At 40.5% G+C, this 72089-nt stretch overlaps 1 protein-coding gene across 1 annotated transcript; it reads left to right on the top strand.

Moving 5' to 3' along the window:
* The first annotated feature begins 34700 nt into the window (after positions 1–34700).
* TMEM26 (transmembrane protein 26) lies at positions 34701–51220 on the top strand. The gene is made up of 6 exons (XM_071563653.1): positions 34701–34994; positions 38107–38185; positions 43736–43849; positions 44343–44563; positions 45189–45265; positions 47471–51220. The coding sequence occupies exons 1-6, from the start codon at positions 34804–34806 to the stop codon at positions 47884–47886; spliced, it is 1098 nt and encodes a 365-aa protein (XP_071419754.1). The 5' UTR covers positions 34701–34803; the 3' UTR covers positions 47887–51220.
* The last annotated feature ends 20869 nt before the right edge of the window (positions 51221–72089 follow it).

Here is a 72089-nt window from a genome sequence, read left to right as displayed (position 1 = left end):
GCACAAACACCCTCTGAAGAACCAGCCGTGCACAGTTCTGCTCTTAATAAATAGAACTGCAAGCTTGACATCCACCTTGTTATTTCATGGTTTTCCTCAGTTATTTATTTAATTTTAATAAGCCTTTTTTGCCTTGGGTCAGGGACTTTCAGACACTAAACCGGTCCAGTTTCTCCTAAAAGGCCCCGATTTCCTGTCGCTGGTGGGGCATTTTTGCACTATGATCAGGTTACACAGAGGATCTGCCTCCTGTTGCTGCAGAAGGGAAGGGGCCTTCACAAACAAATACATTTTGACCCTGCACACTTAAAGGCAGCCCAACTGGAATGTGTCTTGCTTGATTAGGTGTAGCTGCAGTGGTTCTCCTCTGGTTTCAGGGTACTTTTCTAAATAATTCAGTGCAACGAGTTCTGTTTTTAGATACAGTACTCTCTTCACCACTACCAAGGCAAATGAATATGAAATTACTGCCATCATAGCAAATTATAGTAAGGTCGACACATAATGCTTTCATTTTCCAGATGTCTGAATCTGAGCCATTTCCTCATAAAGATGTTCATATTTACTCCAAATTAATAATTCATTTTCTTGATATATCTTGTAGAAAACAGCTAGTCTATCATTCATCCTGAAGTCAGAGGCAATATACACTTAAACCTGAGAAACTCAAGAATGTGTATATTGAGGAGGAGGGGCTGAATAGAAAGATAAAAACTAATAGGGTTTTTTATTAAAAATTATTTTCTTTGGTCATTAAAGCACCATTATTTCTGTGTTCACCTCCAACATCCCTGATTATAACCTGTTTAGGTCAACTATTTCCTGCAGAAATTTGGGGAAGTGAAGTAAAAGGAGTCTTATGTGAAACAGAATTTATTTATAAGGTTAAGTGCTCTGAATGGAGCGCTGATTAGGAGTATAAAATTCTGACTTCCTTGAAGTTCAACATGTATTAAAGTAGGCATTAAAGTAATTTCTAAAGTGAAAGAAGAAAGAAATCAAAGGTTAAAAAAAATGTTCTGTTTAAGCTGTCTTTTCACCATAAAAGTGTGAGCTTTTACTAAACTTATTAAGTGGCATAGAAAAGTTTTCCTTGACTAGAAAATATAGCCCAGGGCTGCAGTTAAAAAGATGAGGTTACATACTTTGAATCTGTAATAGCTTACATCACCATTTTAAAGCCAAGATAATTTAGTTTCTAAATTTTTATTGAAATAAAAATTTTGTCCAGGTGTTTCCAGTTCCTATAGGAATTTTTATGCTCATTTTCACTGAAAATTACTTTAAGCAAGTTCCTGATTTGAAAGCTTCAGCATTTTAATGTGTGTGGAACCCTTTCAGATAGCCCATCCAGGAAAGAAAAGCAATATTCACATCTGGAGGCAAACAAAGCATAAATCACCATCCTGGCAACCAGCCAAGACAGTAGGGGACAAGTGTAAAAATGTTCCTGAAATGGCAGTACGACATTCTAACCACATGCTGTTAACAAGACAAAACAAGGTTGAACATTATATTTCTATTGTCACAGAACATTGCATATAAGAAGGAAAGAGGAGTGGGGATTTGCAAACCGAGGGTCAGATTCACTTGTGGAATAACAAGGAGCAAGTCCCTTGAGAGACAAAACATCAAATCCACATTTAACACAGAGATATTCCAGTTGGGAAGGGTTAAGCCTTCAGAAGTTGCTATTTCTAATAAATACTTTAATATTATATTCCTAATTTAAAGTACAAGCACACAAGTTCAAAGAAAATTAGGCTGGACTGGTAGAGGGCGCTTGAAATGCTACACACATCAGTGGCAGTTTAGTTTGTCATCAAAAAAGCAAATACAATTGTATGAGATGAATGCCAAAGCACTTCATTATGTAAAGATTTACATGATGCATAAAATTATTATCAGCTAATGTTTAAAAATAGCAAGACTTCAGTCCAGGCTGAAGGATCCATTATTTTAGACATTGCTCAGGAATAAATGGAGTAATCCCTGCCACAACAAACAAAGTTTTAAGGAAATTTTAAAAAAATATTAATTATGTTATCACAAAGGTGATTTCCCCAGTGATGGCCTTGCAATCCAAAGTACCAAATGCAACCTGACAGGATATCCATTGCTACTTTTATATGAAAAAAGTCTCTATGATTGCAGCACACAGAGAATCTTTAGCTTTCTGAATGGGATGAGACCTCAAGTACATGGCACAGAAGACAATAAGTGATAAACTACTTCCAACTGTTGGGTGACAACATATTATAAATCTTGCAAGACTCATCTTCACATTTCAAGCCTAATGAAATTAAGCTGAGTTTTTCCTTAAAACCTATTAATAAGTTCTAAACTATTTTAGATGCAAACACTAAACACAATGAATGGAAATCAGTAATTTGAGGAGCCTTCTACTTAAGGATGGAATTCTGAGAGAATTTATGACTGACACCAGCTGTAATAAACTGGAATTGCAACTAAATATTGAAATTGTCCTTCAAGAGCAGACACCTTTCCTTTAAATTCCTATGAAGGCCAAGTGAGCCATGAATTCAAACTCACTGAGAATGGCTACCTTTGATAGATGACTAAAGAGAAAAGGAGATTTCTGTAAAAGCAAAAAAAAAAGACAATGTGCAATGTCAGAAATAATATGGAGACTTGAAATATCATTGTATGAATAATATTCACTATCAAAGTGGCTTATTTGCATCCTGGTGTAAATGTAAGGTCATGTAAGGCTACATCTGTGTAAAACAGGCAGCCCTGGCTGCACATGAGGTCAGCTGGATGCCAGCCAGTTCCAGCAGCCACTCCAGCTTGGTGGCAGGCCATAGAGAGAAGGCTGCCTGGGATTTCCACACTGGCACTTGCCTAAGCACCATCATGGGCAGCGGGGAGAACACACACTGGTCTACCCCCACCTGGCCAGGTGGATACAGACACAACCAGCAGATTCCCACATGTGTACCCTGCCCTGGAAAAACCTCAATCACAGCACATTTCTGGGAAGGTCGTAAACCTTAAGATGAGAATCCCTGAATTCCAAAAAGCAGGAAGGGCAGATTTACAGACATTAACCAACCAACTAACCAACTACCAGGCCTCCTAATGCCACCAAACAGATTCAAAATCAATTAGCATAAATGGATCCAAACTGGGAGAACAATAGCTTTGTGCCATTGGCTTGCTACCTAAAGCATCAGAACTACTTGAATGATACTCAAAGTTTCCTGAAAAAGAATCTTCTACTAAGGGTTTGTGCACACTTTTGATATTTCTTGCTGGTGCCAATAATCTGTTTGGAAATTATTCTGCCTGTATAAAAAGAAGGCATTACTATGTGATAGCTTTGAGTTGGGTGACCCCCTTGATCTTGATACCAGACTTTGAACAATAGCACACAATACAAAAAGTGAATAGATTTTCTTTTTCCTTAGCATAGAAAGCATCTGTTGATACCCAAGGGCTGGAGGCCACTGTAAAGCAGATCCCCCTATGTCATAAATCCCATAAATCTAGTTTGTGTAGAAGAAACCCACTGTAAAACATGCTGTTTGGAGGAGGTCTGAGATGAAGAAATAGAAGATTCAGAAACAAATCAGAAAGCCAGGGGAAAAAAAGTGTAAGAAGTTTGATGAAACAGAATGAAAGCCCAATTGATGAGACACATTACTCTTTATCCTGTCAGCTTAAAGAAATTTGCTGAAGCACAAAGTACATGTAGTTGGCAAAGGATGCATGCAGTTAACTGCCTGATGAGAGAGGGAGGCAGAGCATTCATCCTTTCTTCTGTTAGCCAGTGGTTAGCAGTGGTGAGACATTTAATCTTATGTTTTCTCTGAGAGCAGATAAAATGGAATGGAATTTTATTCTGTGCTTCTGCCCTGTGTTTGTGGGGCAGCACTAAGAGGGAACTGTCCCTGCTTGGGGCAGTTTCTGTGCTGGAGGGCTGGTGTCTGGGGTCCTTGTGGTATTCCAGCACACAGGAGAGAAGACACAGTAAACTGCTTTGCACCAACACATGTGTGCAAATGTTTCTAATTTCAGTTTTACCAACACCAAGATAGCTGCATAAAGCAGACCATGAAAATTCTCTTCTGAATACCAACCTTCTCCCAACAATTTTTATTCCTGCTTGCATTCCCTGAACTGCATCAGAGGTCTATGAGCATATTCTTGTTTCATGAAGGAAAAACCCAGTGTTAAAACATGTTCCCTACCAACAGCCTCTTAAAAGTTATTTTGGAAATCTATTCTGATTTTCCAATACTTTGTCCCTAATTACATCATGTCCCCCTTTCCCTACCATAGCTTTATATATCTGCTCACACTCACTTCTAATTCTTTGTCTTGCAGCCAGAATTTGTCTGTGATATAGAGGATAAGGGATTATTCACCAGAACACAGCAGCCTCAACCCAGGCTCTTTACAGCAAGTTAAGAAAGGTGTGAAGAAACTGCTCACCCTTAACACATGGTCACGGTTTAGAGTGAAAAATAAAAACCTCCTATAAAATGAAAAAATTGTTTCGAAAAATGTAATATGGAAGGCTGGCTGGAAAGCATGTTTTCTTGTTTGCAGGCCTTATTTACTTGTTTATTTTACCACAGCTGGGGATGAAGCTCATATGCACAGGGAATTCCTCCCAGTGGGGGAAGCTGAGCAAAGTGAATACTAGTGACAGTCTGTAACTGCTGACAGCAGCAGGGAGGCGATATCCCTGCCTCTGGTCCAGGCAACACATCCAAACTCTGACTGATGCCTGGGCAGCTCCAGCTTGGAAGCCTGAGCATGTTGGGCTGCAGAGCCTGGAGACTGCTCCAAGCCAGGCATTGGGGTATGTCTCAAAGCCAGGCTTCACAGTTTGGGGAGCACCCACCCTTCCTCAGTGGCAACTATTGCTGAGAAGCCCTCAGCAAGATGAGGAGAACAGCAGGCTCGTGTAATCTTCCCTCAGCCCCCATCTTACCTCCAAGTATCCCTAAGAATAGGTAAGCACTAATTTTCTCTGAGATACTGTACAAGATGAATCTGTGCCTACCCTTTTCTCCTCTGTGTCCAGAACAGTCCTCTGGGAGTTCTACCTGGTGCCAATATTTGAGTATGTTCATCACTCAAAAATTAAACATGGTTACAAACTCAGCACATGATAAAAATGCCAAAATAATTAATTATTGATAGAAATTTTCCATATTCTATCCATTTGTTTTCCTTTCCATACCTATTTCTGATCTGAAGCCAGTTTTGCATTGGCACAACTAGTTTGACTTCAGTGGAGCCAATGCTGATTTGTAGCAGCAGGCAACCAGAATAAGGCTCTTATTATTCTCTCAAAATCGGTCCCTAGGGAAACCTTGTCCATCTCCAGCAGCTGTTGCTTTGCTACATCTGTCTTTCTTTTTTAATGCCCATTTTTTCAAGTTTTTCTTTAATGCCAATCAGTGTGACATAACATCATTCAGTTTTCCCTTTTGCAATCAAGTTTTAGCAATCGCAGCCAGATGTTGTTTTCATTACAACCACAACATCTTCTCAATAAAGTTTCAGTGTTTAACTATAAAGAGCACTCTTTACTTTCCTTTCAATTTCCAGATCTTCATACTTTCATAATCTATTTCACCCTTGCATCCTGTCTGTCTACAAATATGCCACATTTGATCACCCCGAACGTTTGCCTTTGTATTCTTTTCGCTTTCTTTTCCTGTTTCTTCTGCAGAGTGTACTTTATTCTCAAACCAGGTCAGTCCAAAATACTACAATTCATTTCTGTGTCTAAAGATATTTAGAGATCATTAGGTAGCAGGTGGGGGAGGGCAGATGGAGGCAGATGAAAATTTATCAGTTTCAAGGTCTGAACTTTAAAGAACTGCTTGATCCTTTTCTTTCAAATTTCTGCACATATTGAGAAGAGATAGAGCTGATATATTCAGTATTATACTCTGTGTCTACAGGGATAAGTTCCTTCACAAGCTATCCAACATTTGATTTTTGTTATGAAATTCAGACAGTTTGGCATCTAAGGAAATGTTTCTATAAGGAATGAAAAAAAATAACATACTTTACACAAAATCACCACCTCCACATTGTACATTGCTCAGGGGCTCTTCTGTGACTACACAGTTGTGCTAACAAGAGGAAATAATCTCACTCATGGAGCAAAGTAGGAACAGAAGGTTAAATTCCTCTCTGCAGAATGAGGGGGTTCACATGTGCAGCCAAGGTGTGAGGAATTCAAGGAAGCCAAGAGCAGGTGGTGAACAAGCAAGCAGAATAAAAATCTATCTGAATGAGTCCATTAACCATGGACTTATTTTCTGAAGTACAAGCCAGGTTTGCTCTCACCAGTTCTGAACCGAGGAAAGGAGGGGCCAGGGCAAATCCTTTACCACTTTGTTTGCCAAGTCAGAGCAACAGAACAGTGACTGCACTTCCCTGAAGCAGTGGCCTGGCTTTTAGAAATGTAAGTTAGTGTATTGTGTGTCAGATATAAGAAAGGGGGTTCAGAGCTAATTCTGTATTCAGTTTGATTGCAAGATTAATTCCCAAATGGTGCTATTTATAAGCAGATGTTCACCATATAATGTTTCCTCAGTGCAGAGTAGAGAGGCTCTTATTTAGGCTCCAATCCTGCAATGCAACCACAGTGGCAGTTCTTGTGTCCAGGAAGATAAACACCTACTTCCAATGAATTAATGGTACAGGCTACATCTGTATAGGTAGGACTGAAAGAACAGACTTATTCTGAATGAAATTTATATTCCTTAAAAATAAACTTAGAAAGGATTGAGAATTAGACTGTAATCAGCACTGGGTTTACTCTGTAGTGGTTTAAAGAATCTGGCACTTAAAATCAGTAGGAAATGAGACAATGATGGAATTTGTCATCACATACCTCATCGTTACCCATATTGTGCCAGCTGCCAAAATGAATACACAGTGGCAAAACAGCTGCTAAACACAGAGCAGGCAAGTATGGAATTACCTGTAAAGCAAAGATTTCTTCTAATCTTTCACTGCAGAAAGAAAACCCAACTTGTTAAATTAAAACACAGCCCATGAGTACATCAGTCAACATAACTGAACAGCTAAGCAAATTACTCAACTCTCCTTTTCAAAATTCCATTTCAACTTCTACAGTTTCTTTGCTAAGAGCAATGACATTTAACAGGATTCTTTAGATCACTTCAGTAATGCAATGTCCTAATTACAGTAAATGCTCTCTGTACTTTAGTAGTAGCTTGATAAATTTGATTTGATTTTTCTTTTCATTAGCAAAGGGAACAAAAATTTGAAGCCATGGTTACCTGAAGACAGGTTGGAAAACAATTGCATTATGGTTCAGAACTGCTATGAAGAGGAAAAGAAAGTTGAACAGAAAGAGAAGCCTGAAGAAATGGAGTATTTTTTGTTAGCATAACAGAAGCAAATATATAACCCACTTATATTTTGCATACATATTAATGTCATTAGAGTTTTTGGGAAAAAACAAAGTGCTTAATTACAGCTATTTGGTGCTAAGTACACATGTTTTTATACAGAAAAGATACCATATAAAAACACCGGCTGTGCAGTCAAATGCTCTTAGGCCACAGGCCTCAAGGAGAAACTTGAGCTGGTGAGCCACCTCTCACAGTGGGTTCTCTAAAATGGTAACAGGAGGTCTGTTGGGCAGATTCTTTGCTCTGGAAGATAAAAGAAGCTCAGCAGCAATTTCAAGAGCATACAGAACACATTCCACTTGTGCTAGTCCCTTTCTGCAGGTGTGCCCTTGGGTGCAACACCTACATCAGCATTGTGGCTGAAGTTGACTGGGACATGCACCTCCGCTCTGCTCATGTTCACAGGGCCAGGACAAGGTGCCTCACCCTCTCACACTGACAGTGGTGGCTGCTAAACCACATGGGCAAGTTTCTGATGCAGTCTAACTAAGGTATGTTATCAACACAATGGGTAGAAATAAAAAAAAAACAAACCTAGAAGAAAATTAGAAAATTTCTGTCCAGCAGGTGCTGCTGGGAAGAAAGGATATGAGCCTCATCTTTTTTGCTGTAGCTTCTGTTCACTACTTGATTGTAACACCAAACCTAGTTAAACTGGAATGTTCCCAGTTTCATCCTGAACCTCAAATGCCAGCTATTTTACAGCCCCATTTGCCCATACCATCACCAGGCTCAATATTCACTTCTCAAAGTAAGGGGGATGCACTGGTGGCTTTGTGACCCACATCCCCAATGGTCTGTCAAAGCCTCCCCACATACAGAGAGAAGGAGGATCCTCCCAGCACTCAGGAAAATCACAACCCCTTTATAGGAAAGGGAAAGAAAGATAAGCTGCTCAGCAACAGTTAGCTGAGAAAGAGAAACATTTCCTCTCTTTCCCTTTTCCCCACCCATTTAGCAGGGCTAAAAAAATTCTGAGCTCAGGGTGCTGCCATTGTGAAAATACAGTCACCTTATGCTTATGAAGCATTCAGTCACTGCAGAGATGAGGCTGTGTGTTAGATAAGTGCTTTCTGTAAGAAAATATTTTTTAAATTGTGAAGCCCAAACAACTACTGAGACAGGAGTAAAGAAACAAGATAAGATAATTTCTCTGCTATCACATTTTTGAGTGTTACAGTTAGGAGGAAAAAGAAAAGTCACTCTAACCTATACAACAAATACGTATTACTCAATTATCACTAGAAACATTTTTCATTTCACTGCTTTCTTTCTCTTATAAGGTCTACACTTGCAAACTTTTCTCAAGCACATTTTGCTCTACAAGGTAACTATGCCTTGTTGAGCCAAATATTTCAAGTCTTGGGCACTATGGTCATATGAATGAGGAATAAAGTGCAGCATATGAACAAGTCCAAGATAAGAAATAGAGCAAGTCTTATATTCCACTCTGGCTTACAATTTCCTGTTCACTTAAGCAGGACCAGATCAAGATACTAATTTCTAATGCAGAAAAAGAATTCTAAGGTTGAAAGGAAAAAAATACATTATAAAAGTTGGTTGGATTTTTTTCTTCTATTTATGTATTACAGCATTATTTAGGTTGATGAGAGAGAACTAACATCAATTTCATTCATGTATCCAAAGATGTCCAGAATTATCACATTTTCCTGATGTCTGTGTCCCTGAGTGATAAGTTATGTACTTTTATTTCTTATAATGTTGAAGATGAAGCCAGGAAAACCCTATTGGCCAAACATCTGAGGAGAGCTGGGAGGGTAAGTTATCCCAGCTAAATGCAGAAAACCCTTCAGGAGCTGAGGCCTGGACTGAGCACCAAGATGCAGGTGAGCCTCTGGGCTCAACTGAGGAGTGAGCTCTTGCTTCCCTCTCTTACCCCCAGCAATACTGCAGCAAGTGAGCCTGCAAGCACAAAGGGCATCTCAAAGGGCTTTTTCCCGCTCCATCCTACGCAGGAGCACAAGTGTCAGACAAGACAATAGGGATTCAGGGATACAGCTTTTTAAGATGAAAACCATTGGAGACTGATGCTGTGCTTTCTCTGGAGTTCAGTTCCTCTCACTATAGAGAAAAGATAAATATGAGCTCATTTCCTATTGAGGCACACAAAATGTAAAATAAATATTGCCATATATGCAAAGGATTTCATTTCCTGTAACAGCATTCAAATAGCCTTACCAATGTTTACCTCGCTACTCCAAGTCAGTTTTATTTTTGAGTAAAGCAGTCAGGTGATCAATTTGACAGGATATTCCCTCAATGAGCTGTCAGATACATGCCAAGATATTACAGGTGGCATTACCAAGCTATTTGCTGACCTGCCTGAGCTGCACTGTGTGAGGCACAGGCTTAGGATAGGTAGTTCAGTGCAGTGCTCCCTACCCAAATACAGACTGCAATGAACCAAAAGTATGGGGTATTTGATTAAATATCCCATTTCCATGAGCTGTTTTATCTGCTAGTGATGATCCTGAGGCAAAGATCATTGCTGTAACTTCCACCATGTTCTCACCCCCCCCACACACAAAGAGCCCCAGTCTTACTCTGCTCATTTGGCAGGACTTGGTATCTCTCAGCTTGTATCACTGTCCAGCGTGCTTTGCCCAGCTTCCCACAGCAGCCCCCAGCCCTCCTCCTTTCTCCTCCAAGGCGCAGGACTGGAATGGCCCCATGGAATTTGGAGGGAGCAGAATCTACAGCTTGTGCAGTTAAAGGCTGCCAGAGAAGTGGGCAGCTGAATATCCTTACCCTCAGCTCTGCTCCCTGGATCCTGTTAAAAAAATCCAAGGTTAGGGAGCAAGAAGAGGCTTTTGGTGGATCTTGAGATGAAACAGCAGGTTACAGACCTGAACCACTGCTGCTCTTATCTTCCATATCATTCAGCTGCTTGGCACCTGCCCTGCCTCTCTATAAAGTCAAGGTATGTAAGGAGTGAATTTGGTCCTGTGCTACGACTTTGTTTTACTTCCTTTCCCAGAGAAAATTCACTTCAACAGTTGGATATGAAAAAATTTTTAAAGAATAGATGATATTAGCTGCCTCCTGCAGATAAGACTCCTGACTTCTGAAGTCCGTGTTTTCACTGAAATACTTTGATTAAAGGTTTAAAGAGATTCATTTTGGTCATTTTAACTTTTTTTTTCTGGAAAGTGGTAAAGACTAGAGTCAAAAAAAAAGGCAGAAAAAAAGTCCCGAAACAGGACTTCTATTCCACTTGTCTGTGTTATATATAGTAAAATTTCACTCACCAGAAGAAGCTGGGATGGCAGCATAAGAGGTAACCCACATTCATCCTGTTTGAGTCTTGAGGTGCTGCCTACACTTGGGAAGACACAGGTCACAGGTCAGCTGAAATACTGGAACTGCACTAGTTCGAATCAGGAATGGCCAAGAAGCAGTGGACATGATATGGAAACTTTTGTCAGGCTTGAACTGTTGGTAGAACAACAACAAAAGAAAGCAAACCTCAAAAAATAAACTAACAAAACACCCAACAAACAAACAAAAAAACCAAAACAAAAACAAACCAACCAACCACTCCCCCCCCCCCAAAACACTAAAAAAAAAGCTATGACATTTTGTAGGTAAGAATTCAGCAGCTTATTGGGTAGGGAGAGGAAATATGAGGTTAGTGGGGCAGGTGCTGGGATGTGCAAAGGCAGAGCAGTGTGTCCAGCCCTGCACTATCCAGGTGGGAACAAAAAGTATTGCAAAATATGCAAAATAAAAATAATAAAAATGTGGCCATTCTTGCCATAAACCTACAGGGAGTTCAAAAGTGTTTAACAGGTGTACTACTCTCTTTAATTCTGTTCACAGCCTTAAAGGTTGTGTGGAACCTTCAGGCTTCATCTTATGTAGGTGCCCTGATTTCTGTAGTGTGAAATTTGTGATAATAATCAATGTATGTGAGTCAATGCATGAAGGCTTGTCCTTAGCAATGCTGTTTTTAGCCAAGTCTGCCTTCACACCTCAGCAAAAAACATCTTAGCCAGAATTTCTATAGAGGATAACAAAACAGATTGGAATGAAATTATTTTTAAAAGTGTCTATTGGAAATATTTCCCTTAAAGTAATGTAAATTGATCTATAAATGTTATTTCACATCTTGCCAATAATAGCAAACATAATATGCTTCCCTACACTGTTGCATTAAGACATAATAGCTGAAACATTTTTGTCTGTTTGGGTCGGATTTAAAGAGTCAATAACAGCAGCTACTGCTTTGTTCTAACGCAGATGTGATTTTCCTTTTTCTTGATCACAATGTTTGCTCCTTGCAATGAAAACCAGCTCATCACTTAGTTTCCTGTCAAGTAAATATCTAAATAACCCCAATCCCCCAAATGAAAATTCACTGTGAAACTTAAAAATTGACACATTTTTAACATTCCATACCAAAGGTTTTTCACACCTGATATTTTAAATCAATTGCTTTTTGAGGAATTCAAACACCACTGCTCTACAAAGCAAAACATATTTTGAGATGTCTATTGTATATAATTTCTTTTATAACTCCTATCAGTACTTTTTTCATTAAGTTTTATTTACCTTGTGACATTTTACAACTTAGGGTTCCAGAGATAATTTCCTTCCCCAGCAAACAAGTTTGCTGTCTTTCAGATGGCAAGATACCCAAGCCAGAGTCATAACCAACATTTTATACAGGAAACTGGAGTCCTTTCAATTAACCTGAAAATCCTCTTTAATCACTGTCATTGAAACATTACCTGGAAAGATGTCCCTTCATCTAGGAAATGAGAAACACATGTGCATCAGTTTTCTGCTTCAGCTGCTGTAATTCACTGTTCCCACACACAGCCACTTATCAGACACTTTCCCTCTCTCCCCACCTCCCTTTCAAGGTGTTTTCATTTCAGGCCCTGTTTATGTTTTATCTCATTTACATTATATTGAAACTAAACCTTTCATTATATTCTTACTTTGCTACTGTCACCAGCAGCTACATTATTCACTGTTTGTTTCATATGTGTAATCATAATTTTAGCTCTCTGGTTGCTTTTTTATCTCCTGATTCACAATAAGAGATGGGAGATTTCTTAGGCCACCAGGGAAGGCAGAATCCACCAGAGCAGAAGGAAGAGGTTACAGGTATTAGACAAAGCTGCCACCTTAAGCTTGAAGAATTACAGTTGTTTTCCATTGGTGACATGAGTAAATTTTCCTGTTAGTGTAGCAGTGTACTTAATGTTCAGCTGACTCTTTAAACTGGCTTCACAATAAATACTCCTCGTTTACAGTTTTATGATGTAAAAGTTACATGATCATCAGAAAGTGTTGATTTTTATTCTGGTAACTTCAGAATGGTTGCCAGATGGCTGGCGAGCCCATCCTGCCCGTGGACACACTTTGTCTGACCCTTCAGCTGAGACCTGTTGGGCATGGGAGACCCTACCGGCAGCACAAACCAGCTCTAGCATAGCTCTCGAACTTTATGAGGGCACACAAGCTTCTCCCCTGTAATAAGGGGGTGTCCCTAGTAGAAGGACAACTCCAACCCCAAACCCAGGCAGATGGAGCTCTCTTAGCCCTGTAAGGCCATCCATCTAAGAGAAGGATACTTTAAAGAAAACTATGTCCTGAGGTATTCGCTGTCACTGTCCAAGCTCGCTAGGCCATGGCAGATGAACCTTAGGAGTAAAGGGTGGGGCCAGTTCTGCGCACGCTGTGCCTCACCTAGAAAGTCCATTGCGCAGTCTTGAAGGGTTCACCCGCATTGCAAAGCCCTGTAGCGACAGGCGAGGGTCGAAAACGGCAGGTGATAGGAAGCAGCTGGAAGCCGCAGACCCAACCCTGCATGCAGGCGGTTCAGGATATTGGTCATTCGAGACTTAACCCTGGAGATGACTGTCTTGTGGGGTTGCATCCTGAACAACCAAGCAGCCTTTTCTAAGGACAGCACTGCTTGTTCCACATGGAGAGGGGTCTGGAAAAGGTGGCCTAAACAAAGCTCATCTCCACACCCGATTGGATAACCGCGGCCAACCGGCATCTTCCAATGAACTGTTCCTCACCAATATCACCTAAAGAGACGTTCCGCTGTGCCTTTTGTGACCGGACCTGCCTATCCCGTATCGGCCTTTTTAGCCACCAGCGTGCTTGCAGCAAGCGTGGGTAGTGCCCTTCCCAAATCTTCGCTCGTGAAGCCTAGCCATGAACTTCAGAATGGATTTCCTTCCCCCTCCCTCCCCTTAAATGCTCTTCACTAAATGCTCTTTTTGTTTCCTTCAAGTTCTATTCACTTTCACTTAGCACTTTCATTGCTAAACTTTTCCTGGATATCCTGTTTTAAACATACTATATGTTAAGCCTTAATATCTATTTAGTTGAGCGTTTCCCCTTATGTTGAACACTGTTTCCAAATTATATTCAGATGTTCCAAGGTCTGCACATTTCAAGGGTTTTTTGGAACAGACCCCATTGGTTTGAGTCACAGATCTCGCACATATCTAACCTTGCAGATACCTTTTTCTACAGCTCAAACCATTGTTTTGAGTGAAGACTTCAAAACCTGCTATCACTGAAGACCTGGCAAAACAGCTGCTCTGATCTGCACACAGAAGCCCCATCTGCACTGCTCTTTTTTCACTCTCTACAAGCCCATGACTTTGCTCTTCACTCATAAAGACAGCATAGTTTGTTTCTCAGATTGGAGTTTGGTTAGGAGTCGGCCAAAGGATATTCATCCACTGATGTTCTCTGAGCAAACTGACAGCATTTTTATTCCCATCTGAACTGGTCACTTAGTTGATTATGCTACATAATGAGTGATAGACTGAGCCACACGTTATAAATTGCATTCCCCAGCGACTCAACATCAAGTCTTTCAGTCTCTTTTCAAAGAGTATAGAAAAAACAGCCCTAAAAGCTCCACTCCATCAAGGGTCCCTTTAGGCCAAGATGAAAAGCAGATTCACATTTATCAATCCTTGAACAAGAAAACTATCAATCACAGAAAATACTTAATGCAAAACAGTGAAGAATGTTTGCTAAAGGCAAACAGCGCCGAGCACGGAGTTACTCAGGAATACAGGGTGAAGTCAAATACTGATTGTCTCTGCAGATACGCACAACCCATACATGACACAAAGACACACTGCCCTTTGCCTAAATAAATCAAGATCTATAAATCATGCTGACACTCACCACAGTTTAACTCTCTCACCTGAGAAATTACAGCGTTCGTGCTGTTTATGACTTGCAGGGGAACAGCAGAACAGAGTTTGTCCTTGTGAAATTTAACCATTTCCAGAGTATTTTCAGAGGTGTGGCAATATCAGAGAGCCTTACCATGTTGCTGTAAGTAAGTAGTGATGACATTGCTGCGTGGTATGCAGTGTAATCGTGACTGCTGAAACAGAGTACTTGAAGTTTTGCCTTGCCAGCCAGCAAAGGCAGATCTGAGACACACAGCAACATATTTCTCCAGGAGAGCTGGCCACGTTGACTCTCACCAGCCAATTTTAATGAGACCAATTTGTACTGAAAAATGGATTAATGATGTAAGGCAATTACTTAGCACTGCATGTGTGCAAGGAAAACAACTTTTTCAGCAAGAGAATAAAGTCAGTCACCTCTAACAAGGTCTGTGCCCATAACCTAATTTCATTTGTTCTGTGGGGTTCCTAAGATCTCCATTATAATGATATTCAAGTTTGAATTTCAGTTATTTCCTACATTCAAAGAGACCAGCTTTTATTGACTAAGCTGATCTCTTGGAGCAGGAAATGCATCATATTGCTACAACTAAGGTCCCCAGACAATTAGCACGAGCTACAGTTACTCAGTAAGTCACGTCTTTCAGTCTCTGCAGTGTCATGGAAGACTTTGAAATGTGCCCTAAGCAACAACAACAGTATTTCAAAGACCCCCTCAAATTCTCACAAATTTAGACAAAGTATTCCTGAGCAATTGACAATATCCAAGAGACCTTCTGTAAAAAACAACTTTCTGACAAATTACCACAGGAAAAAGATCAGAAAGGATAGTGCTGTGAAACCAATTCCTTCAGCCCCAAGGAACACTAGCAGGGGAACAGACTAATTGTTTTAAGGTTGGTGTGTTGCAATGGGTTGCCTTCACTTTCTGGGAGGGTATGTGCAACCTTTGGTTGTAGCTGCTTCTGCAGCAGCTGGGACTTTCCCTGGTATCCATCAAGCGACATGACAGCTTTTCTCCTGGTTGGCAGAACATGTAGAAACTTGGTGATCTCTCCCATTTCTATGACTCCGTTAAATTTGGGCAAAATCAGCTAATAGTTTTTCAGTACAGAACAATAAAGAACCAGACAGACTCACTTGTGTAAGTCTAAACCAGATTCAAATACCACTGCAATTTTTGAAAGAACTCCAAAGGTTAGATTACAAAATGTTAACACGCACATATATAGAGGAAAGGTGACACATACATGACTGATTGCAAGTTATCAGGATCATTCTCCTCTAATCACTGAAGTACAGCAATTTTTTCCTTCATACTCAGATACTCTCTGACCAGGCAGAAGAGTTTATTGTTTGGTCCTTGATGGTTTGGATGTACCCACCTCAGCAAATTGGTTGGAGCAGTCAGGCACACAGGTAGGGCTGTTCTAACCTCTGTCAGCACCTCTAATCTGAATGTGCAGGCAGCTAGCTGAGGACCATAACTACCTCTGATTCCAATGACATTCCTATGGGGCTTGAAATGGAGGTGCTGCTTTAGCATCAGGAGAGGTGATCAGTTTTTCTGCTGGGGAAACACAAGATCTCACTCACTTGCTGCGAGATCAGTAGAAATGGAACTGAACAAGAAAAGTATTGGCATATAAAGCTGATTTTTGGTATGTTGACTTTCCCCCTGGATATGAATCAGACACACTCACACACAAAGTAAAGCACAGCTCACATTCTAGTACTGCATTTTGGGGCCAGCTCTCAACTCCAATCTTCCAAATGAGCTATGGGCATAACTCAAATGCAGCCACATGTTTAAAAAGAGAAGCCTGTAGCAGTCAAAATGTAGGGAATTAGTGTAGTAATGTAAGAAGAGCCGCATTCTTTGGTCTAAAAACTAAAGCAAAGTTAACCTGTGTCTCAATTATTGGGGAAATATTTGTTAAGATACCCATTTGTTTGGTGAAGTATCTCATGGCAATATCAACAAGAACAGCACTTGTAGCAGAATTTTCAACCAAGTCCAAACAGGGAAATACTAAAAGTCTCACGAGAAACATCTACTCTTGTGACACCTCCTGCCTTATGTTTAGAAGAGAAAGGACTGAACAGGCATCTAAGGTGACTAAAACGAAGTATTTGATGATTTGTGTAAATACAGAGAAGCAGAGAGGAAAGTGCTACTCAGTGGTCACTTGAATCACTATCTTTTCTCATTTCGCTCCCAACTACGCCAAGCAAACTGCCAAGGGGAACGTCCAGCAGGAGAGTTTGAAACATCAGCTCCCTGGTGACCTATATAGCCTTATGTGGTTATATACTCCACTCATGTCAATCACTGCAGCTTCTCCAAAATCTGTGTTGCCATGCTCAGCATCTGTCCCCACCACTGAGGATCTGTTTTCTTCTGAGCAGAGACAGTAACACCCATTTTTATTATAGTATGGTAGGAGCCTTGAGTAATTACGGTGATAGTCACCCATCTTGACCAAAGCTGTTTCTTATTTGCACCATTGTGCAAATATGAGTGGGATGCAAGGTTTATAAAAGTAACCAAGAAGATTCTTCTTAGGCTTCAGCAGTGTGTCATATGTAAACCAGCTTCATTTGCTAAAGCTGTGCAGTGAAAGAGTGAGGTCAGTACAGGGAGAGAGGCAGAAAACAGGTTTACAGAGCCTGAGGCTACTGAAGAGTCCAGGCACACAACCACCTTATACAAACAGCTCATTTAAAAACCACAAATTCAGTTTGTCTTACATTTGATAAGGTGCAGAAGGAGAAAATTTTAATCTGTCAAAAGTACATGGCCTTTAAGGTGGGAGATAAGGAAACAGCAGCAAGAGAGACAGCAAAACTCTCCACAATTTTGAGCATGATCATGATTAGGTGCTTTGTCATTTTCATTGCTGTCTGCTGAAGCTTTGTTTTTGAGCAGTTTATCAATTATAGAAGAAATAACCAATCTGATGAATATTGCATTTCATGGTGCCAACATTTTTGCCCTGTGCTTTTCCTGAGGGTATTGCTAGTGATCCCCTCACTATGCTTCTGCATCACATGTCCACCACTTTTGTGGTGATTGCCAGGCTTCTCCACAGGGCTTGTGTGCACCTCCATGGTTCACATACCTCAAGCCTAAGCTCTCAGTAAAAGGTTTGAATTTAGATCAATTTCTATAACTGTATTATGAAATAATCAAAACTTGTGCATATATATTATGAAAACACACTAAATGCCCCACATAGGCATTGTATTTGCCTTCAAATAATCACTTTAAGAAAGGTAAGAATTAATCACAAGGAGAGTTCACTTCAGCAGATGTGCTCTGCCAGGTACTCCCATACTATGGATCCTGAAGACACACCAGTGTTTGGCACAACAGTGATGCAGAGATGGCACAGGGCTTTGGGTGACACTGCTGCTGACTTCAACTGTTGCTTTTTTCACAGACTATTCTGAGTTGGAAGGGACCCACAAGGACCATCGAGTCCAACTCTTAAGTCATTGGCCCACATAGGGGATTGAACCCATGACCTTGGCATTATTACAACCAAGTACCTGCACAGACATGCCTTTTGCTCTTACTTTCGTGTTCAACCCAAGTTAAGGTCTAAAAAAAAAAACCAGAGAGAAGTGGTCCAGAATCTCCTGCTTTTGCTCCCTTGAAAGGCCCTGCAGACTGCCCTGCCCTCCCTGCATCCCTGCCCTCCCTGCCCACAGTAGCCCAGTCTCTGTGCTGGGAAGCACAGTGCTCCAAAGGAGGGCACTTCGCGGAGAGACACAGCCTGTCTCACCAAGAGCTCTCAGTAGGAATTTCCACAGCACCACGTCAAAGATCTTGATTGCAACATTTAGAACAAAGGCTGTTATTATCATGTTAATAAAGCTTGAGAACATTTCAGGCACTAGGTGCAAGTGACAGCTACATGTTTCCTGCTGCTCCTTTGTTGTCTCCATTTCCTATAAAGGACTAAGTAATCTGAGCAATATTTACTGCCTGCTCTACCTGTTCAGCAGCAGGAAAATAAAAAAAATCATTGATGTAATTGACAAGTATATTTTTTACTAGGAAGCTAAAGAGTTATCAGAAAGTGGTTCTTCCTTACAAATCAGATGGCCTGGGAATAAAGAAAGTCTTTCACCCATACCTTCTTCATTTATATCTCTAGGGCATGTCAAAAATATCTAGCCTTTGTATCTTTCTTTCCCTGCTGGCTGATTTCCAACCCTTTTTTTTTCCTCAACTTTGTGAAATCTTAATTTCTGACAGTTTTCACAAGCTGCACTTCAGAACTGTTCCATCCATATAGTGACTTCATGTCAGAACAGCCAAGACAAACAATTCTAGCTATTTCATGCATCTCCTGATCATTTCCAGATTTTTCTATATTTCTTATGATTCTGGTAACATAGTATCATGCATTTTGGCCACCTCCTGTTGTTTCACTCAACAGCTGTAATATTGTGCTCTCCAATTTCAATTTTTTCAGTTTATATTAAAGCTGCACTGCCTCTGATTACACAGGACTAAAAGCACAACTGAACTGACAAAATTTAGGATCTACTCCAACCCTCAGTTAGCATAAAGAAAAAGGCTTCAAATAACATCATTTATTGAAATATTAATTTGAATTCTACTTCACTGACCTTTTCAGAATGCTTAAGACTCATGAAAACAGAGGCTCCTTGAAAAAAAAGAGACACTTTAGTTACACACCAGTGTCATAATACTCCCTAATATGTTAATTTAGGTATGGAAAAAGAAGCAGGGCAATCCTGTTCCACAAAGCCAGAACAAACAGATAAATTCAGGCAATGATATTAAAAACACTGAGTATTTTTTCAAATGTCAAAGGTCAGTGTCTTCAAAGAGGGAATTACCCTCTACTCAGTATTGGAAAGAATTAAGAGAGATTGATTTAATCACCTGGCATTTAGGAGTCTGAGTGTGGGTCCCATTTTGGAAGAGAGAAGAGAAAAAAAAAATAAAGGTAAAAATAAGGTTTTGTTATGCAGTTCATGCTCTGAAATTCTCTGACACTTACGTAAATTTGAGAACAGATGCAACCAGCCAAACAGGAAAAAAGAAAATCCAACTGATACTGAGTACTCAGTGTAGTTCATGCATTCATAAAACTGATAGACACGTTTCTGAAAGTCTTTAAAGAAGTAATAATGGAACTAGTCAGCAATGTACCACTAGCAATTAATCATTCCCACAATATTCACAACATTCAGTTCTGTTCTTGTTATTCGAGGAAGTAATGATTAATTGATAAAACTTTAGCAAGTGCAGCAATAACAGGTGCTCATAATTGCAAACTCTCAGGCATAATTTGGTCTGAGCTACTTTATGCTAATTTGTACAGCATTAGTCATAACAGTCTGCTATTTTACTTTTAGAGCAACTTTTACCTAGTCGCTATAATCTAATTAAGAATTTTATCTAGTTATTTGTATGGAGAACACTGCTGAATTGTAAATGTGGGAGCCTGATTACCATAAAAGATTAAAGAAGAGATCCTTAAAAAGGTATCCCCATCAATTAAAAGCTCTTGAAAATTGTTTTCAGAGATAACAGTTTTAAAGTAATTTTAATGACATTTACCCTCATTTCAAGCCCAACCCCAATACGCATATCCCCCATTTTTTTCTGGACTGAGAAACCTTTTCCTTTTAATAACTAGAACTTCTCAGAGGCTGAAGAAAACTGGTGGGAAAAACTGCATTCAGCTCCCTGTTCTCCATTTCTGCAGTTGTTATGCACCCCGAAGGCTCATAGAGGCAAATGAACTCAGAATACCAGGCAAACAATTGCCAGCAAGCAACTAGAAAAATGAGCATGTGCTTACAACAGCCAAAGAATTGAACAATGAAATTCCTTATGCAATTGGTCTTTGGGCAAATCAGCTATATCAACTCTTGTTCTTCTGGAAATAAATAAATAAATAAATACAATCTTTACTCCCAATTTATTCCACAGACTATTTAACATAGTACTTGTCAAGCAAACTGTGGTACATGCAAGAAACTGGGAAATCCCTGTATCCTGTGGTAAGCCCTTGCAGATGTGGTAACAAGGTAAAATCTAAATACTCCCACCAACACATCCTTTTTTTTGCAATGCCATTTTACAGGCATAGCTCTTCCTACAAAAAAACAAGGGAGAAAACAACAAACACTGTATTATGCTATATGGAGCAGGTAGATTTTTCACAGGACATTCTAAAAACTACTTTGGTGTTTGCTGAACTTCAGAAATTTTCAGGTCTCTTCCACAATACTTAATGAGGTCTTACCTGCTCGAAACATGAAAATGAATGGCCAGTTCAAACACACTTGGAAATACCTTCTGCATATACTCAACTTTTTTACAGAATTTCACATTGTGGATTATCTGACTGCTAAAAAGCCAACTTTGGTGAGTGGTCTCTGCATTACTGGTTGTCCCATCAGTGCATAAGCTGATCACACAACACAGCTGGCAGCAAGCCACTGCTGAATCCTCTCATCTGCAGTTCTTAGTAACAGGAGGTTTTGCTTGGAACCAGAAGCAGCTGCCAAACAGATGTTCTTGCTGAGGCCTGCAAAACTGTGTGCTATATGTCTTCAACTAAAATGAAAGTCTAAATCTGCCAGCTGGCAGCTAAGCCATCTTCTTTTGCAAGGCTTTGGGAAACAGAGATGCAGTACAGACTTGGTGGTATGTAAGAATTGCTGAACCTTGTGACTAGGATGGGAACTTCCCTTTGGGATGCTAAAAACTTGACTGTGCTTGTGTTTACCCAGTTTATATTAAATAAATAAAAGTAAAATCTAGATATTGTTCAGTTACTGTAGGAGCAAGTGAAAATTACAGGCCCAAAGCTCTTCTCTGACAAGAGTCATGCCATGTATGCAATATCTAGAATTTAATATCTAAAGCCAGTGTTTAAGCTGGGAGCCCGGATCCAGCTTTTGTAGAGCAGCTCAACAAATATTCTCTTCTGGAGAAGCAGCCCTTGAACTTAATGCTTTTTTCCCCCCTGCATTATGGTTATCAAAATAGATACATGCACAATAGAGGTTCATTAGCATCTTTATCAACACTGCAAGTGGGCCAGGGGAGAACATTAGAGACTCACTTCCCTCAGTAGCTCATTGAATTTTCTCTCCCCTTCACATGCGGGCACTTCTCATACCTCACCATTAAGGACTTGATTTCAAATTCCCTTGAACTTAAATCATCTATTACTAATGCACTGATCTCAGGCAGAAAAATAACTTATTTTCCTTCTTGAGATCTGTCCTTCACAGGGCTTGAAAATAATTGTCAACTCAGTAGCTAAAAACCTGAAAGCCAGTGATTAACTTTAAATACCAATATAAGCTCCAGTTGCATTATTCTAAAACTTCTTATACCATAAACATCTCTGTGGCACCCAAGTGCCTTCCAGTAGCACGCGAAGCAACCATGACTAACATCTGTCATGTGTCATTAGTGCTCTTGTCCCTCAAGGGGAAAAGCATTTGCAGTGAAGTGTTTTGTTTTGGTAGGAAATTAAAAGAAAAAAACTGCACACAGCTACATGTTTATCTTAGAGGAACCAAGATTAAAGAGATGCATTTTGCATGTGGAGCACTGTATGGTAACTCTGAAGGTCTCTGGCTCTTGGGGCAGTTTATAACATGGTCTTGCACTGCCCCCTTTGGAAATTCTGCTCCCCTGGCACCATCCTTCTCTTGATCACAACAGCATTCCATCAGGTCTGAAGAGAAAGATGTCACCCCCAGAGCTGTCAGCTGCCTTTCAGCAGGCCTGAGCCTGACAGGGCTCTCTGATTAGGACTGAGGAGCTGAATTTTATTCAGCAACAAGAAGTCAGCACAGGGGAGAAAGACTTGATATGCTCAGGATGCTACTGGTGGTGGGGAGAGTCCTGTGCTCGTCAAAGCTTCCCAGACTAACAGACTTTATAGTGAGGTACCACTGAACTCCCCTTGGAAAGTGTCTTATCACAAGAGCATCTACAAATGCTCCTGTCAGCTAACTGGGGTCACTGCCACCTTGCTCTGGTTTAGTTTTTCCCATCTATTGTCCAACCATGAGCTAAGTGCCATGGTGTGGTATTGGGACAGTGTGTTTGGTCACACATAGGAAAAGACAATCAGCATATGTGTCACCTTCATATTATCACCAAGTCCATCCTCTGCAGGCAAGCAGCTGGACAAGGACTGGAATGGAAAGGGTTTGGTGCAGTTGGAAGTGTAGGCTCTCACCACCATCCACCAAGACCACCTCAGAATAGCTGAACTAGTTAAACTTGGAGAGCGCTTGTCAAAGCCCAGGGTGATCCCTTCCCAACATGATCATTCCCACAGCTTTACTAAAGCACATTCAGTTTTCACCTCCTGGCCCAAATCCAAACTTTTCTAGGACTGCAATATGAAGTTTCAATTACATTATCTCAAACTTGGCCAGCAGTAGTTTATTAAAGGAAGTGTTTGAAAACTGGTCTCTGGCTTAGCAATGCAGGCTCAACCTGCAATTTCACAGTGACCAATCACTTTGTTACCTGTAACATTGGCTTACAGTACTGTCCTTGAAAGCTTGGACTGATAAAGCATCATCTGTGGCAAAGAGAAAAGCCACATCCAGGTGCTTTTTCCCCCAGATAGCTGAAAGGGATTTCCTGGCCAATATTTCAAGAGCCAGAAAAGTGTTTAGATTCATCAACATATTTTCAGTCTGACCTTTAGCTTTCTTCCTTAGTGGCATTAGACCAGTACACAACAATGCAACAACCCACTTTTAATCCAGTAGACACCATCACAACACTGCTGTGGGTTTATCTGCCTAAGCTTTGGCACAGCTGACTTTCCTTGTGCTGGCAGCTTTGCTCATGAAGACTTTATGTCTAGAACAGGTCCTGAGCATCACCCATGAGCCAGCTCTGCCACCTCTGCTGCAAGGGCTTAAAGCTACTGATGTGCAAATACAAGGGAGATCAAAACTCCAACAAAAGCTTGCTCTGAGAGGCTAATACAAGAAATAGAATGAACACATTCAGAATCACCAATTTAAGTTCCTGTAAGTTTGTCAGGGATACAGATCCTATATTTTAAAGGATGTTTTATACATTGAATACCTTGAGAAACAAAGATAAGGGTGTTTGTGCTATTATTGGATAATTCTTAATTAGCTATTTTCTCACACACGAACATTTTACAGTTGTACCTATGGATAGTGTTAGTTACTGTAGAGACAGAAGTATGAAAATACCTTCAAATACCTCCAGAGAGACATCTTTTTTAACCTCTTTGGTGCAGCTGTATTTACAGCAATAGCATTTGCCAGTTATTCAAGGCTAATTACTTTGACTTATGATATTTTCCATATTCCATGAAGTATCCCTTACTCAATATGCTTTACTGTGACATTTCTCCTCTTGCAAGTTGTATTAGTGTACAATACATGCGTGACAGTAACTAAATATCTTGTTCTTAAAACAAAGAAAATCCTGCTTTTGGAATGTGATGTTCCTGCAAATTAAGAAGTAAAAGGCATCAATATTAAGAGTGGGCATAACCTCCTCCCCACCTCACTAACTTTTGATAGTGACAGATCAAAGAAATCAGGTATGCTACTGAAAGAAACTTTTTTTAAACCTGTTACTAAAAAAAAAAATCTATTGATACTACTGAGAATAAAACTGGAAAAGCATGAGTTTGAGAGCCTGCATGAGCTTACAGTACAGCTGCTAACAAAAACAACCAACCAGCAAACCAGCACCAAACACCAATCCTTCCGCCTCAACTGAGTTTGTAAAACATCTCTCCTACCACTGAATCAGCAATCCTATGACTACTCTATTTCCTTTGGGTAACTGCCTTGAAATACAAAAGAAAGACAGTGACTGCAGATTATAGGAAAGCAACTCTTTCTACTCATTTTACTCAACTCTGATTGTAAGCATATTTATCAACAGCATAATGCAGCTCTGGTTTCAGTTCCCAAATGCCTCATTTTTAAATGCTCAGTTTTGCAGCCTTGGTGTGTAGGACTTCAAAACTGTGCAGCTTGCCAAGAATGGCTGGAGAGTTCATCCACATCCTCCAGAGTATGTGCTATACCCCTCAGGACACTGCACAACGTGCTGTATTTATGACTAGCTGTATTAACTCATGTGTCACTACTGGCATCACCCCAAACAATGCTGCCCTCTCAGCCCCTGCTGCATTTGTAAATCTGCCCTTCAACATCTCCAATACAGCATCGATTACACTTTATCTGAGACCTCACCCACATCTTGCCTTTCTGGTTCCTTTTCAGGCTCATGAACTGACTGTTAATACAAGTTCAAGATTGCATATCATGTCACCACACTGGGAGATTCTTGAACTTGTAGCAACAGCAGATGAGTCATTTCATGAAGGCTGAAGAGGGACAGTGACAGGACAAGGGGGAATAGCTTAAAACTGAAGGAGGGTAGATTTAGGTTAGGTATCAGGAATTTCTTGATGTGAGGGTGGTGAGGCACCAGAACAGGTTGCCCAGGGAAGCTGTGGCTGCCCCAGCCCTGGAAGTGTTCAAGGCCATGTTGGACTGGGCTTCAAACAACCTGATCTAAGTGGAAGCTGTCCCTGCCTGGGGCTGTGGGGGCTTGTAACTAGAAGGTCTTTAAGGTGCCTTTCAACCCAAACCATTCTATGATTATAGGATTTCAGCTCTCCTTGTCCAGGCTCACTTCCTTCTTTACAGATGCCTCTTTCAGTGAATCTCCATCTGTGCCTGTTTCGATGATCCTAATTCACCTACAACTAACCTCTCATTACACACTACCACTACCTAATTTCTAAACTGGAACAGCAGCTTTCTCCTCTGGCTTCTCAGAGTCTGTAGCAACATCCAGGAAGTTTATTCGAGTTTGCATCTTATTTCAAATCCCAGCTCCACTACCCTTCAATCCTTCGAATGTGTGATCTACAGTTAAGCAGTTTGGGACAGTTTCATAAGCATAGTGTGCAGAAGAAAACAGTGTCACAAGACAGCTATTCATGACAAAAAAAAGAGAATAATTAATGAGAAGAATCTGCATAGTTCTCCTCATACTATCCTATCATTGCAAGAAATAAGCTCATAAATAATAAATAATCACACCAATGAGTAATAAAAAACCCTGTCTCTTTTTGGTATTCCCATTCCAGAAATGCATATTTGGAAACTATCCATTTCATTTGTGCATGACAGCTTACAGACTTGTAGCTGATTATTGCCATCAAGCATGCATACAATGGTTAAGAGAGAAAAAACACCTGTCAAGACATAAAAATTAATCAGTTAAATATATATCCAAAATTTATGCAGAAACTGGAAGAGTCCAAAACTCCTGTACCATCCATTTATATTGCAACACCAGTATCTCAGAATGCAGATAGGATTTAGGTAAATTATGTTTCCTCAAAGTATGCCAAAATACAATTTATAAATCACATGCTCTGTGCCCATTCACTCTGTAGCACTGGGGCTTCAGATTTGGCAATGGGAGAGCAACGTCCAGTCCTGTGGCACCAGTGAGTGCCCTGGCTCAGAACTCCTCTGTGTCCACCACAGCTGGGTGAGTGTTACCTGACAGATCCCACAACAGCCCTGGCAACTCAGGGACACAGAGGCAACATGAATTAAAAGAATAAAGGTGTTCTGAATTTCAGACTTTGAAAAGTTCTGTACTGCCAATATTAGAAACATTTTTAAGAAAAGCCCAAGATTTCAAAATATGCTCAAGTAGTAAATGTTTCTTGATTCACCACAGACATGAAAGAATTGGCAAAATATCTTCAGCTCAGAGTGCTGTAAAACAGGCTCCTGAGCTTCTGAGCATTTGGGGCTGCATTTCAAACTAACATACCTTACCATGTGATTTATACCACCTCTGTGCAATAAAAGTATTCTGAACAACTTGATCAAGTTCCCTATCATCCTTGCTCACCTCTCTTTCACTGGTTCCTACCACCACTATACAAACACACATTCCAGAGACCCCCTCTCATATACCCAAAACAAACCCACAAAGCACACAGACTAGCTCCAATTAGTAACACAAGGTTTTTCTGATGTAACAATTGTGGCCCATTTTTGTAGTAATTCTGAATACAACAACTCTCTCTTTGGCCTGAGACTTAGAATAAGACCCTTGTATTGTAGATCTAAGATTTTGGTTTTATTTGGTGCAGTCAAAAGAATAAAAAAGTTCCTTCTAAGAACAGGATATTTCCCTCTTCAAGTCTTCCAAAAAGCACATCAAAACCATCTTGTCTGTCTTTGAGACAATGAAAGGGACTTTAAAGTAGAGAAGTGACAGGATCTTATGAATCCTGTTCTAGAAGAGACCGTTTTCCAGTTCAGTTACAGATTAAAAGAATCAATTAGTAGGATTTCTAAAAATATACTGCATTTGGATAAACCTTGATTCCTACAAAGTTAAACACTAGATGAGTAGATCCCAATCAACACTTCCAGAACAGGGACTCTCAGCTTCTAGTCAACAGAGGTAGTGGAGAGTATTAATCAGCCAAGATGTTTCAAAGAGCAATAGAACTATCTTTCCCTTTCAGTTATGCCACTTCTGTTACCAGGGTCTGCAGTGGCCCCAGAGCTCTGGCCAGCGTGGAGTGGTGTGAGCTGGCAGAGCTCCACTAACATCAAACCTTCTGCAGCCCCAAAATATGGCACAGAGGGGTGTGTTTTCCCCTCTGGTTAAAGCTGGGGAAAAGCACATGAGCAGTTTACAGCTCTCTACAGTTATGCATCTTTTCTGTTGGTTTTGTGGTTCACAAAAAAATCCCTCTGGAAGGACCACATTTTTTCTTGAAGAACTAGAAAGAAAGAGTTTCAGGTATCTTATTAGTATGTGTAGTTCCTCCTCCATCCGGGACTCTGTTTCTGAGAACACACAGGAGTTCTGCAGCACTGCATATTTCAAAGAAGAATAGAAGCAACCTTGTCATGCAGGCACTATTTCAACCATGACTGAAGCAGGAGACCTGAAGTTATGAACAGCAAAGAACTATAGTGTTTGTCCTCTGCAAAGAGGAAAATACTCCCTTTTTGGTTTGTAATCCTTCAAGTGGTCTTTGTAGTCATTCTGTCTCATGCTTTTTAATGTGAAGGATGATGCAATGACCTCACAGGAAAAACATGATGCAGTTTTGCGGCACAAGGAAATGGTGGCTGGGCACAGGCTCGTGGTGCAGCTATTGCCAGGGAAAAGGCAAGCTCCTCTCACAGAGGGAGTACAGGACACACAGGCAAAATATCTCTGGCTTTAGATGACAGTTGTCAAGATAAGCTTGTAAGCTAAAAGCTAATGGCACTGCTTTTGTTTACCCTCTGAGTGCCTCTGCACAGAGTCATACAATTAAGTTCTTCCTCCATGCTCTGAACTCAGTGGAGTTCTTGTGGAAGTATTTCTTGTGGCACAGAGTCCACACTAATGAGTCTGAGGTCAAGGTAATACAGCAGTGTCTCTCTACAGCTCCATTTCTTCGGGCATGGTGTCTCAGTAATTACAGTCATATGCCTCTGATAAACTCAAAGCATAAGTAGGAGATGGCAAAATGCTGAGTATATAAAGATGATCCTCAAACCTGTAATGTTTGTACTGAGTACATGAGAAGTCTCTCAAAGCCAAGCTGTACCTCACTGGAGGAGTCATGGAAGGACACTCGCTCCTCTGCTCATCTGTGCTTGATAAAGTGTCTTTGTTAATTTTTTTTATTATTATTATTATTGTTTTTATTTTCCTCTCTATCATATGTATGTTGTATGTAGGCCTTTGCCATCATCAGTCAGAACAGTTAACCAATGGTACTTGGCTATGGTCCTAGCAAGCCACTTTCCTCCCTGGTGATATTGGGGTCCAGTGATGATCTGCATGTATTTTTTTATGTGTATTTCATATATATATTTTCAGTCAGGCCCTGGATGTGTGTTCAGAATTTAATGAAAAAATAGTCCTGAAGCTGTGTACAAAACTCCACAGTAGTTTTACAAACTAACTTGTTAAGCTGTCTTGTTTTAATTTCTGTGCCGGAAAGGACTGAAAGACAAGACCACACCGCAAAATACAGGTTGGCAGATTGGGAAATTGTTTTATGAATGCAGACAAGGGGAGGGGGAATGTGTGAAGGAAACAACTCTCCCCTCCACAAAAAACACTGCTAATCATATTCATCATGGCTGCAGGAGAAATATAATGACATGGGTCTTTGTCTGAGAGCAAGGCTTCCATAAAGCTGTCAAGATGCTTAATTATGTTCTGTTACATTGGACTGCCACAGACCTGCTAAGTTAAAAAAAAAAGTACTATCATTAGCAATAGTCCTTTTGAACTGGGATACTGTACTGATTTTCTGATCCTCTTGCTATCAGTGAAAGCTTCCTAAAGACAAAAATTTCCACAGCTTTGTTGGTTGCAAAATATATTCAGTTTTACAAAAAAGCTTCTTCCTAAAGGCTACAGTTTCTGAACAAACCATCTGCTCAATCATTTTCTTCCCTGGCAAAAAGACAGTCTGAGTGTCAGAATTTTTTTTCTGTAATGTTTATCCATGAGTTATTAAAACCTATCTGACACCCACAGAGATCTTCAAACCTTTTTGTTGAGTAAAATAATATTTTGAGTTGTCTGACAATATCCAAAAATGAGTGAGCATTGTTTCTGATCACCTCCACTGTACAGCTCACAATGCCAGTTTGTTTATAATAATGTCATCTGTTGCCTTCTCTTGAGTGCTTTATCCCACTGACTTACACATCCCTCATCCTTTATTTCAGACATCTGTCTGTGCTGGTCCTGGTATGCATAATGACTTGGGAGACTTGAACAAAGAGAGCCTAGATGGTGTAATAGGCATGTACAAATATCTTCTGGAGTTTAGACTCAGCAATGGCACAGTATGTTCCTAATGGTGTTTAAATGCCTTGAAGTCAAATGTCAATTCTCATAGTGCTGATGGGAAAAGTCACACGTGGAAAAGCCAGTTGCAAAAAAACCCAAAACAAGTACCACCCAAAAGAACCAACTAATGATCCCAGCCAATGGCTACTAGTTCTCATGGATTTGCTGAGCCTGATAAAACTATGTTTGAAATAGCAAAATCTTACTTGACAGGATAACCTTCAACATCTGACAAGAAATAATAAGGAAAGGTTTAAGCTGAGTTTTGTAACTAGCAGCTGACTTTTCCATGTTTGCTATATACTAGTAACAGCACTACAGGGTTCAAATGAGAGGACAAAAGGAAGGGGCCGTGGTGATAGACCTGGTGTGTGTTTAGGGCAGCTTTGTCCTCAGACTCCTTCAGAGAAAAGTTGAGGAGTACATCAGAGTATTTACCACGCTCAATGACAACCATGGGACAAAACCAATAGCATCTAATCAGGCTTCATTTTCTTGGAGTTTTTGGTTGTCTTATTTTGATTTTGTTTCTTTTCAAGAGTATAAATTAATTATTCCATCCAAGAGTTCCTACAGGAGTATTTGTTATGCCAGCTTCTGTTACCAGGGTCCGCAGTGGTGAGTGGATGTGGGTCCACAGGGTTATAAGGAAGAATAGCCAAGATTTGTAATGTTCATTAAGCCAAAATCTAAGAAATTAGATGAAAGAAAACTATCAAGGATGTATTCTTTTGATGACCGAAATTGAGACCAAAAATTTCTTTTTAAGTGAATTATGAGTTACTAAATAGCAGATACAGAAAGATTTCACTACTACCACCACCTGTAAAACTGCATTGGTATTTTTATCAAGTAGCTCCTGTTTAGCCCATCTAGTTGATGAACATTCTTCTCAACTAGCAAATATAAAGGACTTATGGGGATAATATTTCAATATATAATGACATTGCTATATCTCGGATTCTTTTAAGATGTGGGTTATTAAATATTAAATATCAAAGCTGTAAATTATTGTAGCAGCTTTATACAACTAAATTAAATTCAAACAAAACCTAATTTCCTTAATCATTGACTGTAATCCTCCAGGAACATATGCTATTAACTCAGCTACAAATGGCACAGAAATCGTATGACTTCAGTTAAGTTATTTTATATCAAATTCTAATCCAGAGCAGAGTCCTCAGTAAATCTCCTGCAGGGATTTTAATGCTTCTGCAATCATATTGCCTCTTCACTGGAGAGCTAATCTTTTTATACTCTGTTTTTTCGCTCCTTTATCCATTTCCTTCACACCGTTACTGAGCTATAGCTGGTACCTTCTATCACATACCATGTTTTAAAAGATTTGGCTTTCCCCTCTTACATTTGAGCGGCAATAGTTAGGCTCTCACTTATGCCAGCATTGGATAGGGGTTTTTGTCTCATGTGCAACTGAATCATTCCCATTTGTGTCAACATGTATGTTGCCTGCCACTTGTGGTGATTTCTCTATAAGGTTGTCAGAATTATTCACAGTTTGCAGTCAAGCATTGAGAAAGCAAAACAATTTCATCCTCTTTAAGAACCCTATGAAACTAAAACTAAATAGATTTAATTTAAGCAAGAAACTTCCTTAGAGACTCAAGACAATGACTGACTAATAAAGAAATAAACCTTAGAGCCCTAGGAGGTGAAACTTGGAGAAACCTCCAGAGATCATCTAGTCAGCTCTCTGCCCCACGGTGATCAACCAACTGCTGTCATCCCTGGCAGATGTTTCCCTAATCAGTACTTAGAAGCCTGGGACAATGGACATCTCTCTATCCAGTCACCTTCAGTGCCTCACTGTCCTTCCTAGCAAGATATCTACAGGCACCTAATTGCAATGGAAAAATGGAGCTATTCCTGTCCTCTCAGCAACAACATCCTGAATGCTTGGCCACTTCCATCTCTCCTCAGTTTTCTTTTTTCTAGACTGAATCACAGTACTCCCTTATTCTTTTATCAGCAGACTTGTACATCTCTGGACACTCTATTCTGTCACCTCCCCCTTGGAAAAACATTACCTGAATCAGTGTAATTTAGTGAGGTCTTTCCCAGCATCAAGGAAGGCAGAATAACTGAAATCCAGTACTTTACAGTTCTGTTTATAGATCCCAGTGTGCCTCCATCAGAGGAGAACAATGAGAACAACATTGCTGACTCACAGTGAATTTATGACCCCTTCTCATCTCCAGTCTCTTTCAGCTTAATATCCTATAATTATTTCTTTATGAATATTGTAAATCAAATCTTCAAAGTCTCTTGAACTGAAGAAAGCAAATAGCCAATACACCCAAATTTCACTGCCAAAAACATCCCAGTTTGCAAGCACTAGAAGTAAATTCTGAGACAATCTCCTCTGCTCCGAGACCTGATCCATTAGCCCCACAACTGTAAGCTGCAAATCAGTAGAAACTATGAAAAGAACTGGTGGATCACTAGCACATATAACATCATAAAGAGAAAAGCATTAATTCTGTAAGGTTTTGCGCAGGGGTCGGTCCTGTCCTATGCCATAGTGTATATCTGTACTCATGCTGGGACTCCAGAGAGTTCATCTGCTCTTCTTGCACAGCCCTGAGGGCTTCTGTGCCACCTGACCATCCACTGACCGAACAATTCCCTGGCAGACTTCCTATTCTTGACATGTTTGAACAGTTAACAGACATTTTAGCTATTATGTTTTTTGCCAATTGTCCCTCACTCCTTCAGACAGCCTTATCATGTTTGTACATGCCAGAGTTTATCATCTTTTCAGTTTTCTTCATCTGGACAGCACTTCAGCTTTTTGAGGAATGCCTTCTTGCTCCGCAATCTCACTAACTCTGCCAATGCTGGCTGCTTCTCACTCTTTCTCAAGTTTCTCTCAATACAGTTATTTTCTCTGCTCTTCCCATGCGATTTACAGGACCAATATCCATACTTCCCGAAAAGGGTTAGGTGTTCCATCTGTCTTACTTTCAGCAAGCCTGCTGATCCAAGTCTAGTTTTCCTTTTCAGAGCTGAGCAGAGCAATAGTAGAAAACTCCGGCTTGTCTCACTCCTGCAAGGATGCTCAATCTAAGCACGTTAACATCTCCCTTTCAGGAAAACCCTTCAGCTGTTAGTCCCTACATTGTGTCCCATAAACCGCTTAGAAGTCAAGTCAAGCACTGCCCTCATGGACTCCTGAACAAGCTGCTCCACAAAACAACCATTGAGACATCTAAAAATGTACTCTGACAAGTCTGAATGCATTATTTGCCTCTTCTAGACCAAATAAAAGTCATTTGTGAGTACTTAATTCCTCCCTGTACTCAGACTGTTGTGCTTCCATCATGGCCCACCAGTGAGGAAGGCAGAGTCAGTACTATATATCTTCTTCCTGTTGAGTTTGGGACTTCCACGGATGTGAAGTCTGCACTGTTTCATTGATGAAACTACCTTGTCAAGCAAGTCAGCTCCAAAGTGTCTTTAATGTGCAGAATACAATCTATCAGCAATACTCCCTGCATCCTTCCTCAACACAGTACCATGGGAACATCCCACTGATTGCCATCTTTCCAAGTTTGTGACATCTGCACCGTTAGGATGTTCATGAACACTCAGACATACCAGTTCCCTCGGGTCATTTCTTCAACATTAAGCACTCCCACAGAGGAATATCTTGTTTAAACAATCTCTTTAATCTGTCTGTTCCTGGTTTCCTCTTCTACTAGATTTGACCTTAACACCAGCGGAAGGGCTGTGAACCAGCAGCACTCAAGGCAGGATATAGCAGGGCAGCTGTTGGCAGGGGATTATCAGTAGTAGGTCCTTGACTTGAATTAATTTTCCTCTGAGCGTGAGGAGTCCGATTTTGGTGCTGCAAAAAGGCACACTGCACAGGCCACTTATTTACACAGGCATTTCCCCAGTGAGTGATCTACACTGTGGAATGGACTTTTGTTTTTCTGGGCAGGGTTATTTTAAAGTAGTCTTCTGCCCCATTATCCCCCTGTCCCCAAGGATATCAGCTGGCCAGCACCAGCACTTCATAAAGGAAGAGATTTGGCTTTGCAGTAAGGAAAACTTGGATCTTAGCAATTGAGGAAAAATACCTTCTTAAAAAGGTCATAACTCCTAGAAGAATATCTTCTCGTGTTTAAAGTAGAAAAGGATTTTTTAAAATTAAGTCAGCTAGAAAGTTGGAACTTTCGAAGTACCACAGTATGTAACGTGGACTTAATTCTTCATTTGCATTTTTCAATGGTGTATCTCAAGCACTTTGACAGTATATTAACACAAAACAAGAGCAACACAATGACAGCTTTGATCAAGAAGAAATTTCTCTGTGGCTACCCAAGTGTAAATTCAAATAAAATTTATAATCTCTATGCGAAACATCAAAGTAGTTTTAAAACATAGTCTGTACTTTATACACTGTTTCCAAAGAGGATACTAAAAGTCAGTCTAGAGGTAACTGACCGAACAGTCAAACTTCATGTAGTTTTTGTATATGTCTCCATTGGCCAACCCAGTAATATTAGTGCCAGTCCAGATTTCATCCCGATTTCTGCACTTCTGAGTTCTGAAGCAGGGTGTAGATTATTGTACAATAGGGTGGTTTGACTACCTTTTCTGACTTCTGTTGCACAAGCTATTCCAGCACTATTCTAAGTACACATTTTCTGCTTTCCAGTATTGCAGTGTTACACAAATGGTTTTAAAAGCTCCCAAATATAAATTATGTCTTTCAGGGGCAGTGGAAAGAGGTTTAGTTTGCGTTCTCAGTAGTGCAGTGGAGCTTTCAGCAAAAACTATTCAAATTAATAACATGTCTTACATTCTGTCTCTGCTAGAAATGCACGAGGTGAGAGCAGCAAATGGGGCTGCAGAGCAATGGTAACTATGAGAGGGAAACCTCCCTGTGCTTGGTCCTTCAGCCGATGTTGGAGGGGACAGAAACAACCCTCCCCATCCCTGCCTTGGGGCGGCCAGGGCTGCTCCAAGCCTGCAAACCACCGCAGGATGGAAGCGTGCCTTTTTTTTTTCCTTTAAAAAGTTTTCAGGAAGTCTGGGGGAGGGGCGATGCTGTTTCTTTTTTGTTATAATGGGCCCCTTTGTGGCGATGGAAGAGGAGAAGAGCTCTGTGTGCCTGCGGGGCGCGGGCTTCCCGGTGACTCCCAAGGTAACCTTCCAAGGCTCCTAAAGGCTCCCGGCCCCGCGGTGCGGGGCGGACGGAGGGGACTGCTCCGGGATGGAGCTGATGGTGCTGCTCAATGCCCTGGTGACTCGCCTGCTCTTCGTGCTGCACTCTCTCATCGGGGTCTGGAGGGTGACTGCGGTGAAGAAAGAACCCAAGTACTGGCTGCTAGCACTGCTCAATCTTCTCCTGTGCCTGGAGACAGGGCTTACCCTCAAGTTTAAGCAAGGCAGAGGCTACAAATGGTGAGCATATCCCGGCGGAGCCCCTTTTGCTGCTTTGCATGTACTTTGCTGCGGATCCGAGGCTGTCCCCCGAGAGCAGGGGCTGCCCCGGCGCTGCTAGGCGTTCAGGGCTCGCGTTTGCTCCCCGCCTGCTCCCGGGCGGCGGGGATGGAAAACTGGGAGTTTGGCTCGTCCATTGCCAAATAGGGGGCTTTCACGAGGGGCAGTTCAGCATCAGACTGATTGGGAGATACTGTATAGTTGTGTGTGTATCCTTACTAACAGCTGAAGAGTGGGAAGCAGCTGCAGGCGGGAGGTGGATGCTGTGCTGCGGGTACAGCGGGCTGGGGACGCCGGGGACACCTCCTGACCCACTGCGTGTCAGGGTTACACACTCGAGGGGGGGGGGGGAGTTGGGGTGGGCAGAGGGATGTGGGGCACCCACAGAGATCCTCTGCGTCTCAATCTCATACTCCGTCCTGCCGTGCCCTGGTTTGCACCTCCGTCCCCAGGACTCTATCCCATTCCCTCCCTTTGCAGCAGTGCTAACACCACGCTACGCATGAACCTAAACTCAGTGACAAATAAAAGATGAGTGGCAACTGCTATTCTGATACAGCAACATGGCTTCAATGTTTGGATTTGAGAGGCTATTCCAGAGTGGAACTTTCATGCCTGAAATACTGCCCTAGAAATGAACAAAAAAGTTAGTCATCGCGGAGCTTGCCCAAGCACATGGGTTTTTACGTGCATGTAAAGAATTGCTGCTGTCATCCACAGCTCGTCAGCGCTCAGGCAGCCAAAACAAGTGCTCTGTGAAAAGGATGCGTCACGTAACTGATTGTCAGGATTTCACTAGGACCTTTTATTGTTAAAAACTCAAACTACAGGCAGGCCCTGAGACAAATCCAGAGCCCTGAAGTATTTCCATGTTCTTAAACTCTTGCCCATTGCAACCTGTGAAACTCATCATAAGAGAAGCAATGTTGTGTGACAATTCACACAAGCTTTCCATGCTCTAAATTTGAATGTAATAAAAGCAGTGATAATGTCTGGGACACTGGAAAATCTAACAATGGCAGAGCCTCAAATGCAGTTATGAGACAGGCAGGTTGAGCAGACCCAATTCACTCAGGAGAGAAGGCAGACGCAGAGACTTCATGAAGGAACACTTGCTATAGCAACTTTTGAAAAATCCAAAGAAAAAAAAGATACTGAAAGTAGATCCATGTTAGATTAATACATGTGCTAAAAGACTGGCTGAGTTTAGCTAGAAGGAAATTCTGAAAATGGATGTGTTCCAGCACCTACACCAGCACAGTAAAGACATTTATAGGTAAGAACTGTAGACAAATGGCCAGCATCTATTTGCATCAGGATAATTTTCTACTCCAGTGGAAAACACACTCAGAACAAGCATTATCAGAAGCATTTATAGAAACACCTTCCCAGACAGTCACCGATCCAAGCACAGGGCAGACTGTGCTGCAGGACTGCTGCCTCCAAGAGGCTCATAGTCTCTGTTAATTACTGACAGAACTCTTACTTATTACACAAGCACAAAACATTAAATGACACACATGGAGAAAAAGTATTCTTATGAGCATGGCCATATAATATTTCCTCTATTGCTCCTTCTGAAAGAAAGGCAGAGTTAAAGCCCTGAAGTCTCCTGGCCTGATCTGGTATCATTAGCTCAGTATTGCTAACCTGCCAGCTGGACAGATTTTTCATATGCTCAAGTCCTACAGGAAATACTGTAAAATATGCTAGTTCTTCCATTCAAACAAGAGGTGTTCTCTCCCAAAATAACCAGGCTAAAAACCCAGAGAATCACCAACTTTTTAAAATTTAAACAACAAAAAACCCCCACTGCCAAAAGAAACAACACCTTCAACCCTGAAAAACAAAACAAAAACCCAATCCCAGACTATCTTACACAGGATTGTTTGAAACATTTCAGAGCAGCTCAGCAACCAAGTAATTTCCCTGAGCAGCATAGTTTTTCTTTTCTCAATATTTAATCTCCACTGGAAAAGTCACAATTAACAAAATAAAGGTACATTCAGCATAGGAACAAACAATATATGGAACAACATTTGATCAACGTGTTGCTGCAGTTGCATACTTATAAGCAATTGAAATTCACTGCAGAATGTGCCAATGGCAAGATAGAAGAAACCAAGCATATGTCCTGAAGTTTGAGTCCAGTGCCCTGTTCTGGGCCAGAGAGACACATAATGCAAAGGCTACTGTGCATCTCAGCAGTGTTGCAACAATGCTCACTCACTGGAGAGCAGAACAAGATGGAACATTTGTGGCATCACACCTCATTCCTACTGCAGAAGGATAAGGATTGCCAAATAAACCCACCCCAAACAAATGTCATGTGTTTAATAAGAAAACATCAACTCTCAAAAGAATCAGTACTTGTAGAAGGAGTCATAAAATGTCTCCATCACTTCTGAAGAAACCCAGCTAAAGAAGTTGATGAAAATAAAGCTTCATCATCATAAGTGACATAGAAGACTGGCAGGGAAAGAAGAACTAGACAGAGAAATTCTGAAGAATTATACAATTGACAGCACCGATGGGGAAACAAGGCCAAGACCCATTTCCATAAAGCCATTTTCAGTGTACAGCCTGCACTGGAAGACCTCCTACTGAAGAAATGCTTGTTATAGGCAAGCTGATGCTATTTCTACCTTTCCTGTGTCAGTGCCCAGGATTCTCACCAACAACCTTTATCCCAACATCACTCAGTGAAATGACTCAATGGATTAAGTCAGTCTTCATGAAATCAGAAAGAGCATGTTAGCTAGAGGCTTTTTGAAGTACAGAGAATGCCGTGATGGAAATCTAAACAGCAAAGTGCCTTTGGTTAGTTCTTAAATAGAGATTTTAAATAAACTACCAATATGATCCTAGATGGATGTACAAATAAACCTATGATTTATAAAACTGCCACAGCATGAGTAATCCAGCAAGACCAGCAATTCTTATTTGCAGTTACCCTATTTCTTAATATCCCACATGGCAGAGGCACAAGGTACTTTTCAATGCAGATAATGTTCGGATGTATGGTATTTAAGATGTGTTATAATACCAAGATATCTTTTCTTTTCCTTTACAGGTTTTCACCAGCAATATTTTTATATTTGATTTGCACAGTACCATCTCTATGGCTACTAGAAATTCATCATGGGACTCAGGTATTTATTATGAGACAAGATAGACTAGTTTGAAATTGATGCATTATTTGAGGGGTTGGATTTGGGCATATAGACAGAAGTCTGCCAAGTCTTGTTCCAGTTCTCTATTTCATATTGGTGGGTCTCCCAACCCAGCTGTACTATGACTACTGTGCACTTCCTAATTATCAGATAATGAGCCTCATTCCTAGCTAGAAATGAGACCATTTATTTGTATTTATCTGGGGAACTGAGGACTAGAAGTTTGAAAAACACAGCCTCTCACCCCCAGGTTACCAGCATGAATCTTGCTCAGTATGATGAAAGAATTTAATTGCTTTAGAGGCCTTTGTAAAATAAAGTATGAGTTTCACAGCACTTAAAAGCAGATATCACAACTCCAAGCAAGAAAAAATGACACAGGTATCAGCAAAAGGAGTGTTAAACTCAAGTTACCTCATATTTGTTGCAGCACTCAGGTTGTTACCACAGCCAGTAATTTGTCTGGCAGTGTTTATATCCTTTACTTCTTTGTGGTGCATTGTAATCTGGAAACAGCGCACCTGGATTCCAATTCAGGACTAAAACACACTAACATTTTTAAGGGCTATTGCTCTGGGGTGAGGTAGGGACAGAACAGTTACTTAGCCCTGCAGCTCCCATTGAGGGAACCACTCCTCATGCAGCTGCTTTCCAGTCTTTATAGCACTTCCACGTAGTGAAAAGGAGATTTTGCTCTCCCAGCATTTGCACATATGCAGGGCCTCACATCCAGTACAACAGCAAAGGTACTGATTGGAACAAGAAAAAAAAGTAACAAAAGAAAATACATAAATTAGACTGAGAAGACCTAGTGCCTCATTTTCTCCTTTGAAACATTATTAGAGCCCACAGAAGCATAATCAAATATTCAAAATTGTGTTTACACTGAAAATGCCTGAGGCTTTTTCTAAATACAGCAGCAGGAATTTATTGTCTTCTTGTTTTCCCAAATCTCCTTAAACAGTCACAGACAGGTAATGGGGATATTGAGAACATTTGTCATAGTTAAATCTGGTCCAAGAAACAGGCTAATTTTGTAGTCAAAGGCAGCAGTTTATTTCCCAAAATTATGTTAGAACATGGCATACTTTGTTCTTATTGATATACTGCTACTGTGAATTAAAGAGAGAGTATATCAAGTTAACAGCTTAGTTTATACCTGGAGAGGTAGGATAGAGAGTTCTGGAAAAACACAATAACAGATTCAAAAACAACACCTCCAGAAGGGGAACAACCCTCCTAACAAGCTCAAACACAGCACCTGGATTAGTACCACTGTCAATACTGAAGTGTTCCTGGCATTTTCCTTGTTTAAATACTAACAGAATGGGTAATTATGCAGTTGCTAGATCCACACTTTTAATATATACATGAAAACAGTTTGTGGTCTGTAAGGCAGTAGAACTTCGATCTTGTGTGGAATCTCTAGCAGGAGAGATCAGCTGGTTGTGTCAGTGCTGTTACTTAATCAGGTGCTAATGAGCAGGCTCTGCTCCTGAAGGCAGAGCCAATTCTGCCTCTCTGTGCACTGCAGAACTGGACATAAGTAACACCATTCATATATCAGCAGTGAAATGAGAAACTACCGCTTTGTGGTAACATATGTAGGGATGAAATACATGTTTGGGAGAAATGATAAAGTAAATTGAACTGTACTGAGAGAAAACATTGTTGCCTGCAAAATAGCATCACGAAAATTAAAACCATTTAATCCCTTGCCGCCCCCCCCCCCCCCCCCCCCCCCCCCCACATTCTTTCTTAATAGTGTACAGGATCTTGGATAAAGAAATATCTCCATTACCTTTTCAAATGCCTGGTGTATCACTGCCACAGAAAGCAATAACCAGCCACCTTTGTAGGGCTTACCTGACTACCAGTGCTGTAATCAATGTAGGCTTGCAGTCAGGAATAAAACAGATACTTGGCAAACATTGGAATAATTTTTAAGCACCTCAAATTGAATATTTTGAGGAAATAGTGAATATTGCTGTCCATTCCCTCATTCTGAGATGGGATTCTCTTACTAGCTAAAATTATAGCATAATGATCTCCTCAAAGTGATCTTACATCTTTCACTATTTCTTCCCTCCCATACCCATTATAATCCTCAATTTGGAAAATAGCTTAAGCAATCATTTCTGCCTGTTTTACATTCCAGTTTTCCTGTACAAGCAAAATGAAACAGTCAGGAGTGCTTTGAATTTCTGACATCACGTGTGTTGCCATAGTGACAGCCACACTGTTGGCAGCAAATCACAGAGAGCAAGCAGGGTACCTGTTGCTTGGCAGAGGGCATTCTCCAGGGAAGGGCTGGGCTATGCCAAAACATCCCCAGCCTGACAGTCTGCATGCACGTTAACAGGTTGGATACCAGGGTGAAGTACCCTCAAATGCCAATTTTACCATCCCAATGCTGGACCCCTTAGGAAAAGTTTTAGCCGACCTCAGTTTTATTTAGGAATAATGGATTGGGAATAACGCACAAACAGAAATTGGCTGAATTAGTCTGGTGTTTCTCGGAGCTCTCTGCAGGCCACACACTGGGACATCACCATGTAATGCAACAGTGTTTCCATTTTGATTAGATATTTTATAAATCAGAGGTCTGTAAGCTTCATCTCAGAAGAAACAAAAAGTCAACAAAGACAGAATTTATATAGAATGGGTACAACTTCCTGTTTTATTTTTGCACAGAAAAATATTTAGCTAAATACAGTCTCAATACCTAGGAGTGACTGGGCTCTAGTATTAAAAAGATAAACCATGTTTATCAAATGTCTGTGAAACAATATTGAGTTTTTCCTTTTCACATTCCTATTAAGTCACTGCACATCCATAACTCGCTAGGTAAATATGCCTGGTGCCAACAGTCCTATTTACATGCATATACAGGATGAAAATAAAGGCTCTTCTTCAAACTTTCAAGTGAATCACTTCACAATCACCACTTAATAAATATTCAGAGAGGAACAAACTGAAACAAGACATGAACATACTGAAATGAAAAAACCTGGGAGCCTATTTAAACTATTGCCTTTGCAGACAGTTTTCCATTTCCTGCCTGCAAGCAGTTGAGAAGAGCCACGGACTGGCCCTGGGAGTGCCATTCAGCCCAAGTCTGTGAAGCCTTGCACTGAAATGGTAACCCACTTCTCAACTGGAAAAAAAATTACATATAAAGAACCTACAAAAGACACCAATAACGTGAATTAATTTTCTTAGAGATATTTCCTGCCACTAGATGAAAGATGAAAGGAGCCCTCTGTAAGCTATGGCACCCTTTCCTCCACCTTGCCCCTGCAGTACTGGTGCAGAGGTTGTGTGGATCTGCCCGGAGACTGATCCCATCTGCTGGCCCAGGGAAAGCCACACTGCATGCTCAGAGCAGCACTCACACACCTTGCTGCCCACACACTGTGACTGCTGCAGGCTTCTGGTTCACTCCTGTACTTTAGCCGTCTGACTGACTTGCAGGGTGTTCAGAGTTTGGGAAGGGATTTCCATGGTCCTTGCACATACAGCAGGCATGGCAGGGAGGCTGCCCTGCATGGATCCTGCCTCAATTCAGCAATTTCATCCCTGAGCAACAGGGTTTTAAAATGCCAAACTAAAAATCTCCAAACATGGTTGTAAAGTTTGATACAGGTTCATGGTTCTTTTCCTCTTACCATGCCAGACCAGGCAAAGGGGCAGAGGGGAGAGCTTGAATGCAGACTTAATGACAAACCAAAGGCTGTCAGAGTCAGCCTTCTTCCTCCTTCACAAGTAATCTCATCATCCTACGTAGACTACTATTTGCTTCTTAGTATTCTAGGGTGGTTTGGACAGTTATACAATATTTTTAGATCACAGCCTCCTTGGCTGACCAACGTGCCTGTGCAGATAATTCAGAAAGGTTGACTTTTCCCTTGGGGACTGGTCTCCATACATTTCAGACTTCTTCTATAGGCAACAGATATAAATGCCTCTGCAGAGCACCAGTTAAATTTAATTTCCAAAACATCCTGTGAACAAGCTGTTCTGTCTCATTGCTTTGGTTGAAGGGCAGACCCAGGGAGAGCAGCCCTATAAGGCTGTAGCCAGGCAGAGGACCAGCCCTTCCATCTCAATGTTTCCATGCCCAGAACTTTAGACTTCCTTCTTCTAAATGGAAATATCACCTACCCCCGCGTCTGTGTGTCAATCTTTCAGCACTCTCACACCCACTGTCCAAATAAAACAAGCATTCAGTTTAAGAGTCTTTACCATCAATTATAACAGCAACAAGCACTGACATATTTCCCAGATTTTCCAAGTCACAGGAAGTTTATGTACCATAAGGTCAGCATTTATTTGGATACTGAGCAACATTATCAGAGACCAAGTGAAGTATCAAAGTAGAATCTGAGATTTGCTGGGAAATGTTGCCCTTGTATTGACAGGCATTGTGCTGAACACAACTACTCAGTATGCACTCAAACACATCCCAATTGTTGCAGAAAATCACTGCCCATGCAGTAAAATGGTGGGGGGCCCAGTGGAGAAATGCAAATCACCTGCTGTTCTCTGGCACAAATAGGACAGGATAAAAGTCTATAATACCAGCATGATTTGATTTTCTAATTATCCTCTCTTTATTACAATGAAGAGAGATGTTAAAGGATTGTTTTGAGGACAGATTTTGGAACTATACCCCCTGTTTTCTCCCTGTCCAGCCTTGAGTGTGAAGGTAGAAGGGCAGGGTAGTGCTGCAAAGGGAAGGAACATGGCCCCACCACCACTGGTTTACTGCAGCTGAAGTAACAGTATGTTTTAGTCAACACTTAATTTCACAGAGCACTGGGTACTTGGAGAAGGTAAAAGTACCCTTTTTTCTACTCTGCAGGGGTAAGCAACAATACAAGTCCATACTTCTTAAATACTCCTGTATTTCACCTCACGCACTATGACTTTCCTTACCAAATAAGGCACAGCAGGGGCAGAAGTGTCAGAGAATACAGCACAAATATCCTACCCCAACTCAATTTCAACCTTGAGGGAAGTCATACAGAAGACCTTCAGATAACTTTTTCTGGACAGTAGATAAGAGGAGCAGATAATGTGAGAACAAGTTTGAATATAGAGCCTGACTGTGAACATAACACATCAGACTGACCATGACCAGTTTTTACATTATTTGACCATTTTAGCTAAAGAGAAATCATACAGGGAACCCAGTGGGCTGTTCAGGACAGCTACAAGCAGATCCCATTCAAAGAGTGCAGACTTAACACCACAGAGACATCACCCACTCCATCTGCCTTTGAATTTACATCCTCTTCTGCAGCTCAACCCCACACTTTCTCAGGGACTTACCAACACATCACTTATGCCCTCATGAGAGGAATTTCCCCCTTCTGAACCAGAGTGAGCATGTACCTTTGTAAACATCCATTGTCTTTCACAAATGAACACTCTGCAGTTCAGCAAAACAGGCCCCTCTCAGGCACAGAGCACACCTGCTCCCTGGGTGGGATGTTCATGCATGTGTCTTGTTTCTGTTCACAACAGTACTGTGGCAATGAGCCTGGGGCAGTGCAGGTGAATGTCAGCAACCAAGACTTCAATCAGTCCAGAGACAGCAGTCATGGAAGTGAGGGAATGGATCACCACATCATTCAGACGGTGAGACACCTTTTCCTATTCCTAATCAAGATCTTATGATAATTAGAGCAATTAGAGAGAAGCTCCTTGCAGAGTAAAATATATATTTATACATATATATAGTTTCAGAAAAGCACATTGTGAAAATGATCTAGTGTGCTGCATACTAACTACTGTTGCCAAGACAAGCCTATGTGTAAAGAGGAGACTCCTACCATCCTCTTCCAAATCTCAGTAACTGAACTTAGAAAGTGTCTGGCTGATGATCCTGCAAAGGATAATGCTCAGCTGAAAAACAAGAACAGGAGGAGTAGTACAGAGAGACAGACTTGCTATTCATTATTGAAAGGCTGTATTAACATGCCTGTTTAAAACTAGGCCTACCAGTTGAAATTATTTGCTCTCATACAGTATGAAAGAGAACAAAAGCAGGCTTAAGGACAGATAGGATCTGAAGATACCTGTAATGTCAGTCTCCTGAAGTTACAGTATATTGTTGTTGTCTTTTAAACAGGCTAAAGTCTTTGTGAATCAGCTCTCCACAATCTGTGAGAGTGTATGGACACTGGCCCTCCACCAGACTTTTCTACTGCTGCTAGTAGTTGGGAGATGGCTTCTCCCCATTGGAGTTGAAATCACCCGGGATCAATTGTCTCAGCTGCTTCTCATGTTTGTGGGAACAGCAGCAGATATACTTGAATTTGCTAGTGAAACCTTGGACATTGAGGATGTTCGGTAAGGACTTTTTGCTGATGTAAAAAACTTGCATAGTGCAAGATACTTGTGCAATGTCCAGACTGGTGGACTTCATTTCCCACAGAAAACAAAAAGCTGTGGTCAAAAACTCTCCCAGAGAAAGTAAGCTCATCTCCCCCTCACAGTGCTGAGAGATGAGCTGTGAACATCCATCATAAAGGAACAGTCACAGAAGAGGTTTATCCTCTCAAACAAATACTATTTTATTTTTTGTTAATATCAATGCATAGTTTTTAGAGCAGGAAAAGAGGTCCTCCCCACTTGGCAGAGAAGCTTCAGGCTTGCAAGCAATGTGTAATCACTACAAGGGTAAAGATGTCTCCTCTTTGAGCCACAGAGTCTACTGCCATATGCTTACCATTATAACATTAGCATCAGATGTTTAGTGTAATTACACAGCTGGGACACGCAGCCCAAAGAGCAAAAATTCCATACCAAAAGGTGCCTCTGTTTTCCTTAGTTTTGCATCTCGAGAGCATACGTGAATTAATTGCTGTTTCACTCAACCACCCTTTAAATGACATTCCCAACACTACAGGAAACATTTTTGTTATCACATAAGGAAACTGCATGTTTATTATTATCACTTTTTCCCCTCCCACAGGAAGAATTACGCTCTCATAAATGCAATTCTTGCTGTATGGACCTGGAGTATGTTACAGTTTCCACTTGATCTTGCAGGTTAGTACTTGCACAAAGACAAGAAAAGAGAAAAAAATACGCTTAAATTTTTGCTGGCATGTCTTGTGACTGTGCACCTGCTACACTAAGGACTTCTGGTGGAGAGCAATTTATATGGCAATGACAGCTTTTGAAGAAAGCCCATTGTGGTTTCTTTTAAGGAAATGCTTGTTTCTGGGTAACCTCTGATCTCCCTGATAGAACTCTCTACTTTCAAGAAAAGAAAAAAAAGTATTGCAGTATTGTATTGCTCCAGTTTCCTGTCCCTGCCTTAAACTTCACTATGTGAGCTCTCAAGTTAGATCTGGTCTATTATATTAGGTCTTGAATGTGGGTAGGTTACTGGACCCTATGGAGAAGCAGGCAATTACTAACCACAGAACAGCACAGCCAAAAGCACTGGGGACATAAACACAGGAGATAGTACCTATTCACAGGAAACCTAAAGGACCGTATGATGTTGGGATTGTACACCCTTACCTTAATCTAAAAGGCTCAACTATTCAGCCAGCTCAGGATGGTATTTGTCCCTGAGCAGAACAGGCTTCTCCATGACCAAGAAAAACAATGAAAGCTGTCTGAATCCACACCTGTTCCAACCATTTTGGCCTCCAATCACTACAAGTTTGCAACACAACTACAGCAGTCCAAAGATGGATTATCCTCACTAGCATTTTATACAAAATTGGTTACTAGATTGACACACTAACTAAAATAATAAATTAAAAATTCCTGACTATTTTTTGTTATTATTTTATTCACTAGCCTTTTCTTCATGGACAGCACTAGGCTTTGTTTTCAACAGTAATGTTATGGAAATATTTCAGCTCAGCAGCTTGCCTCCTGAAAAATCTGATGCAATCACATTTCAGATTTATCACAGCTAAAATTCCTGTTGCAGATGTGCAGTAGTCAGGTTTAAAAAAACTTAACCAACCACCATCCTATACACATCACCATCATCCAGATAAATTCAAACAGCCCTTAAACAATCTGTGCAATTTTTTTCCTCTGGCTGTTGCTTTCCTGCTTGTTTAATTACATTTACCAGTTAGGAATTAAATTATTGAACATACGTTTCCCTGAAATTATTATGGGTACAGTTTGTTTCAGGGACTTCTATACAGTTGCACAGATAGTAGTTTTTCTTCAAGCATCAGAATGTTTATTCATGCATCAAACATGACGTAAAAGAAATTTTTAGGCACTTATGATTAGACTGCAGCGATGCAGTTAGGAGTATTAAACAGCAATGGCACAAAAACATATTAAAAAATTAGCTGCTACAGAAGCTTTGCCTAATGGATTCAGCAAATTTCTACATTCTACAACTCATTTCTATTTGAGTTTCATCCGTTTTTCCCCCTCCCCAGCACTGACTCAAACAATAGAATTCTAGCAAGCTGAAATGTTTGGTGGTTGTTACTGCATTGCAAGTAGCAATGCTTTTTAAACCAAAGAAATATCACCGTCTGAGAGACAGGTTAGTTAAGCTACATCCATTTTTGTAAGTGAAAACCACAATCACCCCATACAGACCCTTCTGATGGTCATTCCCTGGGCACCACAACACAGTGTTTGAGCCCACCACCACCTTCATAGCCAGGGGAAGCCATGCATGCAAATTCCAGCAGTTGAGTGCAGTTGATACCCAGTAGGCTTAGAACAAGTAGCTGTGGGTCAGGCAAGCAGAAATCACATAAGGCTCAATATTGCCCTGCACTAACAGGACTTACTCTCTGTATGACACATGAAAAAGGCAATGGTTATCTAGTGAATCTTGTAAAACCAAGGTCTTAGGCAGCCTGGAACAAACCAAAGTGCAACAGGTGAGACTTCTCCTATTCAACACCATAGTTTTTCTTAAAGATACATATTAGTCTAGCATGTTGACTTACCAAAAAAAATGTCTGGGCAAATTGTAAAGAAAGATTAAGTGATCTGTTTCTGGTTTCAGAAGTGTGTAAATACTGGTATCTTTGTGGGATAGAAAAGGGGGAAGTGGTTTTTTGGTCCTGTTTGCTAGACCACATAAGTGCCTCACATGGGCTTACTGTGCTTTGCTGCAACAAATCCCAGAAACTGGATATGCTGTATGTTGCACAGTTCATTTATAATCCAGGGTACCCTGTCTTGCAAGTGCCCTTGAAGCCAATCCTGATTCCACTTCAAAAGGTTGTTTTAACGCAACTGCTTTGCTTCCAGTACAGCACATTGGCTGCAAACCAAGCGCGTCAGGCAAGCGGATCCCCAGCCTGCTGCTGTGCAGGTACAGCGCGGAGCTGTGGAACATCGGGGTCAGCCTCTTCATACAGGACGGCCCCTTCTTCATTGTGCGCTCAATCCTCATGGGCCACTTCAGAATATTCAATCAGATGCTGGTGTTTTTTACAGCTAAGAACATCTTGGTTGTGACTCTACAGTTGTATCGTTTGGCAGTGATAACGTTGGACTTCCGAGCCACCCTACTGCAGAAGAGCAGGAAAGGAGAGGTCTGCTGCTGCCCCTGTGAGCCTTACGAGGCTCGTGCTCATGTTACCAGTCACCACGATAATGAAATGAAAGAGTTTGTTGCTTTTCCTCCCAAAGAGGAATCCCAAGCTCCATCAGAAGATCACTGAGCAGTTACTGACTTCAAAGAGGTTGCATTTCCTACAGCTTCTTCAGAAGCACTTTGCCTGTTTCTATGATCAAACACACCTTGAGTGCCTAAATCATCTTTTCCAGCAAAAGAACATGAATTTCTTCTAAAGTGTAAAAGAAATTTCTCAATCAAATTCATAGGAATGGGACTTCCTTTTTAATCTGTTTATATGGTGAGTTTTGACTAGTTCTATATTATATTATCCACAGGATTTTGTAGCCATAGTTTGTAGTAGAAAGGTTTTACCAAGAAAGGTTGGGTACACTGTCAGAATTGGTTATTACCATTGGTGGCACTGTGCTAACCTATGTACTTGCATGTATTCAGATAGAAGGACAAGCCTATCCATTATGGAAGTACAAAAGCATTTAGCTCTACTTGAATGGTTGGGCTATAACTCGAGTGTGATGAACAACATGTTCACTGTGTATGGGAGTGACTTCAGCAACATCAACTGTGCAAGTGAAGAGGGATGACAGATGTCTGCTGTTACTATGGCATCTGAACATTGTTCACTTCAGAAATTTAAGAAAACCTTCAGATGTTACCTCATCCTTGGCTGGATTCAGTTAAGAACTATGCAACACCAAGAAACTGTGTATTAAAAACTCTTACAATCTGCATGGTCTGAATAACCTAAACCTTAAAAACCCCAAACAGCCTTATGGATCATTAGATGACAACTGCATTTGCTACAGGCGCACACACAGAGTTAGAATACATGCACAAAACCTCACCAAAATATCTGTAAATTCTTTTACCCCCTCTTGATTTCACTGTTCTTACAGTTGAGACAAGTTTTTAAAATATGTCCATTTTACATGATTTTTTAAAAGTGGCCAGACCTAGGCATCCAGTCTCACTAGAAAGGAGATGGCACTGTTGCTCAAGTTTGACAAGACAGTCTAGGCAAGAGGATTTAGGCATGCACTTCACATTTCAAAAAACACCACAAGGTCCCATGAAATAACTTGAGAGATTATATGGTGAGTGTCAAGATCCATCTTTAAGAAACAGCTACTAATCCTTAATGTACTACTTTCACTTTTGGAGTGAACAACATAGGCCCTAATTTCTCCGAAGTGCACACCTGAGATCAGTGTAAGGCCATTGACTTTGCTGGTCTTAGTTTACAGAAGATGAAAGTAAGAGAAGTGATTTTTCAAAGTCCACCTAAAAATTAAAATCTCACACAAAGCAGTGGGTGCTTTTACAAATTTCTGCATCCATTTTGAAAGCAGAAAAGCACATAAAGTGACCTAATTAAGGTAATTTCCCTTATGAAAAATGCCCAATTAAACCCTGCTTTCTAAAGCCTCAGCTATCTAAAACCAGAATCTGGTTTCAGAAGTGAATAAAAGTCTTTCTGCCACCACTGCAGCAGTCATAGACTTATTTATCCACAGCCTGATAAGCAATGACACATTTATTCTTTGAAAGATGAACCTATTTAAAAATTCCAAACCCCAAAGATGTGAACATGTGTTTATCCTTGTTTTTACTGTTCTATGCAGGATTAGGCCCTTCCATTATGAAAAAAGAAAATGCATAGCAATAAAAAAGGAGGTAATATACTTCATAGCCCTTTCTACTATTTATACCATAGCAATAATGCACAGCACCTCCTCCTCCTCCTCATATTTCGGGCCTTTTTCCAGCAGAAATTTAAGAAGTCCATCATTATTTGCCTTGTGTTTGTGTTGTGATGTAGATATATGGAGAGTGGAATGCAACTTCATTTAGGATTTTAATTCAAGTCTAGAGGTAAAAAAAGTGACAATTCTGATGATGAGCTGCACTGTCTAAAACCTTTCACACTGGGATGAGTTTAGAATCAGTTGGTAGAACCACAACGCAGCTCTTCCTTGTGGATGCAAGTCAGGACTACTCACGCTCATTTTGAGTTTACCACTTGCTGATATAGTAATTATCCTGTTAAAAGGATCACTGCTAATTAATTTGGAGTGTACTGAGCTTGCTAGAACATCATTCTAAATTCATCAGCACAAAAATTGCAGGATGGTCTTTTTTAAACTTGCTGTCTATTTAAAGGCTTAGTTCAGCAACAAACTGCCTACTAGGCTCAGCCTGCAGCAAATGCAAGATCCCCTGGGGTCAGCAGTACAGAGACTGGTTACAGCAGGAATATTTTACAGAGAATTCTATTTTCTGGTCTTCAGTCTGTTCAATTTTAAACAGCAGTAAAGCTTCTAATCAGATTTATGGTGAGAAGAACTTACTCCAATGTCAGGTGGTTACTGCTAGATCCCAGCCCCATTCACTCACAGACAAAATAGGCAGATCCTCCTTCCTGCTCACAATGAGATTTGGACTTCCCTTTTCCTCCCCACTATTGCAGTGATGGCAATCAGATTGCTTAAAAACAAAAGAAAACACAAGCTGACAAACCAAGCACTTCAGTGGTGGGCAGATACCTCCCCAGCTCTGTGCAGAGGGAAGCACATGTGCCAGGGAGCAGCAGGAATGACACTTCCCTTTGCTTCACCCAGAAGCCTGGAGAGGGCAGTTATGAAGTCTAGTAGCTTGTATGTTTTGGGCAGAGCAGCAAACTCCAGTGGCAAGTCCTCTTCCCCTCCCTGTTGCAAATGTTCTGAGCAGAAGGGCACAACACTGCATTTTGTAGCAGGCTCTTTGAGAGCCACTGTGCCATCCCACAGCCTTCCAGAGCTGTGCACTAGGCAAGTGGCAGGATGGGTTCCCATGAAGATCTGCCAGCATTGGTCATGTACCCAAAGATGTTACACTTGCTGTGCAAGAAAAGCTGCAGGAAAGTTTCAGATGGGGAAAATTCAAGCCCTCAAAATGGGGGCTTCCATTTTCTTCCTCAAAATGGAAGAACTTCAGAGCATTTATCTTAACAATTATTCACTTGAGTCAGAAGAATTGCATTGCTAAATCTGTTCTGCAAATAGATATCTAGCCATTTTCTGTTATTTATTCTGGTTGTTCCTGCCTTGTCCTTTCAGATTATTCCATATTAAGCTTCACTAAATTTTTTTACTACTTGTTTTTCCTGAGCTAAAATGTATTCCTCCTTTCCTTTGGACATTGGCTCCAATAAGATCATAGCCCTGAGCAAGAAAAACAACAAACAACAGCGATGATTTTATTGCATTCCTGTTGGTATTTGTACTGTACTATGTTCTCTGTGACCATGTGGAAATGGAAGAAAATGTGCAATTACTTTTAAAAAATTCCAACTGCACTTTGCAAATAAAAGGCAGTTACCTCAGGCATAGCTGCCAATTTATTATGTGAGAGCTGACTGTTATATGTTCCCATTAATTATATCTTCCACATGCTGCTTTTCCTTTCCATGCTTCGTAAGTTAATTACTTAGGCCAGATTCTGACTGCAGCCATCGCTTTGAAAACCCACAGCAACTGCAGTTAATTCTATTCTATTCCAGATATGCTCTTCTTAATTCAGAACCTTTGCCTCTGAGTAGGCACAGTGCAACCCCAGAGAGGATGCGTTTAATACCTGCACACAGGAGGCATTTTACAGACACACAAATATATACATACATTTAAATATCCACACACACCTGATAATGCCAAATACATACAACTTCATTTCTGTTATGATCTGTGAGATTGCTGATACAAACATTCTGCAGACGTCTCTAAAACACAAATATCTTGAAACTTACAGTTCTAAATACTAAGCACACCCTACTCTGAATGATATACCAATTTAAAAAAAAAAATTAAGTTCCCTGGAATATATTCTTCCCATGCAGATCTCCTCGGCTGAATTAAATGTACTCAATCATTATTTTCCCCTCATTCTGTTTCTCTCATTATAAGTCAATAGAAAATAAACAAGCCTTGAAATCAGCAAGTTGGAGAGACCTTCACCCTCTGTCTGGGAGTTCAATTGTCCACTTTTTTCCCCCCTGGTCTGTGAGGAAGGAAAGTTTTCCTTCATTGTGAGAAGAAAGAAAACAGATTATTCCTAATCTATTACAGTGAGGCAATAAAAGTCGGTCACACTGGCAGACATAGCAGAGATGTTTGCCAAAGGTTGCTCATTGCACCAGCAGAGAAATACAGCAGTACAGATTCCTAATGGAACAGATGCTGATGACAGAGAACCACACTTGAGTGTGCTCTGAAAACTGTCCCTGGCCTTTCAGAGCCTTCACAGGAAGAGTTCTTGACAGGTGACTGCACTCCAGTGATCTCCAACAAGCTGCTAGGACAGGAATTCCAGTGATTCCAAGTCTGTCTTGAAGGTGACCCTACAAACTTCTCCTATTTGGGCTCATTTGGATCATGTCTTTTCTCTTCAGCCTGGGTTAAAGAGGTGGGAGGGAAAGCAAAGTAACTACAAAAAATCCTTCATTTGTCAACCCAAACCCTGACCTCATCCACTCACACTCCTTTCCTCATCCACATTTCCGCCTGCTTTCTGGGTCCACCTTCCACATCTCAGCACACAGACAAAAGATGCTAAACACTGCACTTCCCACTGCTGCCTGTGAAAATCTTTACAAAAGCACACAAGAATTCAGGCCAAAGATTAAGAAGAGCCAAGCCTATTTCTTCCTGTTAAAGATGAAAGCTATCTACAGCTGCCAAAGAGTTTCCTCCATTTGTTTGTAGCCTACGACAGGGAGAGGAATCTTTTCCTGAGTAGTCTGTGAGGGACTAGCTTATTGAAACAGCAGCCCCATTTCCTGTAGCGTGATGGATTAATATCTCTGTCAAATTATCATAAGGTCATACAAAGTTTGAAACAAGACTGACAGGTTGTAGGGAAAGACAATGAAGCTGAAGGGTGGTACAATATAAAAGTGATGGCCTAACCCAGCATTTCTAATTCTGGGAGGTGGGAAAGGCCTCTAAGCCAGATGATACTCATGTTTGCATGAGTATCATCTGTAACAGCAGCTTGGAAGAGCTGTACTATAAACGCTCTAAAATTTTCAGTCTTGTATATATTCAACTAACAGGATCCTGAAATAACTATACAGAATCGGTATAATCACAACTAACACCCAGGCCTCTCAGAAGACTCCAGAAAAGTGTTAGAATAGATTCACAGGGTAAAAAAAAAAAAAAAAATCAGTTGAGTGTTGCTCTTCTTTCATTCTATATTATTCTGAATAAACTGATACTTTTCATTTGAAGAATGTGTTGGGCTTAATTTTACCTGACATCCCTCCTAAGTGCTTCACAATTTCAGTCCCTGACAGAATTCACAAAAAGCCTGTCTTTCACTGCAAACTTGGTGAAAGCATTTGTTGGAGCATCTTTCAGGATTGCAAGAGACAGCAGTATGCTCAGCAACTGCAGTCCATGAACCAAGACAGCTGTCAGGCACCCTAAGTCACTGCAGCCCCAATTCTGCCCCAGTCAGCACTCACAGCGCCACTGAGGGAGGCCATCACTGTGTCTGTAGTATTACTAGGGAAATAACAACAGGACTCATTTTCTGAGACAACCGATGAGAACATGCAAAAAGCACCTTCCAATGAGGTTTATCATATCTGCTAAACTAGAATGCTCTCTTGTATTCATTAGAGGTCAGCTCTGAAGTGGTCAGCCTTCTCCCTGAGTGAGGGCAGAGAACTTCTTTCCTTCTCCTTCCAGATTTCACACTGAGGTGAAATCTGCTTGTTCTAATCCAGTAACAAACCAGTACAAGTTAATATTCCGCCTCATGAGCTGTATATCAAGTCTAACAAATTTTAATCTCCATTGTGGCAGAAAAGATTATTTAGTGGTCTAATCCAAGGAATACTAATTCATTAAAAAAACCCCTCTCACATGCAGAAAAAGGAGAGAATGCATAAGTAAGATTTGCCACAGGGGTAGCCTGAAGCCATATGCCAGCAAGTTACTCTCCTTGTATATTATGAGAATTTTTATCCATCTAATCAATAAGAAATGAGTAGTTACTATGGCAATTTCTACACTACAAGGTACTTGTGCTGCAGTAGAGTATGTTCTAGAAGAACAAATACACTTGCCACTCTGTTATGTAAATTTTTGCACCTTTAACAGTGTGGCAGTGCAGTGTGTAGGCTCAAGAAGGGTGAGAAGAACAAGGTGATAGGAATAAAATGAGTTAAGTATAGTGGTGGTTATAAAGGATGATTTGGCAATTCTTAGGTGACACTAATAGATGCCAGGGTAGAGCAATCCACAAACATTCAAACAAATCAAGCAGTGATTTTGCAGATCTTTATTTGAAATCACGTAAAACAAAACTAAGATTTCAGTACTGCACGTCCTTTTGATTATCTTGCTCCAAGTTTAAACTAATGGGGCTAGAGAGTAATCTCCCTGATACCACCATCAATTTATTCTAATATTGATTTCTAAGGATAGCAATACACTGCAGTATCCAGGGCTGATTACAATGGATATATTCCCTTACAGCACAATACTCCATAAGCCTGTGGGGACTGCTGACACTTACACATACAGAGAACAAGCATAAAACTTAACTCTCAAGGTACAGAATACTACAATAGGAGTGCAAAGCTCTTTTCAGTTCAAAATAATTGATCACAATCATCTTTATGAAATACACAGGTAAAGTGCATATGCCTCTGATAAAATATTTATCACAATTTCATCATGTTACATTTTGCAGGCTTTATTTTTGCCCCCAACACTTCTTTCAAAACATTATAACTTTTCAGGTATTAGAACAAGTGGAAAGTGGGAAATGCTGAGGAGAAACCTAAACACTATAAAGGTGAGCACTTCCCTTTGAGAGATCTAATGGAGAGAGATGCCATGGCTGCACACAGAGACAAATTAAAGCTCACCACAACTGCTGAAGATGAACCAGTGATTGTAGTAAAAAAGATGTGTGGGAGAGAAAATTAGCATGTGGACAACTTTGGATGAGAGTAAAGGACACACAAATGCAGGGGCCCAAGAACACTTGGAAACACCCATTAACTTCTCCCAGATTCCATACACAGTGAAGTTACAAGTGTGCTTATTTGTGACAAGTATGTGCACCCAACAGATGTTTAGATTCTGACAACTTTTTTCCAAATGAACAGTAGTGAGAACTGAAAGTTAATGTGACTAAAGGTACTGGGCTTTTGTGCACAGGATTCAGATACAACTGTGTTTTCACTCATAAAATACCACTGACTTTAAAGTTAGATTTTAAATACTAATTCCTACATAAGAAGGTTCTGGGCCTCACTGTAGTAGCAAAATGCCATCAAAATCTCAGATAGAATAGAATTAAAAGAAGTAGTAAGTATAACCCACAATATCATGTAGGTTCAAAAGAGATCTTTGAAGTGGGACAATGCCTTTGAAATCTGAGAAGAATTAAATAGAGACTTTACATCAAGAGATGATAAACTTAGGGAAATCTTGTAAAAGATGCAAAATTAAATGGTAGTTGCATATCACAGGCCAAGCAAACACTGAAGTAACGTATATATAATCATGCAGACAGAAATCCAAAGCTCTAACACTGCACAAAAAAACCACTAAATTGGAAGGTCTGCCCAGTGAGCTTACCCTACACACACCATCATGAAGGAGCATATTAAGAGGCAGGGCTGCTCTTGAAGACACTCAACCTTCCCACTCTGCCTGCAGCTTTTATATCACGCTAGCCAACCTTCAGCCACTTGAATTAAGACTAAGTCTGGATACAGTTTTCTAGGACTCTTGAAGGGATGCACGATTGGACAAGAAGGGTGTTTAAAAGGGCTCTTTGTTTTCTCCTGATTGTGTTACCTCAAGAGCACACCCATCAGATGATTTCAAATCCATTTCCTTATTAAAAAAGGCCAGCTACATCAATTTTTCCACTGCAGAAAGAGGGCATGAAACACAAGTAGACTAACCCAGAGACAGTCAATATCATAAAACTAGACTTGGAAAAGTCTTTATTCTCACCTCTTGGAGGTTTACTGAGATCCTTAAAGCCACAGAGCAACTCCTCAGAAAACACCACATGACACAGCTACCAATATCACAGTTCAGAAGATAGTCTTTCTCTTCACCTCATTAGCTGAGTGTAGGAAATAATATCCTTTTAAAATGAGCAAAAATAGAAGGGAAGATGTTTATTCTTTCTTTGAGAAAAACTTTAAGACTTATGTTTTAAAAGGTCTATGTCTGCAGATGGAATAGCTTACATCGAGCCTCTGAACTTGAATCAGGTGACCTGGGCAAGTCTGATACCTCCTTCCACAAAAATCTTCAGCTGATCGCATTTTAATTTGCACCGAATTTTTCTGTGTCTCCCCCATGCCACTCATTCTAACAGAACCTTGTAATAGCAAGTTGTCCTTTCAGCCAAGTCTGCAGCCAAGGTTTTCTTTAAAGCAGTGAAAGTAGAAAAAAAATATGGCCCTTAAGGAAACAACAGGAACTGACTACAAATCTAGGCTACTCCTTGAGAAGTGGCTTTTCCATGGAAGTGTTTCCAATAACAAACTTCAGCAAATTTCCATTTTGCTGTTTAAACAGCCTGTCACTGTGGTTTCAGATGTGCAATAGCACCAACCACTCACATCACATGAAAACTAAACCTTTATAGAAGGGCAACTTCACTGTACTGTATTGAGAGAACTTCTGCCTACAAGGAACCAGAAATTACCCTGGCAGCAGAAAAAAACAAGTGTTTTCTCCATAGAGTGGTTAGGTCTTTAAAAAAACAGTCCAAAGCATGTCAGCCACTCTTGCACCTCCAGGATAGTATACACAAGACATGTCCTGTGGTTATAAAACACCATGAACTCTCCACTTTCAGTATTTTGTACTCCCTAGCCTTTCCTTTTCTAATTTCTATTGTGCATTGTCCTATTTAGGGACTTTAGGCTCTTTGCCGGTTATTTTAATATCATCAGAAACAATTGTTTCTTCTTGGACTACTTCCTTGCCAGAGATTCATACCACCCTCACATGCTTAAGGAAAAAAAACAAACAAACAACTAACAGCCCAATCCCACAACACATAACCCACATTTTCACAGGGTGGTGAGGAGTCAACAAAACTGCTCTCATAAGCACCTTGCAAGATCACAGGTCTAAACAGAAGCACAGACAATATTAAACATTTCACTCAAATTAGAGGATGAAAAGATTTATCCTAGAAAGAGTCACTATTAACAGTTTAATGAAAAGTAGGTTCTTCCTTCTACAAGTATTTTAAAAAAGAAAACAGGTAAGGGAAGGAAGAAATTCCTTTACTGAATCACAGTGGCAGCAAGAGAAGTTCATTCTCTTCATGCTACCTCCCCTCTGTTTCCTGAGAGATTACTCTCATCCTCTTGCTTCTACACAGCTTGGTTCTATTCTAAGGAGCTGCATGGACAAGGATCTCTTACTACTTCTATTTCTGAAAGAGGGACCTCAAACCACAAACACCTGAAAATAACAGTGAGTAAAGCCCAAGAGTCACTGCTTTATCCCTGTATGTCACTACACCTGGGAATAATAGCTGAAGAGAATAGAAAATGCTATACAAGCACCCTTATCCTTGTGGAATCCAGTGTAACTCCCTTGGTGGGAGAAGTGAAAAGTCCCCTAAACATGGAAGAAGGCCCATAACCACATAGAGGTTTCACTCAGCTACATACAAGAACATAAAGCTAAACCCTCTGTCTGCACATTTCAAGGACACAGTGAGGGACCATCTCTCTTTCAAACACTTAGTCCAGATGATACCAGGTGTTGTTTGGAAGTACTTTGCTTTTACACAAAACTGTTGGAAGGAGGCCAGAGGCAGTGGGAGGGAAGCAGGAAGAACAGAAGAGTATTCAGTTCAGAACAGGACACATGTTTGCACCTGACTGTGGGGCAGGCAGAGGTCTGGGTTTGTCTCTGGGTTACTGTAATGGAATGATTTCTGGAACAACTTCAGCACCATTTAGCACAACCACAGAGTAACATATACCTCTTCCTACCACACACCTTCAATGTTGTAAGAGACAGCTAAGATTCATCAGTTCTACTTACTCTACTCTTGCTTTCAATTGTCCTGTAAGTGGGAAACCTGCTGAAAATCCTTCAGGACAGACTCAAGCAGTCCCACTGGAAGGGGTTACCTTCTTCATTACCACATTCAAGACATGAACAAACCCTCCTAAAACAGCCAACTTGGCAAATGGTGAACTGCTTCTTTATCTTCCCTTCTCCTTACTATGGGACCAAACATGTTATGATTAACATCTTTTTGAGTGTGCCCCAACCAAAGACATAGGAAAACTTGACAAAATCACCAGCTTCTGAATTCACAACTTCCTTATCAATACAGGAGAACAAAAAACGTTCTTACCTGTCAGGGCAGTCCATTTCATATCCAAGAGCCCAGCAATACATGCAGAATAAACATCTGAACTAACCTAATTCCCTATCTTCAATAGGAAGAACTTTCACTCTCCCAAATATCTGTTCACTAGCCCCTCCCCTCCTTCCTGCTCCTCCTGGGGCTCACCTGATGGCATTTAGCAGCTCTTGATCCAATTGAGAAGCAGACTAAGCAGCAGAGGCAGGGGAAAGTGTGTTGCTGCATTAACTCAGCTGTGTTGCCTGACGGCCTGATGAATGACAAGTCACACAACCTAATTGGAAAGAGCTGGATCAGGAAACTGTTTCCATACTGAACTGTTGAACAAGGAGGCCTGCATTTGTTGGATCATTACTGACTTGAAGCTCTCTTTACTCTGTTGCTGACTCCAACAATATGACAGGGGGATTATCTAAGGTTATCTCTGTCCAGTGTATAACATAGAACAAAACAGCAGAAAGCCCTTCATGTTTGCCTGAACTTGGAAAGAGTCTCAGGAAGGACAAACTGCAGTGGCAGGATTCCTTTCTGGTTTAAGTGGAATAGGTCTATCCAAAATAGCTGCTTGTAACTGGAACAACAGGCTATGAGACACTGATGAGAAAATGGTGTGAAGAACTTTCCTCAAGTAGAAAACAGCACCTCTGCCAGTTTTCCCCTGCTTTCCCCACTTCTCTCTATTGCCTTAATAACAGAGGGTTGGGATCCCAGATGGTAATGACAGTGCAGATCTCTTTGGCCTCATCCTCTTTGGACTTTGACCACATTCAAGTAAGACTGGAAAAAGGATTATTAACTAGCACTGTCAGGTTGTCTTGTGGGCAGAAGAATAAAAAAAATTGCATTAAATCACCATTTTAGAGACAGGTCTGAGACTTAAGAGAATTTTTTTTAAGTGACTTACAGCCCCCATTTTTCTTTGGCAATTTTTACAGGATATAAACTTCTTTAGGGCTCCATAGCTTGCCTGAATACCAAGTGATTCATCTAGTTTTCCATTTGTCCATATTCATATTTTCAGCCACAGCAAGAGGAAGACAATAGAGGCTCGTTATGAAGAGCACAGACACAGCTGTGTAGTCAGGCTCTTGGAAAATCATCCCAGTCTGTCAGGCCATAGGTCCAGAGTGGGCAGTAGTGACCAGTTTCCTATTCATGCTGCCTTATGGCTACAACAGAGTATCAAGCAGCCCCTTATGTTCAGGTAAGCATGAGTTTCACTGAAGATCAAAGACCATTTCTGACAGTAATTAATTTTATAAAGGACAGGTTGTTGTGCCTCTCAGCCTCCAACTTCTCTGATTTTGACAGAGTTTGATCTTATCTTTATTCATCTCTGCCCAGACACCACTCCTCATTTGGAAGCTACAGATTCTTTGCTCAATTTCTTCTTACACTTGAGTTCCAAGCAATGGATCTGTCACTTATGGAGCTTAATCTAACAAAATTTCCTTGTCTTGCAATATACTAAACCAAGATTTAGCACTTGATCGAACACCCCCTGTCTTCATTGTGACAGCCAGTGCTATTATCATAGAAGACCAAGTCCAGGTCTGGGCCCTCAGTGCTGAATGAACTACAAGTACAAATACAAAAAGTGTTGTTTTTCCCTTCTCCTGTGAATTCACCAGCAAGCAATCTACCAATCTGTTACAAGCGCGTCAGCATGAATGCTTGTTGAAGTGCTGTACACAATGGGAACGGCATCTTCTCTGTTTCAAAGCACAGAACTTCACCTGCAGCCCCAGGTGACAACAGGGAGAGAGCCTGGGGGAAAGCCTGACAGCCAGACACGTGAGCCTCACAGACCCCTTGCTTCATTGTTAGAAGGGTGGTAGATCCAATGTGAAGCACAGCAGAGCAATGCTAGATGGAAACAACTTCAGAGGTTTTCAGAGTGTGACAGGATGACAGACCTGTTACAACTCACAGCCCATCATACTGGTTACACCTTCCTCAAATTCTTTATAGGAAGAAATGGCAACCTGTCAGGTGAACTGGCAACCATGGTGATCTCCATCTACCATTCCATTTATCATTTTATGTTAAACTTGACCGTCAAAGATTCATGCAGTATCTAAAATGACTCAATTGTTTTCCAAAGTTTTCCAACAACATTAGTTGTCTGAGAAAAGGAAGATGTGAACTATCTTGATCTAAGTGAACTGAATGAAAAAGCAATGTAGTTATCAGTAAAACAGCAAGAGTCATGGTGAGACACTTGTCTCATTTAGAACGTGAGATTACATCGACCACCATATCATTTGCACCTAAACCCCATGCAACGTAATGCAGTTCAATTCAGCACACACATAAATCTAAATGTGGCTAATCACATTAGTCTGTCCACACAAAATGAAATGACCTGACTAATACAGATGAAACTGAGGAAAATTGTTTGTGGTGCAACATGAGCATCTATCGGGGCTGCACTCAGTTTCTCACTGGTTTGGGAGTGAGGACAGTATGAAAAATAGGACCCTTATGCTCAACAAGGCTGAAAGCTCAGCAAGCTTTGCACACACAGTAAGAAATTTTTTTCCCAAAAGACAAATTGTTCAATATTTTGCAAATATTATTTTGCCCCCTGAAGGACAGTTATTTGCTGTGATACATTCCCATGATCTCCAGGGAACTACACATAAGCAAAGGGCCAGATAAAGACAGAAGGAACAATAATGAAGTCAGATGTCCTGAGGTACTGAAAATGTGCTTTTAGGTCACAAAATATCTATGTCAAACAGCATTTTACTTAGTAGAGATACCCAGAGTTCAGAACTAGAAAATCAGATATGTCTGTGCAAAGGCCAAAAAAAGCTGTAATAGTTTATACTATCCAAGGGTGTGGCTGAACATGCAAACATGTCCTCATTAAAGACTTCAGGTAAGGTCTACCAGATGCACTTCCTAGAGGTAGATAGTTCAGATAGATACATCAGTTGTTATAAGGACCTAATACTTCCTGAACGCACATCAGTACCAATGTGGGATATTGCTGTGTGGGGAAGCAGTATCCCCAGCTAGTCACACACTTTGATGCTGGGGTTATTAGGAACTACCTTAGGCCATGTGATTAAAGTATTACACTTTTTCTACTTGTAGGTATTAAGCAAGAAGGTTTCCCAGCCTTCTCATTTTAACACACAGAAAGTACAATTTGATGCCATATACATTAACCACATTAGGAAGCAACCACAGATCTGGTGACTAATGCATGTCATGCCAGAGACCAGAGCTAGTTCAGCAGGCTTTTCCTAGTCTGAGCTATTTTATACCGAACAAATGGACCTTGCCAAGGTGTCTGGGGAATAATGACTTCACACCTCTTCAAGCTGCACCTGTGTAAGTGTACATGTAAAGAGTGATGACTGAAGTGGGTTTAAATTTACACCAACATCAAAATTTGTTCAAGCAGGAACTAGCAATGAGGACAGATGACTGTAGCAATGCAAGGCTCCTTCTTTCTAAGGCCAGGAACAGAAAGAAATGTCCTTGAGCATCTGAGCTGGGTAACCCATTTTCCAGCACTCTTCTGAATAAAACAACAGTGAACTGGACTGCCTCAAGAGAAACTGAGATGTAGACTGAGTACCAGCCAATAGTATATGTTTATAAGCAACAGCCTGATTCAGCCAAAGAATTCTTTTTGGATATTTTTGTTGTTTAAATGAGGAAGAGAGAAGCTACTGGCAGCCTGCCATTGTAATGTGATATCTTGGCAGGAAAACACTTTGTGTTATATCACAACCATATGGTGGTGGAAAAGATTTTTTTCTATTAAGTTTCTGTAATAATCCATTCCCATTTTTAATGCAGCCTTTTGGCATAACAATATGTTTGCTTCTCAGTTTTATTACAAGAGTTGTTGTATATGACTACACTTTTATACCTAATGATGGCAAACATTAAAATATCACATTTTCAGAGGTACAATTACATCTTGTATTGTGAAAAGGTAATTGAGCACACTGACAGAATGGAGCTTCTGTGAAGAGTTAATCCTGGTTTCCCATAGGATGGTACTCTTTTGGGGTGGTTGTTTTTTTTGTGGGGTTTTTTGTTTGTTTTTTTTTTTTTTCCAGTGGATGAGAACACTGCCCAAATCAGCCATGCTCACCCTCAGAAATGAGATCTGGCATTCTTTAGTAACAGTGACAACAGGAAGATGTGTGGGAAGTTGTTGCTTGCATTTATGTCTTCACTGGCGCATCTCCATTCCAGGAACAGCAGCAATAAATAGATTTCCTCAGATATGTTCCTTTTTCTTGTAGAAACACAGAACAAGTCAATGCTATAGACAACTGAGTTTTTCACACATTCTAAGGACAAGTTCCTGCTCTGGCCCAGCTGACTTTCTCCCTCTTACATGTGTAGCAATCAGCAGGTAGAAACACCAGTGAATTCAAATTTTTTAGATTTGGAAGTCTGCAGGCTTTGACTTTGCTGTTGGGATAAGTCTTTTATATCAGTATGAGGCTACAAGTGAGCTATCCAGAATTCAGTAGAAAGCAAATGTTGTGATGCTGCTCATGCTTCCAACTTTTGCAGTCTTCTATCTTTGCAACACAAAAATGAATAAAAGTACACAGAATTTCTTTTTCATTACCAGTAATCCAAACAGTACCACAATCTTCTCTGCAATCACCTTTTTTTGCTAAGGAACTGAAATACGAGATAAGACACAGAAGTACTTACCTAACAAAGCTTCCTCGAGTGCAGCAAATAAATTTCCATTAAGGGTTCCTGAGGCAGATCTCTGCAGGATCCTAGTTCAGGACATGTGATACCCCTGCAGCTGGCTCTTGGCCAGACAACTCTGCTCGAGCTCCCAGGAGGCCATAAAGCAGTGGGTGGGTAACTGGGTTATGCTTCTTCACTGAAGTTCTTTGGCCCTCTGTGGCTATGCTGAAGTGCAATAGTGAATTAAATAATGTTCCAAACACCTGCAAGACACTTCAGTGTGAACATCTATGCATCAGGCAGGTAGGATGGTTTCTGACATGTTTGTGCCCCACACAAAACAGTATCCACCCACTCAACCCCAGGGTGTGTGTTAGAGCCATGATGCTCCAGAAACTGCCCCCAGCTGGCAGGAGGAGCCTGGGAGGAGGCCCACAGAATCTCCAGGGGTGATCATATGCTATTCTGTGCTGGCAAACCTCAAGGCCTTGATGTTTTCATAATTTCTAAGAGGTTTAATTTACTAGGAAATACATAAGATAAGCAATTCCCATTGATTTCAGCTATGAACTGATGTCAAGAACTTGTTGCACTCCATGAATGAAAACAACAAAGTCTGGACCGCATTTGAATTTGCCCCAAGTCCTTCATGACATTGTTCTGGTCTGGATGCCTACAGAAACCAGGTAACAATAGAAGTACTAGACTCTGGAATGAAAACCCATAGGGAGGAGTTTGTGAGAAAAGGGTAGAAAATTCAGCTGCTGTGACTTGCATGATGGCAGCTCTGAAGTTTCTGCAAGAAACATTACGAGGGCAGTTACAAATATGACACTGTTTCATCAAATGGTTCATAACTTGCCTACATATTAGAATTCAATTTTCTCTACTTTCATATACTTTTATTGCACTTCTTGGAACATAACAGCCGAAGAGGTTTCTCTTTACAGCATGGAGCATATGAATGGTATAAAAAATATTTACAGGAAAATATCCTCAAGAATTATTTACATTACTGTCAGCTCTTTTGAGACACTGACACTAACCCTGTATTTAGGGATTTTTCTTGTTAAAAATGTCCATGCCCCTTGATAAAGCCCTTCACACTTTAGCCAGAGAAACCACATTTTTCTAATATGATATGTTTCTGACTGACAGCATCATTTTCAGCCTTTAAAAATATCCATATGTAGTAGTCAAAACATAGCATGCTTGCAGGCCCTTGGAATCTTAATTCCAAATCTGTCTAACTTCCTGTAAAAATTTACAGAGTAAGCATTAATCAGAAAGATCTAATGTGAGAAATAGTCAGTTTTGCAGGATCCAGTGAGACAAAAGCAAAGAGGGTTATCTTCTGATTTTCCAGAGCAGAACTGCAAAACAAACAGTTCAGCCTCAAAGCTACGAATCTGAATTGGTCATGGTACAGCTCAATGGAGAATAAATACACTCTGAAAAGAAAATGAGAGATGAAAGAAAGACTTGACTGTAATTTACATTTGTTAATATGGAAATTATGAAAATCAGTAAAGATTTATAAAAAGGTATTAATAGAATTTACTGTTTGATTCCTTCTTATATATAGTTCAATGGAGTTCAAGCTGCCTAAACCCCACCATTATTACAGTAATACTGATGTCTGCTCTGCCTAGTCATGAATAGCCACTCTGCCCACACCTCTCAGCCAGTATCCCTTGAGCAAAGCTTTGTATTCAGCAAGCCTTTTCACCAGCTCTTTCCAAACCTGTGCTTGCAAGTCGGCCATGAATAACATGGAGAGTTTGCAACTGTTCCTGTTGAGATCAGTGGTGAAATTTGCTTAAACTTTTCAGCTCCTGGGAGTGTCACAGTGTGTGGAATGTGGGTGCACTCCAAAATGGCCACAGCAAACAGCAGCCTGTGAGTCCCATGTGGAACTCTGGAGAGGTAAACTGACATCTCCAGTCAGGTCCCAAGGATAACATGAAGTACAAAGCCACTTCATTCTGGAGATCCCCAGTCAGGGCATGGGCCCTCAGAAAGTCCCTGTGCACACATGCCCAGAGCAGTGAGCAGGCCTGGGAACAGCACAGTCACGTCAGCACAGCCTGACAGAAGATAGTTTTGTTAAAAACCAACTTGTAATATGCCCAAGAGCAACTAAGTCTCTCCTTGTTCTAATTACATTCTCTCTCCTCTTTAAGTGAAAATGATAATTCCGACCTGCGGAAAAATGTTTAATTATTACTCAGTTTTATGGTCACAGCACTAAGTTTTTTCAAAGATGTCTTACAAACAGAAAACACACCCCAAAAAAAAAAAGAAGAAAAAAGTCCTTTTACCAAAGAGCCTATTGAAATTCTTTAAGTCTCTGGGCATACATTATGTATTCACCAAGTTTGCTGCTGGTGATGTAAGTTAGAAATTCTCCTGCTGGTTTTGATTACAGCTGCAGAGTCACAGATTTGTACACCAGTAGACAATCATTCTTCTGAGCTTGCACATAAATATAAAATGTTTCCTTTTTCCTTATCACATAAACCTTCCACTGTGATTACTTCAAAATGAATTCCTGTTTTCTTCAGATTTTCTCCACTTATCATGTTACAATTAACAAAATGTATTCCATCCAACAAAGCTATGTTATTTGCATATTCAAAGGTCACCATACAGGTTAAAGTTATTTAACTATGAAAGAGATGATAATTTTGCAATCTTTTTACATGCAGATAAAATACAAAATTACCTCTGGGTTTTTAATTTGCACATTTACAGACACATGATAAAGAGTTTTACGATAATGGTATAAGCAGCATAACGAACTTTCAATTAGGCTGTGACAGCTCTTCCCTCTAGTCTTTGCATTGTCATTTGACTATTTAAAACACTGTCTTCTCTTTAAGGGAGCAACAAAGAATTTTACTGACTACACCCATACTTTGGAACCCAAGTGGCAGCTTCCCCAGGAGTGCTGCCTCAGCATTTCAGCTCCTGTGGGCATGGTGTGGCAACTGCTCCTTGCCGAGGGTGGCAAAGAGATGGGGTGAGATGAATTATTACACAGACTGTCAGGTTTTATGGGTGTCCCTACCACTGAAGAGTCCAGATCATCAGATGAGAGCAGAGATAAATTGTAAAGAAAACTCCTGTACATTGCTACACACAATTGTGGTGTTTTCTTTATTTCATATTGAATTTTTACCAACACAATAAAAATCCTTCTCGACATGAAACCTAAATTATTTCTGGAAAAAGCAATGCTCACTGAATTTCCTATGAAGTGATAACAAAGTTAAATTCTTCCCCCACCTAAGAGGTTCTTGGCATACCTTACAGAAAATTAGATACCTCAGTGGGACACTTCATCCACCTCAGGTAAACCAATGCAACTGAGCTAATCATGATCCAGTCAGTACATCTCAGAGTTACTGTTTTCTCAGTTAACATCATGGCCACAAAACAATCCAGTGTCTTAGAATGAACTAACAGAGGACAAAAGTTTCTTAATATGATGAGTTACTCCAAAGTCAGTTGCTGTGACGAGTTCCTATTTATGTTGAAAGCCAACCATGACAAAATCATATTTTGTTTTGTCCTCAATTGTCTGCACTTTTAAACCAGAGAGTAATTGATTGCAACAAACTGATTTGTGTAATTCTAGATGTCTAAGCAAAGCCTGTGACTGCAACTTGAAAAGTTCTAGAGACATAAGCACTAAAAAAATATAAAAATTATGGGAATTTAGTGAAAAATAAGATCCTACAAACATCCAGAAATTGCCATTACTTATTGAAAATCACAGGTAATTTTACATCTCAGCTGACTGCAATAGATTGCAGCCATTTCTGGACATTTCTGATGTAATGATGTTGCACAGCAATGGTAAATGTTTACAAATGGACCAATTTTGAAGGGTGTAATCATTAGGTCACACAAAGCAACAGCCAAATTACTTCTCCTTCAAGCACTCTGAATAGAAAAGAAAGGTGAGAGACACATGTAGGCATAGGAACCTTTCTGTGAGTCACAATAACATATGACTACAATGGGTCTAGAATAGCTGTTGAGCTCTTCTACTGTCAAGGGTTTTGCTCTCTTTAACACGTGTCTTCCTTGTCGTCATTTGCCGTAAATCCCATCTGGCCTGGGACAGGGACAGTTCAACAGGTTACACAGTAAAAGGACTCTCCCTTTACCCCATCCTGAGACAGGTTAAAGGATCTCTGCATCTTCTGAGATTCATCTAATCTTATTTTTGTCTCTGCTGTAGAATGGTTTATAGGAGAAGGAGAGGAAGAGACAAATGGAAGTCACAGTGAATGGTGTCCTAATTGTACAGAATACAGGCACATGCTCTTCCTCCCACAGTAACTGCCCCCTTCAAAAACAGAAGATTCAAATTAGTAATACAAACACACAATCTTAGAGCTAGAATGCAAATTTTCAAGACTTCTACTACAGCAAATACAACCACATGTCTTCATGGCTGGATATAAGAACCCCACTGACAATGTTATGATAGCAAAACCAAATGCCATACATTTAAAAGATTATTTAGAAAGAAATGAAGAATTTAGAAGTCTGGTGCACATACAACTGCACGAGAAGTGAGTTAAAATTGACCAAAGAGGAAGTCTTCAGATAGATTTTAAATTTTTAGAAGTTGATAAAAATGAGAAGCTTGGTAATGTGAATTTCTCTCTCTGATTTCATCTGGAAGTGGTTGTGTGAAAAGCACTACAAAAACCTTCCATTTTTATTTCATATAAAACAAGGCTGCAAATCATGTTTTGAAGAACTCGAAGATTTGGGTCAAGATGAAACTGCCATTGTAGTCCAGAACATGTATTTTATTTTAATTTATATTATCTCTACATATGTGTTTTACAGGTGGGAAGCTTACTTGGACCTCTTATTCTGTTACTCTACATGTAGGTCAGAATTCACAGTCTAACAAAGTTTTTGTGCATGCACAATATACAGAGCTATGGAACTACCAAGTTGCTTTCAGTAATTTATCCTGAAAATCCTGTCTCTATTTAGTGCTTTGCTGCAGAAAGCACCTTGAAGCCAAACTGTAGCCACTGACGTAAAGGAAGAAAAGAGCAATGAAAGGTGGTGTGCAATCAATGTACAGTTTGAAGCATGAGAAGCTTAAGGAGTTAGAAGAGTTATTGGTCATAAAATTATTCAGCACTTTTAAACTCTCCAGCTACAATATTAGTCTTGGTAACCTTCCTTGACAATGACTTTAACAGACTTACTAGACACTGAATAAAAGTAGTATTTCCTTTTATTGGATTCACATTTATTATATCAAGTATCATTAAGTTCACACATTATGAGTAAGAACAAAGGAGGATTTGTTTTCACCATACATTTGTGATATTGATGAAGTTTTTTTTCATTCAATGCATTCTTTGCCCTGTCTCCATGCCATCCTGCCCAGCTGTATGCCTCTTCAGATTAAAAATATTAATAATAAAATAAAAAATTAATTACTGGAGGCACAGCAGTTTGCACTTAGTCTTCTCCTGGGATACCTGCTGTCTTTGTACCCTTGCCTCCATCCCAAGATATCAAAGGCTCTTTGCATTACACTATAAAATGAGCTGTATGCCTGAGTGGTGGAATAAAAAGGACCCACTCTTCCTTCACCAAACTGTTTACCAGCCTACGCTGAGGAGTAACCAAGGCTACTGGATGGAACTTCAAGAAAATCTTTTAATAGTCAATTTGACAAAGAAATAGATGTTTGGGGCCAACTCTCCAGAAATTCATGCCAAATTCAGAAACATTTTGGCTTTAGAAAAAGGAAAAAGAACACAGGAAAACAAGACTTGTGTGATCATGCTATGCAAATGTTTATGTGTCTTGCTGCCACCATTTTATCCCTCTAATAACTTGGAGACCTACTAGCCAATGTTAATTAAACCTGGCACAGCAACAGCAACCAAGCAGAAAAATGCCTAAAAGTTCCCTGAAAACAAACAGCAAGCCAAGGAGGGACGTCCTGTCTATGCACACACTGAGGGCACCTCTATCATGAGCTCCACTGGAAGGTACCAACAGCTGCACATTGGCAAGAGCAGTTGCATTGCTTCAACCACATCTCACAGCACCAATCCCCAGAGCAATTAGTCCTATGAGTTCTGCCACCTTCAGGATGGAAATTAACACACAGAAAAAGAAAGCCAGTTCTTCCCACAGCTTCACCAACCAATGGCTAAGCTCCATGTGGGGAAGGATGGAGAGAATTCCAGCTCTTCACTACCTGAAGTAGCCAGTAGTGCATGGTGAAGGAGAGACATTTTAGTCCTTGGTCTAACTGAAATCAGAAGGAAAACTCCTATCCCAGCCAAAGAGGAGAATTGACTCAGAGGTGTCTTATTGCCACAGAATCTCCACAGAGCCCCAGGTCATGTGTTGTTCTGTGTTTAAGCCACTGCATCACCCAACAGCTGGTCCTGATCAGGTGCTATCTGAACACCAAACCACAGCACATTTTCCAGCAAAGAAAAAGGATATTTGATTCTTTTAATGCATAGAAGTACTTTTCTATCTATATCTTATAAGTACTTCTGGATTCCAGCTACTTTCACGTTTATTTTAATCCTCTGCCTCCAGGTTATTTGATGAATCTTAGAGAGATTTTGGAGCAACTTTACAAACTTATTTTTCTCTTTCAATAAATCCACTCTTTTATTGTACCTTCCCTTGAACATTTTTGTAATACAGTAAAAAAGACAAAAGAAACCTGCATTTAAGTGCTCTGCTTGTGTTACAGAACTGTACTCTCACCTTTCTCAACCTGACTGCGCATCAGTGCTGTGGAGCTGGATGCAGGAGGGCACAAAGCGTTGGCTGAGGACAGGCTCATTAGACACTGAGGACTGAGGGCCTGGCTGTGCACAGAGAATCACCCTTGGAAAAGGAACCAAACAGAAAAAAATGCTGCCAGTTGCACTCAAAAGCAAATTTCCCAGAAAAAAACATAATTCAGAACTGAAAAGAGGGTAAAATGATCTTGGAAAAAAGCAGAGTTCTTTCTTAACTGGGAGATTGTGCTTGCAACTTCCTTCCATCTCTTCCCCCCTAGAACAGTGAAAGTTTTTCCATGTGCCCAGGACTAAAGTATGCAGAATATGGAGCCCCCAACAGGCTCCAGAAATTAGCTATGGAAGAAGGAAAAAGCAGAAGATAGAGCACTTTGTTTACAAGTTTTAATGGGATTATTCATTAGGGAGAAGGAGCAGACTTTCTTTTATGCAGTGTGGGTAGGAGACTAAGTGGAAGGCATTGTGAGTCAGACTAGATCAAGATCTTTCTTGCCAAGATTTCCATTGAGCTTTCTAAGCCATGACGTTGCAAACGACACTCCTCTTGGGCCTCAGTTTCCCAGCTGTAAAAAGACACCTCATTTCATGGAAGCTGAAAGATGGCTGTTATGTAGTGTGGGTCCTTACAAAGCAGCATGGAGGAGTGGGAGGTTCTGGGCAGACAATTGTATGTGAAAAACAGATATTATCATGTCTCAGTGCTGAGAATGTGTTATTTCTCAAGAACCATACCCTCTAGAGATTAAAACTCTCCCAAACCTTATTTCCAGCTAAGTGTGAAAGTTTAACATTTGAAAGATTCTTGTGGAGGCAAAGCAATCTCAAAAGTAACTTTTTAATGTGGAAAAGCTCTAATTCTGAGTTTATGATTTTATGTGGGGGGAAAAAAAGGATGTGTTTGTCAGTCTCCAGGGGTTCCCTATGCTGCACTAGACTAGGAACAACTCAGGACATTTTTAGCTCCTTTCCCATGCTGTGGTAAGAATGGCCTACAAGTCCTCAGAGTCCTCACAGAGCTGAGGCTTTCAGAATACTCAGCATGAAGATGGGAATACACAAAACCCAGTTGCAAGGCTCCTTGGAGCAATGATATTAGATCACCAGAAAGTTTCCAGTAACACAAGCAAGAAACTGGTATGCAGCATTTTATCCAGAAACCTGGCATTTTGGTCCAAGTTTCCTGAAACCCAAATAGTTTCCATGAAACATTCAACTGAGAGTAAATTTATGCTGTCTGGTGAAGTCCATCTAAGTAAGAAAGGGCTTGACATCCTTGCATTATAGCAGGAGGCTCAGCTGAAAAGAGTGAGGACATGGAGGGCGCTGAAGTACCATCCTTACTCTGAGGGTTAGGAGAAGCCCCAAGCTCTCCAGGCAGGAATATTTCTAGGTAAATATAAATTCATCTGATTTGCCCCTCCATCCTCTCATGTTCTACCTGCAAAAGAAGACAGACTGGCCAAAGGAGCCAAATGCCATTTAGGACAATCATCAGTGTTAGCACAGGCTTTGAAGGGAAGTTGTTTCATGGAAATTGCCATAAACCCAACTCTCTACCCAGCTCAGCAGCTGCTAAAGTGTGGTTCTCAAACAAGTAGTCTAAAGTGAACTGAACAAGTAACCAGAATTTAGAATTGTAAGGAGTTAGTTTACTAATTATGCACAAAACACTGACATTCCTAAAACCAAACATGCAAAATTAAGGATCATATCTCCTGAATAATACTGAAGGCTTCATTGCCTAAGCACATTTATAAGCTCTAAGATGGTATTGAGTTTCAGACTTCGGCAGTATTTTCCAAGGCTCTGGGGAAATAGGCTTACCATGTCCTAATCCACACCCTGTTGGTTGTTACTGCTGTTTTATATGGTACAGATTAAACAAACTGACAACAGAGCAAGTTTAACAGTTTAAAAGTTGATTTTGAAACTGCAGCAAGTCATCTTCTAAATACAAAACCAGTATGTCTAACATCAATCTATCGGTATCCTTAACATATTAAACAAGACCAGTAGAAGCTTTTCTAAGTTTTGCTATCTCTTACTTCTTTTTGTTCAAACTAGCAGCACAAATTTCAGAAGATAAAAACTCTTAGTGTAAATCAAGAGGATTGGAACACAGAAGTAATTTGGCAGTATTACATCACTCAATACCTGCATTCATATCACCAGTGGACAGAATCCTCCTCTCAATTTCTAGACAATTAATCTATTATGTTATTTAAAAAATTGTAATTTAAAAGAATTTTCATTTTATGTAAACCTGCCTGAAAAAGCCTTAATTATCCATACAGCTTTCAGGGATAATGCAGATTAGAAAGTCCTGCTCATTTTTTTGAATTCTGGTTTATTTTCATCATGCTGTAGGTCACACTCA

The sequence above is a fragment of the Pithys albifrons genome, chromosome 9 (assembly GCF_047495875.1).
Source record: "Pithys albifrons albifrons isolate INPA30051 chromosome 9, PitAlb_v1, whole genome shotgun sequence".
Taxonomy (NCBI): domain Eukaryota; kingdom Metazoa; phylum Chordata; class Aves; order Passeriformes; family Thamnophilidae; genus Pithys; species Pithys albifrons.
The sequence above is the reverse complement of the archived record's forward strand: the minus strand, read 5'-3'. Positions and strand labels throughout refer to the sequence as shown.

Coding starts and splice junctions, on each gene's coding strand:
- TMEM26 (XM_071563653.1), top strand. CDS start 34,804: ATGGAGCTGATGGTGCTGCTCAATGCCCTGGTGACTCGCCTGCTCTTC. Junction 34,995..38,106: donor CAAGGCAGAGGCTACAAATG/GTGAGCATATCC, acceptor TTTCCTTTACAG/GTTTTCACCAGCAATATTTT. Junction 44,564..45,188: donor TTGGACATTGAGGATGTTCG/GTAAGGACTTTT, acceptor CCCCTCCCACAG/GAAGAATTACGCTCTCATAA.